The sequence below is a fragment of the Lygodium microphyllum genome, chromosome 14 (assembly GCF_053477565.2).
Source record: "Lygodium microphyllum isolate KBCC chromosome 14, Lygodium_microphyllum_v1.1.10, whole genome shotgun sequence".
NCBI lineage: Eukaryota > Viridiplantae > Streptophyta > Polypodiopsida > Schizaeales > Lygodiaceae > Lygodium > Lygodium microphyllum.
The window spans coordinates 104400739-104472827 of record NC_141148.1 but is presented as its reverse complement, the minus strand read 5'-3'; the positions used below and the strand labels follow the sequence as shown (position 1 = coordinate 104472827).

At 39.9% G+C, this 72089-nt stretch overlaps 1 protein-coding gene across 1 annotated transcript; it reads right to left on the bottom strand.

Moving 5' to 3' along the window:
- Window positions 1-39471: 39471 nt before the first annotated feature.
- EIF6A (Translation initiation factor IF6) lies at window positions 39472-42925 on the bottom strand. The gene is made up of 7 exons (XM_087693196.1): window positions 42726-42925; window positions 41677-41773; window positions 41463-41548; window positions 41327-41371; window positions 41087-41217; window positions 39985-40095; window positions 39472-39799 (listed from the first exon to the last, which is right to left on the bottom strand). The coding sequence occupies exons 1-7, from the start codon at window positions 42733-42735 to the stop codon at window positions 39542-39544; spliced, it is 738 nt and encodes a 245-aa protein (XP_087549322.1). The 5' UTR covers window positions 42736-42925; the 3' UTR covers window positions 39472-39541.
- Window positions 42926-72089: the final 29164 nt, after the last annotated feature.

Here is a 72089-nt window from a genome sequence, read left to right as displayed (position 1 = left end):
GGAGCACTCAATTTTGGAGCTATTCTTTTGGTCCAGGTATTCAAAACAATTTTCTTGATTTGTATAGATATGATTTGGAGAGCCTTGTAGGCAGCTATGGACCAAGCTTGAAGAAATCAACCCAAAATCGTCGTGTGTGTCCCGTCACTTTGCAATCAGGTCAATGTGTCCTGGTCCAACTCCCAGAATTGGGAAGTTGGACCGTCCGACTGTGAGAGTCGAACCGTATCTTTTGGGCCGACCGGACCAACTGTTCGATCAGACACCCATTTGTCTAGCTGGACACGCACAACTATTAGATCACCATATTGTACTAACCAATTCCAATCGAACACACAACCAGGATGACCTTCTGTCCAATTGGACAACCTTCTCCAAGTGGACCGCCCGTCTAGTCGGATACCCCATTTGTCCAATCCCAATCCAATTGGACCCAGTAGGAATCTGACCAAGTTGTCTGATCGGACCACCTTTAGTAGTCAAACCCAATCAAAACCAGAGTTGCAACATTGGAATGTGTGCACAAGAGGGAGAAGAGAGCTCAAAGTACAAGAATGAAATCATGCTTACTAAGTTTCTTAGAGTACAACTTGGGTACACTCTCTCACCCTTGATAGTGACCCATAGGCTATTTATATAGCCCTTGCCATCTAGGGTTAGGGTTTCCCCTGCCCCTAGGGCTATTCACACTCATCTGCCCTTATACTCCCTTGCTTACAGTGGGTTCCTATGCCTATGCCTATCTTCTAACACCCCCCCTCAATGCCAGGGTGAGAGATTCCCCCCTTTTTGGGATGCCTTTATAAATCAGGCTTACAAGGTTTTTTTAGGTAGATGATTTAAAATGGTCAAAACAGTCGATCTTCAGATGGATTGGAGGCATAGTTGGCCACAAATTCTTTGAGTATTTCAGGAGTGTAGGGGCATTTACTAGTGATATGCCCTATCTTCTTACACTTGTTATATTTCACCTTCTCGGGATACTTCTTCCAGCAGTTGTTTACAAGATGTCCTTTTTTCTTACAGAAAGAACATCTAGTGAGAACTATATGAACCAATACTTGTTCACGGGAATTTGAAGTTGCTTGACTGTTGCTGCTTTCTTTGTGGTTCCTCTTTTCTTCATCCAAACAGGATTGAATGTTACTTGCCAAAGTAGGATCTGGAATGTTGGTGAGAGTGGTAACAAGAGTAGGAAACACCTGTTTTACAGCTTTTAGGAGAATAGCAATAGCATCTTCTTCATGTATTGGAGCTTGTACAAAAGCAAGTTGTGCCGTAAGTCCCTTCATATGAGAAATGAATTTTCCCAAATCTTCTCCTAAACGATATTCCAAGCTAAAGAATTCAATTTTAAGGAAGATTTTAGTATTTTTGCCAGTGGCTCCATAGAGCTTTTCAAGCTCATCCCATTTTTCTTTAGCCGTGTTTAGTTGATCAACATGATGAATCATGGATTCATCTAAGTGTAGCATTATGATTGCTTGAGCACATTGGTCATCCTCTATATAAATCATATTTGCAGAGTTTACAACTCTACTGCCTTGAATGAGAGGCCAATACCCTCTTTCCATCATCTTGTATTTTATAAGTACCTGCCATGGGTGGAAATCTTTGCCATCAAACTTTCGAATTTGAGGACGGACATCAGCATATGTTGTGGTCATTGGGAAGGTCTTACCACTTGTTAGGACAAGGGCAGTGTCTAGTCCCTTACAAACTTTCCACTGAATGCGGAAGCAAATTAGACAATGTGAAATCAAAGTTGCAATGAAGAGAAAGGCTGAAATCATATAAGTGTAATATTTCAAAGTATGACTTTGGTAGTCCTTTCTTATATGCAAGCTTCTTCTAAGGTTTAATAGTCTTTTTAGGTTTTAATGAAGTAAACCTAGACTGGACTTCAGGCTTCTCCTTGTGGTATGGCTTAATGGATGAATCTTGTGTTGGACAAGGTTTGTCTATGATCTCAATGCTTGTTGCTGATGATTCGGAGGAGAGTACAATGACACTCATGCTTTTGATTTCATTGACCAATGTACTTGAGACAAAGTCACTCACGGTATGCAATACACTTCTAGTGCATGATGGTCTATGTGTTAATTTTACACATAACCTTACAACAATATATGAAGAGGAATAAAAAAATCACTGGGTTTTAGTGAATGCCCAGCAAGCAATTAACCTGATGATTCATGATTAGTGTTTAGAAAACACTATTGTCAATCTTAGTGAAGTGCTTGAATGGAACCCGTTTGAAAGTCAGCTTCCTGATGCTTAGTGATGTCCATTGAGCATGCCCAAGAGCTTTCGAATCTGGAATAGGCTTCAAAGACTCTGCTTCAGTGATTAGAATCATTGTTAATGAAGCTCAAAGTGAAAACATGACAAAATGTCGAGCTTGGAGATTGTTGGCTATGGCTGCCCAAAAAAACACAGTTAGGGTTTGGCAGAGATCTCTCTCTATGAGAGGAATTTCCAGGAACCCTTTTAGCTGAGGATAGCCCACTTGGGTGGCTATCAAAGGCCCAAGATAATTGCACGGATTGCACCGCCTGCTGCATGTACAATAGCCCGAATTCTACGCTGTTAGAAACTACGTCTGTTTCTGATATTCACGCAATGCTGCCCACGCCGTTGACTAATCTTGACGTCTATCATGCCAGGCTGATTCGCCCTAAGATAGGCAAGAAATCCCTAGAAGAAATCAGAGGGAGATATGGTCTCCTTTGTCCTCCCCCAGTCCTCCAATGGAGGTAGGTTGCAAGAAGCTATCGAGGAAAGAAGGATAAGATGAAGGAGATAGAGGCTCATGTGCACTTAGTGATAGTTGAGTCTAAGGGAAGCTGAGGAGATCAAAGGTGGCTCTGATACCATGTTGGAAAACAGAGTTGTAGCATTGGAATGTGTGCACAAGAGGGAGAAGAGAGCTCAAAGTACAAGAATGAAATCTTGCTTACTAAGTTGCTTAGAGTACAACTTGGGTACACTCTCTCACCCTTGATAGTGACCCATAGGCTGTTTATATAGTCCTTGCCAGCTAGGGTTAGGGTTTCCCCTTCCCCTAGGGCTATTCACACTCATCTGCCCTTATACTCCCTTGCTTACAGTGGGTTCCTATGCCTATGCCTGTCTTCTAACAAAGGCATTCAGATGCATGCAGTTTTGCTGATCCTAGCCCTAGGAGATGCAATATGGAAGGGAATCATAGATACCAAGGTGGGAGTGAGTGTGTTGAGCCATACTGTGCTCCAGGCTTGGGGAAACTCGCTTGTCTAAATCGCTAGATTCAGTGTCACTCTAGCAAATGGGATGAAAGTAAGGCCATTTTGAAACTTAAAGAATCGGCCAGTGAAGATCGCGGGTGTCCGATTCTCCGTGAACTTCATTGTCATGAAGGGAGTGGACTACAACATTCTGTTAGGACAACCCTGGATGAGGAACACTCGAATCATTGAAGACTAGGGCAATGGACTAATGTTCCTAGGGAACCGGATGAAAGTGGTGAGGATCAAGATGCGTACTTGGAAGATGACCCCTATCAACCTGGATACCATCTCTGCCATGCTCAGGGATGATGCACCAATGAGGAAGTCTTGTGGACCCCTAACCAAATACATCCCTTGTCCTAAGGATGAGCAAGATTGGATGCACATCCTAGTAGATCTCCCATTCTCAGACAAGGAGGAGGCTTACAAGCAGGCTGCAAAAATTGCAAGTGTCTCAAGGACGGAGCCCACAATGCCACTCTGTATGATGGCCAGGAGCTCAAGCAGCCAACCTAGACCTATCCCTTCCCGTGTTCCTAGCAACAAGCTAGAACTATATGAGCCCCCTATGTTGGAAGCCCCTATCAATGTCCAAGTGGCCACTGTCACCAAGCTAGAGGATGAGGATGAAGAGGTAGTAGCACCAACATACCTACACATCACAACCACTGCTCGACACATGCATGCTTTTGATTTCTTGATTGACGAGGGGGCAGACTTCAATGTCTTCGCCTACGCGCATTGGACCCTCATTGGTCAGCCATAGTTACAGCCCACCAATGCTAAACTCGGCCCATTCAGGGGCAAGCCATATGCACTTCTAAGGAAGTGTAAGATTGCAGTCTCTATAGAGTCTGAGAGCCTACCAGTTATCTTCTACGTATTGCCAAATACGAAGGATGCAGGTCAAGAAATGCTATTAGGATGCACTTTCAAGAAGCAAGCACACTGCAACGTGGACTACGATCAACAATAGATTCACCTTTCTATTGGCAGCGTTCGAATCGTGACAGCTTCTAGCAAGGGCAGCAAGGCTCCACCAAATCCTGCTATGCCGCAGACAGATAAAGCTACGTGGGACCAAGCCAAAAGGGGGGGTCATGAGTTATCACAACCCACCCAGACCACAAAACCATTGCCAACTAAGGCCATTCCCAAGGCTGCAGAGCCCACACTTAAATGGGTACCAAGGCACCAAAAATGGCCTATGCATAGCAAGCAAACACGGCCCTGTAGTAGGGCGGTCAACAACTATCATTTGAAACCTAAGCGATTGATCTGACGCTATTGACATAGATGCACAATCAAGCCATGATGGATTCCCGAAGATCTATTGCAAGCCCAAGGATACTATCAAGGCAATACCTAGATATGGGTGCCCAAGACGAGAGATCTTAGAAGCATAATCCAACCATGAGCATCGACTACCACCCCATCCCCAGGAGGCCCCACTCCTTCTAAGACAAGGAACACCCAAGAAACCCGAGCTACAGAACCCACAAAACTCGTAATAGTCGTGGTAAAAAACTCCAACCACTATATCAACCAAAACAGCAGCTCGATATCCCAAAATCATCCAAGTTTAGAGAACTTGGCACCCTAATGGCAGTGCAAGAGGGAAGCAATGCATCGTCTATGCCACCGAAGCCACCCTTAGTACCCCAAAGAAGCAGTAAACACATGGACTTGACTATGGAGCTACCCTTAGACACACCATGGTCAAGTCCATTGCCATTAGAACCATCAGCATCTAGCCCAATTCCACCCCAACCACCAACAGGCCTTAGGCCTTCCTACAAGCGACGTTCATTTCTATCGGTCGCCAAGGACCTTGCTAAGAATATGGGAGATGACATGCTGACTTGCATCAAGCTCTTGGATAACACCTTCACCACATTTGCTAGGAACTACAAAAGGCTTGACCTTAGCTTGCTTGATGAACCCCTTGCCTCTGAGGTCCGTTCCTTGCCCTACACTTGGGAAGAATACAAGTTCATGACCTAACCTTCCCCAAGGTCTCAAAGGAGTTGATTGATAGTGGTGAAATCTCAAAAGAGCACGCATTCATCAGACGACTAATAACCTCATACCGCAATCCCCAAAGACCTGCATCAGCCATTGAGATTGAGGAACTTACTCACCTCACTGACTCTAACTCCTCATTCCTACAAAAATGGGGTAACCTATGTCTCTGATGGGAGAAGCGAGGTTGCCAAATAATGACTAATGCTAAGCAGCAATGCGCCATCAAGACAACTGAGTATGACCCAACTTATGTAGCACCAACCTCGTTTAGGGTCTTGGCCACCACTCGCGCCAAACACCTAGATGACCAAGTCTTGGCCCATCCTTACATTAATCGTATCCTTACGAAAGAAGAGCTACATGTGGCTAGCTGCATCAAATCGGGTGACTTTCTAACTGATGTCCTGACCTACATTACCCAAGTATGCATTAGCCCTTATAATCTTGCTTGTCATGCTCAATTAGAATACAACCATGATTTCTATAATTGGCTGATGCCCAAGTAAATGGCACCCTATGATGGTCAATTGTCTTGGCTCTCCCATGTCCAATCCTAGGAGGATCCTTCTCAAGGGGGGGTAAACAAGAAGAAGGGTGAGATGATCAAGGAAAAGTGTCATAAGATCTTGGAAAGGAATAGAACTTCTTAAGGGAAAATTCCTCTTATTGCTTAAAGCATGTTCTTCTTGCCATGAAAGCATGATCTAACCCTGTTCATTTTCCAAGAGAATGTCTTAGGAATACTAACGGTGAACCATGATACGTGGCAGGAACCTAAAATGGCAGGGCAAGTTAAAGGTAGCAAGCTTCCGTTCACGGAGGAAGAGAAAGCTAAGTATGGCTTGATGGTAGAAACGAGGCGCTATATCCAGTTTACATTCAAGCACGCCATGAACCTGGAAGACATCATCATGGAAGAGCCACCCATAAAATGACTCATGAACCATTGCAGCCTGCAGAAGTACGTAGAAAAGGTTGGGCAAGTGGTCAACTACAAAAAATGCACAGAGTTTCCAAGGAGCTTCAATGCCAACAGAAACTGTGGCATGGTGACTATTAGGAAAGGGGAAGAAGCCCACCAAGTGGAGGTAGAATTGAGCCCTGAGGTGGTGGAGAGGGCCCTAGGCTTAACTAGCAAGACCAAGCAACGCCCAAAAAGGGACATGTGCAGCATGCTAGGGATGAACAAGGCTATTGTACGCACAGTGGATGGGGTAAGTTTAATGGATATTCCAAATCCTGAGATCAAGCTACAGACAAAGATGGTCCATACTCTATTCTCCAGTCAAAGGTACAATGCCCTTATGAACAGAATATCAGGGTGCTATTGTTGGAGAGCATCACAACAGGATCCCCACACCAAATCGATTGGAACGCCTTTGTGCAAAAACTATTGAAAGCTCAGTGAAAGCTTTAACCACTGGTAGAACAGTAGCAAGCTTTAACCACTTCTCTTCCTCCAAAGCATCCACCATCAGGTTCGGTGGGATCTTAATGGCCATCATCCCAAGAGGCCTTGAAGGACACAGAGGAAGGGGGAGAGGGACTAGGGGAAACCCTTGACCCGGCGGCCTCACCATGAACAAGTGCAGCCAAGCGGAAAGACTACAAGTGATAAGGAAGAGCAGAAGACGCATTCCGGTCATGGAGAGTCGAAGGCAGTGACAAATAGAAACCCCACCAAAGCGGAAGGAGGAGACAAAAGAAATGATGACAAGGGAATAATGAACCGAGTTGAGGAAGGCCCAAAGAGAGTCCAAGAGGGTCAAAGATGAGAGAACGAGAAGGGCCAAGAGAGAGGCAGAAGAGCTAAAAAGGAAGGAAGATGAAGACATGGCAGAGGCCATGCACAAGTCTATAGAGGAGGCCTACGGTTCCAGAGGAATGGCCACCTTGCGCCCACGGCACGAAGACAAACCAAGTGGCAGTGCTGAAGTAGATCCAATCATCACAGGAAAGGGCAAGGCCCCACGGCACCCCATTCTGTTGAATCTCACACCTCAAACCACCACCACCACCTCCACCACACAAGAGCCTGCATTTGCCATGGATACCACTCAGCTCATGTCCATGATGCAATTCATGGTCACAAAAGTACGTGAGATGGCACCAAGGACAAGAGCCAAAAGGTTTCCCGTGGCAGATACCAAATCCAAGTAGGACCCAAAGTAGCAAAAGCTGGAAGCATCCACCACAATACTGCCAACAATCCCCCTGGCCACAGACTATGACACCTATGTGGTAGAGCTCCTAGCCCACTAGAGAGCACCAAGGAAGAGAAAAAGGCCGCTACTGTGGAGTTAGAGGCTGAAAGAGAGGTTGTCGTAGCACTGCAACAACTAGAGATGACATGGCAAGCCTCTGAGCATCAGAAAGAAATTTGACACCTGAAGGAGCAACTTAGTGTCCAAGAAAATAAGGCTCAAGAAAATGAAGATTGCCTACGGCAAAGACTAGAAGATGAGGCCCAAGCGGAGCAGCGAGATCACAAGTGGCTCATCCAATAAAATGTTGAGCTCTAGCAATGGATGGCACGGGTTGAAGCTATGCATGTAGAACTACAAGGAAGCCCGCAAGAAGGAGACCAAGCACCAAAATAACTATGCCAAGAATAAGAGGATGCCTTGGTACTCCAACTCGGACGGCAATGGAAGAGCAAGGACTTTTGGAGAGAGAAATAGAAGCTATGTCAGAAATAAGGGATGAGGCTGTCGACAAAGCCACAGGAAGCCTACCAGATGGCCTGAAGAATACCCGGGAGGAGGTGGAGGCACTAATGGCCATAGCCAGACTGAAAGGAAGCTGTACCGGGGGCAGAGCTTGAAAGTTATGCACAAACCACTGAAGATCTATCAGAGAGGATTGCAAAATCCTACCAATAGTGCTCTGTACTTTATCAAGGTAGGAGGATAGACGAAGAGCAGTTGAACTACCGAGATGAAGAGAAGACCCAAACATTGAAAATCTGGAGCGAGCAGCAACAGGCGGTAATGATGATGTCTTAGGAGATGGAGAGGGGTAAGGAAAAAATGGAAGAAAAGGCATAGCAATGGAAGGAACGCAACCTTGAAAGAGTGCAAGTACTGGTAGAGCAATTGGCAGTATCAGAATATGAGAGGGTGCTTGCAAAATCCAGAGCTGAGGCCGCTAAAGCATGCCCCAACACACAGCGGCAAGCCTTTGTGAGCACTGTGCTTCATCTCACACAAGTTGAAGGCAAGGACTCGATGGAGAGAATGAGAAGGAAGCTAGAATTGACAACCAAAGATTTAAGATATTGTTTATAGGAGCACGCACTTCCAACCCGCACGGACATAATCAAGGAGCAGCAACGTAGCTATTTGTGACAAGCCGGCCTCTCCACCACGGCCTCTCCCCCAAAGAGCTCAGGGAACTTGGATTCAAGGAACAAGAGCAGCCCCACCCATCTCCAATCCATCTCTCTATGGAGCAAGACACCAAGGAAGGGTGCGACCTCCAACAAGCATTCAAAGAAGAACCGCAAATTAGGGAGGCCAGTCTGCCCTTGCCTTGTTGAGATGGCAAGCTCAACGTGTGCGGACATTGATGATGGACCACCTGGCTAGATGGGTCCGCACATCTACACTTAGCATGTTGGTGATCATTATGATACTCACATGGCCATTGACTTATCACTTATTATATTTAGTTTGTTACACCTACCTATAACTGGCAAAGACATAGCGTCGGTCAATTAGAGTAGTCGGTTATGCACTGTTTGATTTAGTAGGTCACTTTCCTTTATGTTGTATCTTATCTATACTTTGTGTACATTGTATAGTGTATGGAAGAAGAAGAAAAAACCAGCAAGAAAACGTTTTGGTCTCCATCTCTCTTCTTGTGTTCTTGAGTGAGCTTCCTCTTGTGTATATAGTGTGTGTTTGGCACCGCAGCTCAAGCAAGTCCCTCCACCACGCAATTCTTGACATAGTATCAGATTCGCGCCACTGAGAGGGGCTGATTTTGAAGGCTGAAGTGAAGGAGAAGAAGCAAGGTTCGAGCAAGCAAGCCACGGGTAAGAAGCTCTCCCATTCTTCCACTCTCTCTCTTGGATAGTGCCTGTGGAGGCACCAGAAGCAAGGTCGAACAAAAATCTCAGATTGTTGTGAGATTTGGTGTGCGAGCAGATCACTGTATATTCTGCAAATAAAGGCCTTTAGGGATTTTCCGCAGTTATTTTGGGCATTTGAGGCCATTTCAAGCCCCATTTTAGAGCCGCAAGGTTACGGACAGCAATTTTAGGGTACACTGTGATTTTGACTGTATTGACCAAAAGTGGGTGCACACGTTACAGATTGCGAATCTGTAATTTTTTAGGTGTTTGCAAGAAGCAAACATAAGGTTTATATGCAAACAAGTTGCAAATTACATGTATTATTGAGCAATAAGTGAAAAAGGTTTCTTAGCATATTGCTGTGCACGTGTTGTGAAAGATTGCAGAAGACTAGCTTGTTGTGTTGTATCCTTGTTTGTGATAATAGCAGAGAATAGTGGAAATCCCATTATTGAGAAGCTCGATAAGAATAACTACCCTTCATGGAAGTTCTATGTGACGAACTTCCTCATTGGAAAGGGCCTTTATGAGTTTGTCTCAGGTGAAGAAAAGGAGCTACAGCTGGGTATCCCTCCGGCTTGCAGATGAATTAAAAGCATGGAAAGAGTGGAATGCGAAAGATAAAAAGGTGATGTACTAGTTATCTGCAGTCATTGATAATACTATGTTGGGACATATAAGGAATGCAGAAACTTCACATGCAGCTTGGACAATTTTTGAGAGCATGTTTTCAATAAATACAAAGGCACAAAAGATTCAACTCAAGCAAGAGTTGAATGCTTTGAAGAAAGGGAAATCTATCAATGAGTATGTGTTGAAGGTAAGGAGCATTGCAGATGCTTTAGCAGTAATTGATGCAATGCCGGATGATGATGATTTGGTTTCATCCACTCTAAGTGGCCTTAACAATGAGGAAGGCATGGAAATCATTTGTTACTTCAGTATATGTACGGAAGCCATTTCCAGATTTTGATGAGCTGGTCTCTCTCATGATTACTGAAGAGATCAATATGCAGGGTGATTTGTCTGAAAGAAATGGTGAACAGGTCCAAGCATTTTACTCGAGTTTAGGAAGGAGACGCGGTAGATCCTCTTCAAGAGGCCGTGGTATGGGACGTACTGGCGATAACCATCAAAACAGGTTCAATCAATAGTTTGGTGAAATGCAGGTTTCTGGAGGTAGAGGAAACTTTAGAGGCAGGGGGAGCTCTAGAGGAAGAGGTGGATGGCAGAATAGAGGTTCTAGCAATTACGTTATTGTTTGCCATTATTGTGGCAAAACAGGCCATATTGCAGTCCATTGCTATGCAAAGAAGGATGATATTCGCAGTGGTAAATTGCAGCAAGGAAACTATGCATCGTCTTCACAACAGAATGAAGAAAAAAATGAGCGTTTGTTTGTTATGTAGCATATGATGAATGCAGTTACAGGAAAAGGGACACATGATGATGTATGATATGTCGGTTCAAGTGGCATCTAATTATATGACCAGTCATATTGAATGGTTTGGAGGGATGCAGGACTTACAAAACCCAGGTTATGTGCAAACAGGTGATGATTCATGCCACCCAATTTCACACATTGGAAAGGTTCCCTTGTCCTTGTATGATGGCCAGACAAAGAGTCTGATAAATGTATTACATGTGCCATCAATTACAAAGAATCTAGTATCTATTGGCCAAATGGTAGAGTAAGGATTGCAGGTCCGATTCAATGCAAAAGGTTGTTTTGTAGAAAACTTTAATGATAAGTGTAGGTTGGTCACAAAAGGAAGTAGAGTTGGCCGAATGTTCACTTTAGATGTTGGAATTCTTGCAATGGGTGCTACTATGTATGCTAAAGAAAAAGGAGTAGTTGTAGATATTGAAATATAGCATAAAAGTATTAGACATGTAAATGTGCAAAGGCTAAAATTAATGTAGTCCAGAGGATTGGTAACAGGGTTACCTTCTTTTAGAGTTGCGAAATTGCATAAAGTCTGTGAAGCATGTTAGTTTGGTAAGCATGCGAGACAACTCTTCTCGCATGATAGAGAAGTGAGCAGAAATATACTTAATGTAGTACATACAGATATTTGGGGGCCTACACAGAATGTATCTCTTGGTGGCAGCAAATACTTTGTCACATTTATTGATGACTATTCAAGGAAGTTATGGGTATACTTCATGAAGGAAAAAAGTGATGTGTTTGAGCACTTCAAATCTTTTAAGGCAGCTGTTGAAACAGAAACAGGTTTAAAAGTAAAGTGCTTGAGATCAGATGGAGGGGGAGAGTACCTCTCTAATGAGTTCAGTGGCTTCTTGAGGACTCATGGGATAAAGAGGCAATTTACTTGCAGGTATACCCCACAACAAAATGGTGTTGTAGAAAGAAAAAACAGGCATATTGCAGAAGTTGCACGGGCATTAATGGCTGAAAAGAATATGCCCAAACATTTTTGGTCTGAGGGTGTCCATACTGCTGTTTACATTATGAATCGAACTCCCACAGCTGCAGTTCATGGGATGACTCCTGAAGAATGCTTTACTGGCAAGAAGCTTCATGTATCGCACTTGAAGCTATTTGGCTGTGTTGCATACGTTTATGTGCCAGATGAGCTATAGAAGAAGCTTGATCCAAAGGCAAAAAAATGTGTTTTTATTGGATGCTCTTTAGAGCAGAAAGGATATTGTTGTTATAACCCCACAGATGAGTTCAGAGTGAGCAGGGATGTTATCTTTGATGAGATGGAAAGTTGGTATACACCTACTAGTGATGTTTTGGATGATGATAATGATCAGGACAGCTATGTGCAGAAAGATAAACAAGAATCATGGAGTCTTAGTGGACCAGAAACATCATCTGGTACTACACCTACAGTGAGCCCTTGGTCTGGGAGACTAAGGAGTAGCCTCACATCTTCAGGTGGATCTATAAGTGTTGCAGGGAAGGACAAAGGAAAGAAGAAAGTGTTGGATGGTAATGATGCATCTACCAATCATTTGGGATTGGATGGAGATTCTAGTGGTTCAGAGAGCTTGGATGATGAGCTTGGTATTCCTTCAGTCAGGACACTAGGTGTACAAAGAGCTCATAGTAATGTAAAGGCTCCATTGAGTGATCCGGTGGTACGCAGATCTAACAGGGTCAGATACCCTATTAAAAGATTTGGTTTTGAAGGTTATGCAGCTCACCATTATGCTTATATGGTGAAACTAGTTGAGGATGTTGAGCCCACTTGTTTTGAGGATGCTGTTGGTCATGCTTATTGGGATGCAACAATGGATGAGGAGATGGTTGCATTAGAAGCCAATAAACTTGGGATTTGGTAGCCTTACCTAAGGGAAAGAAAGCTATTGGCTGGATTCACAAAGTCAAGCATAATGCAGATGGTTCAATTAGCAGGTATAAGGCTAGGCTGGTTGCAAAAGGCTATGCTCAAACATATGGCATAGATTATGACGAGACATTCAGTCCAGTTGCTAGGGTGGCAACTATTAGGCATGTGATTGCCTTGGCAGCAGCCAAAGGTTGGAGTTTGCAGCAAATGGATGTTAAGAATGCCTTCTTGCATGGTGAATTACAAGAAGAAGTGTATATGGAGCAGCCAGCAGGTTATGAGAATTTAGAGCATCCCACATATGTGTGCAGGTTAAAGAAGGCACTCTATGGGCTGAAGCAAGCACCTAGAGCATGGTCTGACAAGATTGGAGAGTATCTTGTCAATATTGGATTTTGTATTTTTGATGCTGATCACTCACTTTATGTAAGAAAGGGAGATGTAGGGTTGGTCATTATAGTCATCTATGTGGATGACTTGATTATTACAGGTGACAGTGACAATGGGATTGCTGAAGTTAAGGACTTCTTGAAGAAGAAGTTTGAGATGAAAGATTTGGGTGAGCTGAGATACTTTCTTCGTATTGAGGTGATAATATGTGATGATGGCATATGGCTATCCCAAAGGCAGTATGGCTTGGATATGTTATCCAAGTATGGTATGACAGCATGTAAGCCTCTTTCAGTACCATTGGAGCAAAATGTGAAGTTGAGTGCTAATATTGGGGATGTGATAGAAGACCTTACTATGTTTAGGAGGATAGTAGGGAGTTTGATTTACATGACTATCACAAGGCCAGACTTAAGCTATGTTGTTGGCATTGTCAGTCACTTTATACAGATGCCTAGAAAGCCTCATTTGGATGCAGCTAGATGTATATTGAGGTATGTGAAATCCACTTTACATTATGGACTTTTTTATGAGGCAGGTAAGGACGTAAAGATCTTTGGATACACAGATGCAGATTGGGCTGGTAGCATGTCAGATAGAAGATCTACAAGTGGATTCAAGTTTTCCCTTGGTAGTGCAGCAGTTACATGGAGCAACCTACAGTTGCTTTATTGAGTACAGAAGCTGAGTATAGAGGTGCTGCTATGGCAGCATGTGAGGTGGTATGGCTGCAAAAGTTATTAGATGATTTGGATGTGCAAGGAGATGGTCCAGTTGTCATTCATTATGACAACGTGAACAGCATACAACTAGCTAGGAATCCAGTGTTCCATGCTAGGACAAAACACATTGAGGTGCACTACCACTTTGTGAGAGAGAAGGTACTTGCAGGAGAGATTGACTTGGTATATGTCAGCACATAGGATTAGATAGCTAACATTTTCACAAAGGCATTGGGTGCAAAGAAGCTTCGAAAGTTCCGAAGCTTACTTGGAGTTGCAGAGATAGAGTTGAGCTTGAGGGGGAGTATTGAGATGGCAAGCTCAACATGTGCAGACATTGATGATGGACCGCTTGTTCCATAAATCCCCCCAGCACACCTTCCAACTCGACTTGTACACACACTCAAAGAGCTACTTGGCTACTCCAGCAACAGAGTGACCCAAGTGCTATGGGAGTGGCACTCAACTAGGAGGGGGGTAATGTTAACCCTCAGACAAACAAGGTGGAAAATTGAAAAAATCTAAAGCAGAAGATAAGGTCAAGGAAAAAGTGAAATGGGAGACGAAGGCACACCAAGAGAAATATGGAGACACGAGAAGTGCAAAAAAGTCCTAAATCAAGGAGAAAGGCGCACAAGAAAAAGCGCAAGTCAATACTTTTATAAAAGAGCGCAAGGTGCACCCCAATTTATTTTAAGAGTGCCGGCTCTCATCTGTGCAATTTGTAAGGTAGATGGGCGGTAAGAAGGAAGCTAGGAAGATATGAGGACAATGGAAAAAAGGGGCCTAGAGGCCATGGCCGGCCATGTAAAAAGGGGATGACTGCCCAAGGGAAAGAGGGCATGTATATAAAGTTCAAACAGTGAATGAGAAGCTCATTCTTGTGTGTGGCTAAAAGTATTTTCTCTTCTTCTTTTTCTTCTTCTTCTTCTTCTTCTTCTTCTTCTTCTTCTTCTTCTTCTTCTTCTTGCTTGTTTAAGCTTGTGCTTGAGAGAGGGAGTTTGAGAGTGTGAGGGAGTGAGTGTGTGAGGGTGAAGGACTCTGGAGGAGAAGCTCTCCATCTTCTCCTCTCTTCCTCTCTTCCTTTCTCTTCTCTTCTCTTGCTCACGGAAATGGAGCTTGGAGCATGGAGCTTGAGGATGGAGCTTGCTTGAAGCTTGCACTTGGATCGTAGAGCTACCAGAGTGCTTGGGAGAGGAGGTAACTCTATTGGCATGGAGGTAAGCTCACTACACTCGTAGAAATGGATAGTGTGTCAGCTATGTGAGAGGTAGCCATTAGTGCTCAGCTTGGAACACTTGAAGTAATAAGCGGTACATGGGTCTTGGCACTTGATCACCTCCACAATACTTCTCAAGTTGCTTTGCAACTATAGATATCTTAGTCTAGCTTCTAGTGTTTAGGGTGATTCCCAGTCCAACTAGCAACACAGTTGCTAGGGCTACTCCACTTTGCTCTGTAGCAATGTTATCTAACATTCTCTTTGTGAGAAGCTCACTCAATGTGAGATTCGCTTTTAACGCTCTCTCCTTATTGGCATTTCTTCCTGCTCTATTTCTGCCTGTTATGGCTAGGACTTGTTGGACCTCATTGAGCTCTATCTCCTAGTGTAGCCTCTAAGCATGTTGCTCCTAGTTATAGCTAGCTATGTGTTGCAAGGAAACTCTTCCTAGCCTCATCTTCTCCTCGAGATCAACTACTATGGTCTCATCTGTGGACCTCCGATGGTATGATATTTTTGTTTGACAATCGTATCATAATATGAGTTGTTGTATGTCGATTGGAAAATCTCCTAGATCCAGGTCTTGGTTGCCTATGTCTATGCTAGCACCTACCCTGTTTGATGTATGTTGAACCACTAAGGTGTCAATGAGGGTGATTAGGTCCGGCTAAGGACACGTCTCTAATTGTGGTTTGTTCCTTTCTTCACTCAATTATTAGGTGGTTTGAGGCTATTCACTTCTCAGCGTTGGGTTTCTTGGTTTGTCTTTGTGGTACCATGGGTTATTTGTGGGTTCATTTCTTATCTTAATTCCCCTTTAGTGTGCTCCTTGTTAATTAAATCACTTTGCAAGTTTACGCTTACTTACATACTTGGATAGTGCAATGCAAGGTGAGATGTGCACAATTGGGCTTTCAACTTTTCTCATGTACCTAAGTGCCTACAATGCAATGAGCAACCTTCAATGAAATCATTCACACAAAGACACACCTTGCCAGTTAGTTCTATACAGTTACAACTCTTTTACATGAGTTGCAATCACACCTGGCAGTCAATTTTGATTCTCTATGGGATTTTGATGAGTGGTCCACCTAGGCAGTCAAATAGTGTCTCTATTGGAAAGTAAACTACAAGTGATTGGATGATTTGATCAATTCTTGGGCTTGTTAGGGTAAATTCTAGTGTTGGTTAGCTCTATGGTCATACTTGCAAGTTTGGGATCCAGCTAGGATCACCCCATAAAACTAGCTCATAGCCTTTGGTATGTGTGGGGGTCTAGATGGTCCCTAAAAATGTGTTATGGTTCAAGTTGCCTACAAACTTGGACATCTAAGTTGCAAGTCTTTGTTTTTCTGAGTTCCAATGGTGAATATGGCCTATACAAATGCTCAGATCCAACTCAAATAGGGGTGCTCATCTGAGTCTGAGAGGATGCATCCCGAGTGGACAATTAGGCCATCCGATCTGAGTGGGCCCAATTGAGCATCCAAGAGATACTGTGTGAGTTCGAGTGAGAGTTGTCCGAGAGGACGAAAGTGATTTGACTATCCGAGGGATTAGTTAGGGCTCGGTCTCATCCAAAGCCGTTAAGCAATAGAAAAAATGCACTGAATGACAAAAACAGTTATGAATGCCTTACTAAATTACAGATGCACCCAACTATGATACTATCCTTATTCCTCAATCAGCGAGGAAGGTTCTAAGCATACCTAGAATCACCCAGAGTGATGACACGACATATTTCTACTATTGTTGCTGTCTTGACCTGTCTCTCTCTCTCTCTCAATCTCTCACATGCTAAAATGAGCTCTTCCCCTCCCTTTCTCTTCTTTTAATGCTCTCTCTTTCTTCCCTTACTCTCTGTTTTTCTTCTAAGGCATTCAAAATCTCTTTTCTTTTCTTTACATGTGTCTTAGTTGTTACAAAAACTTATCGTTTCTTTATTTTTTCCTTATTTCCTTAGTCTTAATGCATCCTACTAATGAAAAACACCATAACAATGACCTAACTAACATTTGTAAATATTTCAAAACCTAAGTTATTTGGTAAAAGAGATCAAACACCTTTTGACTCCCTCACTTTCTACCTACACCAAGCGTCATTTTGGAGATGAACTCCTACTCCATTGCTTGATTTGGAGAGTGCAAGCACTCAAGCTTGAATCTGTTGGTCCTAGTAACGGAACCAAAATATCGTCACTATCACTAGCAACCACCAAGACCCTATGAACTACTTATTATCAAGTCAAGTGTTTCAAGCAAGTGGCAATGGCTACCTCTCACATAGTTGTGCACACCCTCACACAAGGATGTAGTGAGCTTAATGTTGAATTTGATTGTTGTAGTCCTCTTCCTCAAATCCTTTGATGGCTCCACGATTCAAGGTACTTTCTCAAGCAAACTCCATCCCCATGCTCCAACCTCCAACCTCCATAGTTGCACACATGAGAAAAGGGAAGAGATGAAGGAGAAGAGGAGAAGAGAAAAAGAAGAGCTTCTCCATGGCCCCTCACTCTCACACACTCACACTCTCCCTTTCTCACACTCCCTCTCTTCCTCTCTCATGCACAAGAAGGATATAAGAACAAGGACAAGAAGAGAGATAGTTTGCACAATACACCAAGAATGAGCTTATCCATTCACTTTTTAGCTTTTATATATGTCCTTCTCCCCTTCAGCACCTAAACCATTTCCATGACAGGCCATCCAGTCTTGGTCCTCTTTTTCTGCTCATTTCCTATTTTTTTCTATTCTCATGGATCCTTTACATGCACCTTTTCATTTACAACTTGCACATAAGGGAGCCTAGTGCTCTTTTACAAAGGTGTAAAATGCACTTTATCTCTTGTGTGACTTATTTTTTATTTTAAATTTTTTTGGTGCTTCTTGGTCTTCTTTTTCCATGAGGTTGTCTTCTTATTATCCTTAAGCCTTCTTTGCACCTTATGTTGTTCCAAGGGTTAACACTTTGAGAAAAAGGACATCATGAGGCATGCTTCTCACATACCTACTATCCGTATTATTTGCAATCGCTCTAAGGGACTCGTCTCCTTGTCACAAAAGGATTGCATTCACCTATTCCTTCGGCAATTCTATATGGACATTGATTGGCTTATTAGAACTCCTTTACCTTCTCATATAAAGGTGAGTCATGAATATTTTGTCCCCAATGAGATGATGAGGGAAAAGATGGCCAAGATCATGTATGCATATGTGGTGGTGGGCAGCTTGATGTATGCCATGATAATCACTAGACCTCATGTAGCATTTGCAATGGGGGTTGTGGCTCATTATATGGTGACACCTGGCAAGCAACATAGAGATAGATATCATGACCTTAAGGGTAACGTAGATGTGTGCCTTTGCTATGGCATCTAGGACACTTGAGTCATGTGTTATAGAGACTTAGATTATATAGGGCATGCACAGAGTAGGAAGTTCACCTATGGCTATGTCTTCATCTTTGTTGAAGGTGTTGTATCTTGGATATCTAAGGTGTAGAAATACACTACCTTACTATCATGGCTGAGCACATTATACCCACTAAGGTTTGCAAGGAGACCTTATGGTTAGGCCACTTGATTATAGACCTTGATATTAGATATGACTCCTTCATTACATTCGAACTCTATGAGTGCCATCTAGTTGGCATGTAATCTAGTCTTTCATGCAAAGACCAAGCATATTGAGATCTGTTACCACTTTATCAAAGAGGTGGTTGAGGACAAGTAGATAGAGCTTGTTAAGATCTCTACAAATGAGAATCTTGCTAATTTACTCACTAAATGTCTCCTAGTGGAACATTATGTCTTTCTTGGGAGGAATGAATGAAGTTTGTGCATTAGTCTTAGAAGTGCAAAGATTCTTGGGTGCATGTCTATTCTATCCCATATGGATTCCACACTTTTCTGATGTTATAGATACACTCTATCAATTGTTGAGAAAGATCAAAGGTTTCAATGCGATTATATACAACACACTATTAGCGAATTTGAGAATTTTCCACAAGTTTATGACTCATGGTCAAAACTCTCGTTGCTATAACTCTCACACAATTTCTCTAAATTTATTGTTTAATAGCTCAATAGATTCCATTTTTCATAAGATTTAGAATTATGTGTCACATGATAGCTTTGGGAAAGTTAAGTATGTCTTTTTGGAGTCCCAATATTCTAAAAAATGAAGAATGGGACTTGAAAGATTCTCAAATTCACTAAAATTATGTTACACTAAGAAAGATTGACTATAAAAGTAAAATATCTATTATTTTTACAGTTGATATGAGTCCTACTATAGGGATAGAATGGATGATTATACAAGATGATGAGGAAGGAAACAAATATGCTATAAGATTTGGAGCTATAGTGTAAAATACACGTTTAAAAAAGTATCCTCAGATTAAAAGGGATTTATGGGGAGTGGTTACTATATTAAAGTGCAATAAATAATTTTTTATTAGAGATTTAATTCCTATTGAGATAAATTTCTTGCCACTTCTTGGCATGGATACTAGTTGCTCAACTCCACATATTTCTATGCAACAATGGATTACTTATGTGAAGTACATAAATCCGTAGTTTTGAGCCACATTGCATAAAAAGGCAATCTAGTTTGTCAATATGCTATGAAGGGCTAGGTATGAGGATGAGAAAGATATGTTTTTAAATGGAGAAGAAGTTGATGAACATGTAGGAGTAGCACTTGACCATGTATGCAATGTTTCCTCAATTAAGTATTTTTCAACAATAGAGATGAATGAGGGTGAATGTCTAGAAATTGGTCATTACTTGAGTTCTTTTACACGGCAAGAAGGTAGACTCAGTAATAATTCAAGAGGATTCCAAGACAAGCATATGGATATTTCTTGAAGAATGGTTTTTTATCAAAATATCAAAAATAGAGGACTCTACACTCCATCGAGAGTAGTATCTGACAAATACACTTAGCAATGTAGCATGAAAGAGTTTCATGAGAGTTGAAGGGTTGGTCATTGAGGTGTTTCGGTCACATTCATAAAGATAAAATAAAGATACTAGTGGAAAGGCATGTATAGAGATGTCTTGTAGTTTGCTAAGGCTTTTTCTACCTATCAAGTATACTCTTTTGTATGACATCATAATGGTCTACATCCAATGTATCCATTAGCTTTGAAGTATAAGTGGGTGGTTGACTTAGTGACCATGCCTATGGGTCTACACAAAAGATGAGATACATTACAGTGCAAAATAATATCTCACAAAGTGGAAGGTTGAGCTTTAATAATAAAGACTACTAGTAATGTCTACATATTTCTTTTAAAAGATGTGATATGTCATTATGCATGTGTTGGGAAGGTACTACTCATATAGAAGAATTGGATGCTGATGAGGCAAAAGAATCCTTCTCAATGGGGGGATCAAGCTTGCTCTCACTAAAGCTTAGAAGTCAAAAGAAAATGGAAAAAGTGATAGAGATTCACCTATCAGTAAGGCTTTGATATAGCAGAGGAGAGAGGGGATATTACTTTACAAAGTTTTGAGCCAACCCTAGTTACTACCCTTGACAAGCTAAAGAATGTGCAACTGGTTGATGCATGTGAGGAAGGAAGGTCATCTGTCTCATGACTGCCTACATTTATGATGTCAGATGAGATAGACTAGGTATTTGCACTCAATCTAATGAGTTTGCTAAACATATATGAGGATTACAATCTCATTGCCTTAACCTTGTTTAGTGAGGTTGACTCAAGGTAGGTAGTGGATGAGGTAGATTTGCATCTCCTACTTGAATCCATGATCAAAGTTGTAAACTTGATGAGGGGTGAGTATATCCTTGAAAGCATTGAAGGAGAGGCCAAGGATTATGAGGGGTAGCAATTTCCTACTGAAGGAGAAAGAGTAGTTGCATAAAGTCTAGAATGCTTGTAACACTTGTTTGTATATATACAACTTAATTTGTCATGTACTTGATGAAAAGTGAGTTGTGCTTGTCAAAGTTCATATTGATGATAACCTTACAGATTTTCTCACCAAGAGTCTGCCCTTCAAAACGTTTGTACATTAGAGGGAATTGTTGGGCATTGGATGAGGGTACCTCATGTGTATTTACCTCAAAGATTCTCTTATTCTTTTATCTCCCTTAAAAGCACATTAGTTTTTAAATGGGAGGTTGGGTAAATGCCAATGTGGTTGTTCACTCATACTTCAAGCATTGAACCTAGCTATACATGTATACTCTCATTCTTTATTCTTTGAGTGATATAAGGTAATAAGATGCTACTCACAAGTGAGCTATGGGAGGCACCACAATTATAGTTCTCTCTCTCTCTCTCTCTCTCTATATATATATATATATATATGTAATCTCCATTCTCCTTATAGCTCCAACTCATTAGGCCAATTCTTACACATGCAACTACACTCATAGATACACAAAAATATATATAAAAGGCAAAGAGAAGAAAACACACAAACACACACACACACACATGCAAATATACTATTGATACACCAAAAGACTTGTCTATGCATATCTTTTATAAATCCGAAAAGTATAATAGCTTTCACTATTGTGGCTGAAATGAACATGTTAATGTATAAGTGTCATTCAAAGATCTAGCATCAACTTCAAAAAATTTAGATGGGAACAAGTATTTCCTTTTGACTTGAACATCTAGAGAAGGGTTAGTGATCTCAATTGTTATTTACAACTTGGGGTTATCTTTTTGAAATGCAATGTTAAGGTGTATGAAGATATTCTTAATGGCCCCCTTTGGATGAATTCATTACTAGGATAGGAAAGTGCAATGTGATACAATGAAGCTTGTTGGAGGTATCAAGCTGAAGTAAGGGAAGATTCTTTGAATTCAGATTATCTCGGATAGTAGTGTTATCAAGTTTGATTATGGTGTTTGAATATTCGAGTTCATGAATCAAAGTAAAAATTGGATAGATTTAGAGGCTAGTGGAAGGGGATCTCATTACCCAATTCCAACAAGTCCAAGCACCAAGACTATAATCTTCATAGAATGGTGAATTAGTTAGTAGCATTTAATTATAAGGATTATGTAGAATAAGCACTAACCCAAATGCAGGTGTTACCGAAGAGCAAAATTGATTGCAAAAATGTATCACAAACTAACACTTGCAACCATCAAAATCTTTTAATAAGCATTCTACATTTACAACACTTCCTTATTAAAATGATTAAGTTGCAGTAGAATGGAAGACAAGAGAAGAGAAAAGGATTGAATTGTATTATGAGTTTCATCATTCATACAAGTTTTAGCATTTATACAAATCATGTAATTTTAATAAAATACATCAAAATATGCTAAAAGGGAAAAGATGGTAGCGAAAAATTTGAATATCTTATAAATAAGTGAAAAATTGTACAAAAAAACTACATAATAGATGTCAATAGTAATAATCCTTAGTTTCTATTCTAGCATCATGATTTATCGATTACCTTAAAGTAGTCCATGAGTATATCATTCTCATGAGCATTGGTGCAGTAAGAATAACTAGTTGCAAAAGAGTACACAAGGTAGGTAGAAACTTAGGTAGCTTGGCTATATAAAGGTAGTAAAATAGGAGAGAAAAGGTGCTCCTTGTATACTTTTTAAAATTTTAATATAGCCTAACTACTCATAGCACCATAGGCACATATAGAAACTTAGGTACTAGCTTGGCCTTATACAGGTAGTAAAAAGAGGAAAGTTGCTTTGCATCTAGATTTTTTTGGTTTTACTATAGCTTATGTGCTCCTAGTCTCATAGGAACATATTGTTGTAAATTATACAAGTGTTGCATAGGTTTTCAATGTATAGCTATGGATTTGTAAAAGCAAATGGCTTTTCACACATTAGAAAAAGAAAATTTCAATCATATGTATGTAGGGCATTGTACATTGAGTAGTTGGGTTGCAAATAATTGATGCATAATACTTAGATAATTGTCATAGTTTTGTGGTTGACTTAACATCCATATGTTGCAATGATTGATATACATGTTGCATATCTATCATGCTAATTTTTTAAAAAATCTAGGGTTATTCTTAATAGATAATAAATAAAAAAGGTGACTTAGAATCTATGTTCTTCAACATCTTGTGTTAGGGAAAGATAGCATGATGAACGATTGACATGATAGAGACACTATGGAGTATATACTCAAGAAATCATTATCATGTATATATATTTTTATGATTTTAGTTGTAATATTTGTGTGTAGCCATCTAATGGGCCATATTCAAAGAGTACTTAAACAGTGTATAGCAGCATTGGGCTATTGACCTTAGTTCTCCATCACGGGCCCATGTATGAGGGTGGGGATACTAGTATGATATTGGATTCACTGTAGTCACCTAATGTAGCAAAACTGGTACTGCAAATTAGGAGGGTTGAGGGGATAGGCTAAATGAATGGGTATAGCATGCATCATGATCCAATGCATCTAATGTAAAGAAACTCCAATCATCATCAATGGATGTAGGATCTTAATACATCCATCCAAATGTCAAATTTTAGAGTAGCAAATAGACAAGCATGCTCACAAACCATTGATGTATGGATTTGCTACCATCATCAATGGATGTAGCAAATTAAGGCATCCATAAGTATCTAAACTTAGTCTATTGTCCATTAGAGATGGCTAACAGCATGATACTAAATCAAAATAGCTATAATTTATAAGTGTTAAATCATAGCTCTCATGGAACAAAAAAGATTTTACTTTATGTTTTTAATTGAAATTGTGTATTAGCTAAACTTTCTTCTTATTATCTTTTATAAAACAAACAACAATGCATTAAGATTAGAATTTCTCCAAATTATCTTCAAGTGTGTGGATACTAGCCCTAGTATTATGGTGTGTTTAGCCTCACAACCCTCATTCACATGGAAATGTAGGTGCATTTCTTAGGGGAAGAGGATGTCTCTCATGTAGAAAAATAGTTCTCTACACTAGCACATGAAGGTATTTCATCTCTCTCATGAACAATCATCCTAAATGGGTTACTTAATATGAACCTGTTAGAATCGACTAGGTGTAGTTCCCTTATGAAATATGTGTTTCCACAAAATCCACAAGACTAATGAAAACAAGTAGGGAAATATATTTATGGATTTTTTAATTACGTAAGCCTATTTATTAAATTCTACTATGATATTGCAAGGTAGAAATTTGAATGTAAGAATAACTTGAACCATTGGTTTGACTATATCCTGTGGCACATAATGCATAATATTAATTCTGTGCTTGCTACCAAATGTGTTTTAGTAGCAACACAACTATGAATACTACTAGCAACCATATAGCACGATAGGGGCCTTGGATTTCTTACAATGATAGTAGATGATCTTGAGGCCACTACCATCCAAAGAAATTTGAACCTTGTACTAGTTTTGCCTCTATGCAAGCACCTAGGAACACATATATTGCATCTCAAAATCTTTAAAGGAAATGAGTATTTCTGGATGACTTTATTTCTACAACTAAGAAATTGTAATTTGAATAATGGTGCACTTATGGATAATGTCACATGGGAGTTAGTGCCCTTACCTGAAGGCAAGAAAGCTACTGGCTCCAAATGGGTTTACAAGGTCAAGTATAAATCAAATGGATCTATTGAGTACTATAAGGCACGGCTAGTTGCCAAAGGGTGTGCATAGACTCATATTATTTATTATGAGAAGACCTTTGCTCCAATGGCTAACATGGCCACTATAAGGGCTATCATAGAAGTGGCTACATCAAAAGGTTCAATCATGCATCAAATGGATGTTAAGAATGCCTTCTTGCAAGGGGAGTTGCAAGAGGAAGTTTATGTGGAGAAACCACTTGGTTATATGAATGAGAATCATCTAGATTATGTATGTAGGCTTCATAAGGCCTTGTATGGGGATTGAAGCAAGCACCTAGGGCATGGCATGACATGATTGTAGAATATCTTGTCAGCATTGGATTTCATAGAGCACATGTTGATCACTCACTCTGTGTATGTGAGAGTGATGTAAGTGTTGTAGTCATTATTATATATGTGGATGATTTTATCATTGTGGGTGATACTAAGGTAGAGATTGGCAATGTAAAGGGTCTTCTCAAGATTGAATTTGAGATTAAGGATTAAGGATATCTGCACTATTTTCTCGGCATAGAGATCATTAGGACTCTAGAGAGTATATGGTTGTCACCGAGACAGTATGTAGTGGATATGGTGAAGAAGTATGGTATGGATGATTGCAATACTATTTCTATACCTTTGGATATTAATGCTAAGCTTAGTGCACATGAGGGTGACTTAATTGAGGATGTCACTATGTATCAGAAGATTGTGGGCAGCCTTGTCTATTTGATGATCACTAGGCTAGACCTAAACTACACAGTTGGTTTGGAGAGTCCACTTATGCAACTTCCATAGAAGCCACATTTAGATGCAATGAGGCAATTGCACTATGTCAAGTCTACATTGGACTATGACTTATTCTATGGTACAAGTGTACCATTGGACTTGCATGGTTACATAGATGTAGATTGGGTTGGTAGTATTTTAAACAAGAGATCTACCATTGGTTTTATGTTTTCCTTTGGTAGTGGTACTACTATTGGGAGCAATGAGAAACAATCAACAGTTGCCTTGTTTAATACAGAGGCAAAGTATAGAGGTGTTGCAATTGCAACATGTGAGCTAACTTAGTTACATAAGCTACTTGGTGATTTGGGGATGCAGGTGGATAAGAATGTTACTATCTAATGTGATAACCTTAATAGCATTCAATTGGCTAGGAACCCACTGTATCATGCATGGACCAAACACATAAAGATCCATTACCAAGTTCAAGTAGGTGATATTGACTTGGTTTATGTTGACACAAAGGATCAAGCTATTGATATTTTTACCAAGTCCTCGGGAGTTGAGAAGCTTCGATGCTTCAAGACTCTACTTGGAGTTCACATGTTGAGATTGAGGGGGAGTGTTGAGATTCGAGCTCTACATGAGTAGGCATCCATTATGTGCCTTGGTGATGTGGCACAATATTATTCACTAGCTTGTAGGTAACTGACGTGAGGATACACCAATAATTCTACAACTAGACTACACCCATGTAGTCCATCCTTGGTTATGGCACATTCATTGTGCCACCTCTTCCTTTCTTAGCAGGTTCACACTTAGTGACTACGTGTACATATATTGTGTACTTTCATATTTGTCTTTTATCATGTTGTACACTTAGTTCTTTTTTGTGGAAGAAGAAGAAGAAGATTTCAACCCATCTCTCTATGTGCTCAAGTCTCCATTAGGGACCAACAAAGTGACTAGCCATATATAGTTCCTCCTCAATAAGAATCTTATTAAACAATTGATGTTGATGTAGATTGGATGGTACTTTGAGGTCACGAGCCAAAATAATGGCATGGAGAGAGACAATGGAGTGATATGTAAGGTTAGTCTGAAAGGTGCTAATGGCACACTACTGCTTAGCAGTGGTCATGAGATGACTACCAGCATGAGAAATCTCAAGTCGTTGGCCATATTAATGGTGTAAAAGAGGACTAGAAGTGGTTTGTTTAGCTATAAGTTTGGCAATCTCAACATTATCATCACATTGGGTCATAAAGCATAAGAAGAGATGAATCGAGAGGAATGGCAGAACTTTTGGAGAAGAGTCTTAACATACTCAACCTACATAAGAAGGATCTTGTGGAAGAGATGTTCATCATCCTCCCAAGTGGGAGTTCATCATGTAGCAATTTCAAATGCTTCATTGGTATCAAGCTCCAAAATAATCATCACAATTAATTTGGCAAAAGTGGTAAACATAGAGTTAAATTGGAGTAACCAACTAGCTTGGGAGGAATTTGTCCTTCTTGGCTATGTCTATTGACATGCTACTAAGAGAGCGGTATAGAAGCAAACATTTTCAACTAGAGGGGGGGTTAAGAGTGGTGGAACTAATCTAGAGATGAGTGTTGACTAGTTCTCCATATGCATATTGGAATTTACCTCATGCCACTTGATCCACTAGTGAACTAGCCAAGACGGACAAAAGAACATACTTCAAATGATTTAGTGGTCTCAAGGGAGGGTGTGGGAACAGGATGAGTAGGTGGTTCCAAGCAATGAGAAGGATCAAAAGAAGGAGAAAGTGGGTTGGGTATGGATGACACAATAGACTCTTTAGGAATCGGTTGTGCAAACGGGGTGGAAGAGTCTTGAGAAGTGAAGTCCACTTGAGATGGTTGGCTAGGGGCAAGGATATGTGGAGATACTATTGATAGGAAGTTTGGTGATGGGATGTGCTTGGAGTAACCATAGAGGAAGCTTGAAGTGAAGGGATAAATGTGGAGTTAGATCATTTTGGCATCCAAATGTAGGAAGTACCCTTGTAGTAGCCTTGGGCTACCTAATACAAGGAAATTTTAGGCATTTGAGGAGTCTTATGATGTCAAATTGGCTTTTGATACAATTGTTTTGAGGATTGAGAAGTTGGGGGTGGGAATGACAATGGGATGCAAGGTTGCCATTGAAAATGAGTAGACTTCTCTAGTTTGGATTTTGAGGCTTGACTAACAAGAGTAGTTTGGTGGTATTGGGATATGGCAATTAACAAAGTAATAAGTTGTTGGAGTGGCAAGAGGTGGGATGAGTAGTTGTCATTTTCCCTGTAGAAAGAGCCTCTTAATTGAAAGCATAAACAACCTGGGCATGAGGGAACTGCAGTGTAATGTGCTAATCAACATAGTTTATGTTGCAGTTCCAACTGCACAAGGTGGTTGGTCCAAGTAGTAGTGATCTCAATGCTCCTGTACAGCAATGCAAAGATTGGGGATTAGAAATTCTACTGACACAGTAGCATTCATACCATAGATAAGTCAAAATGGAGCCTAGCTAGTTGTAGTCTTGAAAGCTATTTGATAGGCCCATAGGTTTGCCATAAGTCTTGTTATCCCAATCTAAATGTGAGATAGAGATAATATTTGTCAAAACATTAAGAAAAATATTGTTGGTGAACTTAGCATGGCCATTGTCCTAAGGATAGTAAGAGATGACTTGCAATGGATAGTCAAAAACATAGAGAGCAAGTGCTCAATGTGACTGCATTCAAAAAGTGAGTCCCCTAATTACTAAACTAGCTCAATAGGGCAGCCAAAGTGAGAAATCACTTTCTTCCACAAGAACTTAACCTTGATATTGGGTGTTATTACATGTGTCCCATAGTAGTTAGTCATATAGTCAATTGTTGCCACAATGAGGTAGTGTGCTTGTGAGTATTGGGCAACTAGAGTGATAACACTTTACAAAGTCAATTCCCTGATTTTCAAAGGATTTCTTGGTAGTCACTAGTGATAGATCCATCTTGTCCTTTTGAATATGAAGTTTGATGTGTTGGCACTTGTCATAGTGCATAAAGAAGTATTCTAGGCCACTCCTTAATGTTGCAACTCATCTGGATCTTCAATTGCTCTAATAGTAATGGCAAGCTTCATGTCCTCATCATGCAAAGCTTGTGAAGAATCTTTTAAGTCATCCTCAATTTCAAGGAGATGAAAATAGCAAAAGAAAAAAGGAAAAGATAATTGCAATAGATGACACTTCTTTTAGTATACTATCCAATTCCATCTATCTTTCTATGCATTCTCATGTATTTTATCCAACACCCTACCTAGCTTTCTCTTTGTGACTTTATTAGTCTCACAAAGTCATATATTATTAGTCGCAAAGTCATATGTATGAACATATTCGTCTACCTCTATGGTGACTATTTTACTTGAAATGATTCTTCTATATTCCTCCATTTTCTCACATAGCATATTCCTACAAAAGTGTAAAACATTATTAGTAGGGAAATGGCACATTAAACTTGGTGAATAACTTAGGAGTATGGGAATGAGCACGAGCATTATAGAGGAATATAAATAGATTTTCATTTGGGGTCGCGTCTACCTCATTCTCAAACTCTAGCTTGAACTTCATCTCATTTTGTATTCCTAATAGAGAAAATAAGCAATTAGTGAAAAAGTTCTCCAAGCCAAACAAACTATTTAAACCACAAGGTTCACCACCTAGTGATGTGAGGGCCCTTAACTTCTAGAAGGGGCTTCTCTCTCTTGTTGCTTTGGTAGTGACCCATTTGGGCTTACCCTACATGAGGGTCACCACCTAGCAATATGAGGTCCCTCCACCTCTGGGAGGGACCTCTTATGGCTTGGTGCTGACCCATTTGGGGTTTATCCCACACCAAGTTTACCACCTAGCAAGATGAGGATTCTCCACCTCTAGGAGGAGACTCTCTCACTTGGTCATGACCCATTCAGGATTCACCCCACATGAGGGTTACCTAGCGATATGAGCACCCTCCACCTCTTGGAGGCATTTCTCTCACTTGTAGTGACTCATTTGGGGTTTACCCCATAGAAAGGTTACCAAAGAGTGATAAAAGGGCTCTCTGCTTTTAGGGAGAGCTTTTAGAAAATTACTACATGATTTTAGCGATGGCACATTAGAACATGAGGGAAGGTATCTGTTCGGGGTCTATACCACATTAGCATCACACCCAAGTGTTGGAGGTCAATGGCTGCTTGTGCCTAGCCACTTACATTTAACTTTGTACACAATGATAATAGAATAAGGGGAGGCATGTCACACATTGTGACTATTGGAGTTCCCATGTCATGATGTCGTACTCTCTCTTGATTGAATCTCTATAGCTCTTGTATCCTTTTGCTTCCATTTGTGCTCTCACTCTTGCTTCAGCTTTCAACTAGTATCAGAGAGGGAATCCAAGGAGCTTCAATGACATTCACTTCTACCCAAAAAGAGAGCTTCATTCTCAGCTTTCATGGCAACCACTTTTTAACGTATGCATCAATTCCATCTCTCCCTAAATCAACTCCACACCTTCAATTATTGATCAAGGCCTTCTCTTGGACCATTTAAGCATTCCCCAATGATCATTAAGCTTCAAAGCAACTAGTACTACCCCCAAGATAGCCGGTGTGATGTGTGCCAGTTTGGGCAACATAGTTTTTTACCTACCCCAATTTTTGCAACTCCTACCTACTACTTTAGGATCGTTGGAAAAACTTTGGCATACTCCCCGACATTGAAGGCTTCCATTTGAGCATTTTCTTAAGTAGTTTTGTGAGCCATTAACCTATTATTTAGGACAAACCTATTGTATACTCTTTGGCCAGCATGTATTTGAATGCTTATTGCTACACTAATGCTTATATGATGCTAATTTTAGTGCTGAGTTGATACTTTCTTTCTTGGGAAAGGCCTTTGAATCTGTTAGAGCTCAAATACCTCCATCATTGAAGGGTTCTTTGTTGTTGTACCCTACGAGCAGCAAGCTTACATGTTGAAGGCCTATGCATTGAATGCATATATGCACTTTGGGGATGCTACATGGATGTATCAATGCTTTGCATTGATTATTATGATTGGATATGCTTATATTGAGCTCTAAGCCTTGGATTTGAGCTCTGTTGGATACATACTTGTAGTCGGTACTTGCTTTGTAGCATTATTGTTTATGGGCTTGGTCACTTATATCATTCATATGCCCCTAGATGTACATTTGATGCCTCTTGGGTTCCTAGATGTTATTTCATGTCTTGAGCTTGCATTGCTCTTTGCTATTGTGAATTTTGTTCTTGTGGGACAACTTTGGCATTCTCATTGTACAGTTCGGTTTATTCAAGACAATGGGAGTCTCATGTCTATGTAGATATGCCCAATTGGTTTTAGTATACACTATCCTTACAATCATTGATGATTGTGGGCTTATTTAGCTTTGGTTTGCACACACGATACTTTCTCCTATCAAATGGGTTTATCAGTTTTGGATGCATGCTTGGTTATGTACTTGAGCTTTAATGTTCATATGCAGTGATTTACTTGCAAATTGGTGGATCTCTATTGCTTTTGGAGATCTCTTATGCACATTTGGTTTTGGTACATACTACTCATTTGATTGAGATTGCATCTATGTATCTGACATCTTTGGGTCTCTAATGGCATTTGGTACTTTTGTTGTTTATGTTCTATCTTGCACTACTAGTTGCAGTGGGAGTTTTGTATTTTGGTCTTTGTCTACCATTATACACTCATTTACTGCAATTTTATGGTCAACCATACTAAAATTCATTTTTGAGTAGTTTCTTTGCGAGTGAACACTTGTATTGAGTACCCTACTATTTCCTTCTTGTGGGACAGCAGTGCATTGGTTCAATCTTATTCTTGTTGTATACTTTTTTGCTTAGTTTTGGGGCTGATTTATTGTTATTATAGTAGCATGTACTCTCTTTGCTTGGTAGATATAATGGTAGGTCATTCAAATGTTTCCAATGATAGTGCTATATGTCACTTAGAGAAGTTGAATGTCAATAACTTTTAATATTGGAAGAACTAGATTTGGGAGGTGTATTGGTGCAAAAGAAACATCTTAGGCCATTGAAGCCGAGGAGTTAAAGCCAAAAGACTGACATAGAGATGATTGAGATGAGCTTGATGAGCGATGCAAGTCCACCATTAAATCTTTATCTAAGAAGGTTTTATTTCAATGTCATTGAGATTGAGAATTGTGCTTGGAAGCTATGGGATAAAATGTGTTCTCTCTATGATAAACAAAGACCTGCATCATAGTTGTATTAGTTGAAAAAGCTTGTGGACATTCGCATGAAAAAAGAGATTGATATGTCCTATCATTTGAATGATTTTCATTCCATTTTCAACTAGCTTACTTTACAAGGCATTAAATTTGAGGATAACATAAAGTCATTGTTCTTTCTTGTCACTCTACCAGGGTCTCGGTACATTTCGCACTGCTATGAGTGCCAATCCCCCTAATTTTAGCTTTAAATACTCTTATGTAGAGGGAGCCCTGCTTACAAAAAGATGAATAGGGAGAACATTGATCCATCCCATACTTCTCATGCACTTATAGCTAGATGCAAACATGATGGTAAAGGGAATAATGACCATCATGGTAAAGAGTCACAACCCAACATGCCAAGTCTTAAGTCTCAAGGGCAATTACATAGTAAATCCTATGGTCCTAAGTCCTCTCTTACTTGTCATTATTACATGTAGCATACTCACATAAGCCCATAGTTCCATAAAATGTGAAATAATAGGTGTGAAAAAGGCAAGAGAAAGTGATGGATAATGCCCAAGTATTCTAATGATTGCATGTTCTTAAGTCCATTGTTCAAATTGAGAAGATCAATGCATTGGAGTACAATTTAGATGATTAAAACTTGTTGCTTCTTCACTGAATGCTACTCAGTTGACTAATATTTGTTCCTTTTACTCTCAGTGTTGGCTTCTTGATTCGAGAGCTTCCTTTCATGTGACCCTACATCGTCATTGGTTTTATATCTCCCACATTGTTATAGGTTCAATTACACTAGGTGATGATCATGCATGTGATATTATTGGCATAGCTAATGTGAGAACTATAATTTGGTATTGGTACTTCATTGGCTTTGCATGATGTACATCATTTCCTAGCTTTGACTAAAATCCTTATCTCAATTGGATAGTTGGAGGATGATAGGTACTATGTACCTTTTGGCGATTCTACATGGAAGATTACTTATGGCAACCTCATTTTTGCTAGATGTGCAAAGGTTGATGGCCAATATCCCTTGCTTGTATCTTGATCTATTGATCATGTTTTGGTCATGACCAATCTTCCACATGTATCTCTTTGCCATTGCCATCTTGGGCATATGTCCCTCAAATGAAGTATTTACTGCCTCTTGACTACTCATGTTTTATTTCATGTGATCATTGTTTATATAGCGGGCAGACTCCTAATACACATAAAAAGTGTGATTATATGTGCATGGGTGAGCCATTGGCTCTTGTGCATTCAAATATTTGTGGTCCCATGCTATATCAATCATTAGGTGGTCTAAAGTATTTTGCTACATCCATTGATGATTATTTGCATAAGGTCTAAGCCTATCCCATAAAGCAAAAGTAAAAATTTTTCCATATGTTTTAGTATGTTCTTGCTATGATTGAGAACTAGTCTACATATAGGTTGAAATGTCTATGATTTATTAAGTGTTAGTTGACCACCCCTTACATCCCAACCCCAAATGGTGTTGTAGAGCACATGAACACGATTATTCACATGAAAGAGTCTACAATATGCTTAGTCATGCAAGCTTATCACAACAATTTTTGACTAAGGTGGTTACTATTATTGTTCATTTGAGTAATAGATCCCCATGCATTGTTCTTGGTCGTAGAGTTGTAGAGAAGCTATGGTTTGGCAAATCTTCCTTGTATGCACACTTGCAAGTCTTTGGATGTATAAGACTTTCTACCATATTTTCAAAGTTAAATGCAACATGTTGGATCTAAAGTCTGTCAAATGCATCTTTCTTGGATATGGTAATGCATGTGAGATGGGATATCGCCTTTGGGATCCGCACGCTCAAAAGGTTATCTACAACCATGATGTGTTTCATGAGGATAAGATGCATAAGAGACCGAGGCATGCGGTTGAGATATGCAGAGTGATCTCTCAGGAGAAGCCTCTTCTTATAATATAACTAGATCCAATTGGATAGCCTACATCAACTAATGATGTAGTGGCCTAGGATCTACCTATTGTGCAAGATCATGATGTCAGACAAAGAGGACATGTAGTATAGGCCCAAAAGCCGATTTTGAGATGCTCTACTAGAGCCTTATATCCACTTGATTGTTTTGATCCCTCTATGCATTATGTCTTGCAGATAGATTCTGATGAGCCCTTACTTATGGGCTATGTGCAAAGGTGATAGTCACTCTTGGGAGAGGACCATATAGTTTGAGTTTGATTCATTATAGAAAAATCATACACGGAACTTGGTTTTCTTACCAAATGGTAAACCTATATTACCATACAAGTAGATGTATAAGTTGAAGAGAACCCCTAGTCATCCTACGCCAACATGCAATGCACATTTGGGGCATAGATATGCAATGGACCCGACCTTCTTAGTGTAGAAATTACACGGCACAACAAACAGAATCTGAGCAAGGAGTAGAGAACACACTGCAAATATGAGAAGAACAAAAGCTGCTTTAAAAGCAAACTAATACAAAGATAGCTATGTCCACCTATGCTCTTCCACTCTATGAAGCTTAGATGGTGATCAAGATAGATAATATGCGAAGAGCTTAAGGATAGCTAAAAGAACTCTGACAAGGTGAAAGATAGATTGACGATGGCTTGGGAGGTGTCTTCCTTTTATAGCTTGGAACAATAGTTTGGTCGGCCTATCCGACCATATTATTAACTTTCCTTGGTCAATGAGGGAATATTACTGTCGACGGGTCAAGGGCATTGCCCCCAAATCCCCATCAAGGGGGCTGCTAGTCTCCCCTAAGATCCCTTAGCCAAGGGCCACTTTTGCGGCCCCTAGATCCCAAAATAGGGGTTTCTTGATAACTCCCAACCCCACAACTCAATGCATTGTGCCTCAAGTTGCTACCATCATAACTACTCTATCTAACCCAAAGTCTAGATCCACAAAAGTCACATTTTTTTCATATGGTCACTTAGACCTCATTCGATATACAAGTCAAGGCCCTCTGTGCTCACACATGGCTTCTCCTCATAATGGGCCTTACAACTTAGAGAACCATGGATCATTGGTGGCACCTTATGAGGGTGGGGTATTGAACACATCTAACACTTGGTAGCCCTCACAGTTCAAGAGATAGCTGAAGAATTCATCATCAAATTTTTTGAAGATGCATGTTTCCTTGCTACCCATACCCAAAGGATCACTCTCACACTCAGGAATTTCCCTAGCTTTCTCTACTTGCAACTTTATTATGATAGGTTTTTAAATCCCATAAAGATCTCAAACCATCGTATATGGGACATACTTGCCATCCCCTCTTTAACCCCACAAGCTAGGCCAAGTTCTCATATCTCCTACAAGAGGGACACATAGTCACGATGATGAATAGCTCAAGAATCCCATCAATGCTAGCCCTTAGCTCCATCCCCAATCCCAAACCAAGCCCTTATATCCCCAACCCTAGTCCTAGCCCTAAATCTACTGAGCCTCAACCCCAACCCAAGCCCCAACCCCCAACTCAAGCCCTAGCCCTAGCCCTAGCCTTAGCTTCAAAGCCAACCCCCAACCTGTTAGAATATTAAGCTCCCGCTACTCTTCAGTCAGTCTATCTTTATGTGTGTGACCGACATTAGCTGGATACAGTCTATCTTCAGTCAGTGACTTAACCACAATTATTCTTGGTTAGTCATACCTATGTGTGTAAGTCTCTTTCAGTGAGAATAATGGAAGAATAATGGAAGAAGAATAACAATGAACTAAGGCTCATCTTCTACTCCACTCTGTCTCTCTCCCTCTCTTCCAACATGGTATCAGATCTTGAACACCTGAAGCCTGAAGGTTTGGCAGTGGCCATTTGATATCAAGATATCAGATCTGAAGAAAACATCATCAAAGAAGATTATGCATGCATCCCGTTTTTTTGTAGAAGCTATATCTTGCTAGGATATCGGGAACAATACACCTGTGATCACAATTCACATCATTTGTAGCTTGCATGAGTAGTAGGATATCTCATACTTAGGATATTGAAGTAATCTAGATAGGACACCCATACTGAGATTAGCAATAAGCACAAAAATTGTAGTGATAGATTCATAGTTAGGGTATGCACATTCCCATTAGGCACCTAGATATTCGCTTCACCACAAAGTTGACCTCTAAATCCTAAAGGATCTTTGAGGGGCTAAAACCTCAAGTCCTTGGACCACTAAATGGGGTTGTTTTGAGGTCTGAATACTCTTTTAACATAGAAAATACTGCTAGTTATAGCAGTGGGCAGGTTGTATTTGGTACTGCTACTTGCATACAGTACAAACATTGATACTTGTATGGATATAGTTTGTTACTGGGATGTTTTGCCACTACCATAGAATGTTTTGAACTTATTTGAGCTTGGTTTATGCTCAGTTGATTGTGTTTTTTCATTGTTGGAATAGAGTTTACAACAAGTAGGTTGTCATGAAAACTGTCCTGAATAGCAAGAAATTGATCCTGAACTGTAAGAAAATGAGTCAAATACTTATAGGTTGTATACGTCACTGAATACCTAAGCTGCAACTATGGCAAATGCTCAAGGCACTGATAATATCACTCAAATTGTGGGAGAAAAGCTAGACAACAAAAATTTTGCTTTATGAAAGTTTTGTATGATGAATTTTTTGGTTGGCAAAGGTTATTAGGACTTATGTACAAGTGATGAGGCTAAACCTGAAATGCATGAAAGGAATCCGACAAATGATCAAAAAAGGGCTCGTAAGCTATGGACTGAGAGAGCATACAAGGTGTTACATTGAATTTCCTTATGTATATTAGATGCTATGGTTATACATATTACTGGATGTAGTTCTCCAAAGAATGCATGGAACATACTCATGAAGAATTATGGAAATGTAACACATGCAAAAAAGATTCAGCTGAAGCAACAGTCCAATAATGTCTAGGAATGGAAGAAGCATTCAAGCCTACACTACAGAGATAAAAAACATAGCAAATCAGCTTGCCACCATTGGATCTTCAGTGTCTGAGAATGATATGATTGCAGTGACATTGAATGGACTTGGCAAAGAGTATAAAGCATTTGATACGTCTATTTTTTGTGAGAGCTGAATCCCCTGATTGAGATGAGTTAATTGCTTTGCTGTTGCATGAGGAAGTTAAGCTTGGGCCGAATACAAGTTCTAGTACGTTTCAAAGCAGAGACTGTTCTTTACTCTAGCCAGTGTGGCAAAGGCGGCAGAGGCCGACTCTTTTCAAGGTCGAGGAGACACTCAAAACACATATGGACAGCATCAGTAGAATGCTTGGCATGGCACAAATACACAGGGCCAGCGTGGATCTGGCGGATTTAGAGGCAGGGGGAGATCACCCCATGGTAGAGGTGGTGGATCTGGTTCATGGCAGTCAAATGATCAATCAAACAGAGATAAGGACTGTCATTACTGCGACAGATATGGACACATTGCAAAGGATTGTTACAAGAAGCAGGGATATATGAAGGCAAAGGGCAAATAGTATGGGCACTATGCATCTTTTAGTAGTGCTCATGATGAGCAATTTGACAGGTTGTTTGCCATGCAACATATGTCTAAGAATACATCTAGACAGAACAAAGATGAGAGATGATACATTGATTCAGGGGCTTCAAATCATATGACACCCCATGAAGAATGGTTTGATGAGATAATTACAGGCTCACATGGTTATGTGTGGACTAGGGATGACACCCAATATGACATTCGACACACAGGAATTGTTCCGTTGATGTCTGATGACAAGAAAAAAAGCTTGCATGATGTACTACATGTATTTATAATAACCAATAATCTTTTGTCAATTGGACAAATGGCAAAACAAAATCTGCATGTGAGATTTAATAGAGATTGATGCTTTGTTGAAGAATATGATAATGACTGCAAATTGATAACTAAAGACCGAAGAGATGGTAGAATGTTTTCTCTTGATGCGTCTATTTCAAAAATGAAATCAACCATGTTTGCACATGATGATGCTATACAAAATGTTGAGATATGGTATAAGCAGATTGGCCATGTGAATGTACAAAAGCTAAAATTTATGCAACAGAAGGAGATTGTGCTTGGACTACCTAAGTTCAAGTATCATGCCTTTGGACATGTATGTGATACATGTCAGATGGATAAGCAAGCACAATTTCCATTTATGAGACATGTACGGAATAGCTCACAACCCTTGCAGTTGGTACATTCAGATGTATAGAATCCGTCTCATAATGCTTCGTTTGGTGGTGCTCGTTACTATATATCCTTCATTGATATTTTCAACAGATATACTTGGCTTCGCTACTACTTTAGCCTAAGAGAAGACAAAGTCCATGAGTACTAGAGATGCTTTCAAGAAGGTAGCTACTTGAGAGGAGCAAAAGAAGCTAAAGAAAGAACAAGTACTTAACATGTAAGAAAATAGAGCATATTGCTAAGGCTTGACCCAAGAAGCCCAACTTAGAAGACGTCTTTCCAAGGCAAGACTCGAGACCTTGGAGACCACCTAGATAGAGAGATCGCATCAAGCAATGATTACCGTGCTTCATTACTACTATCAAAATAATTAAGCTACATGGAAGGAGTATCTAACATCGTTTAAGCATGCAATCAATTATACAATCCAAATCTATACCAAGCAGACACCATGTGAGATAGTTTATAGATAACTAGTTAGCAACAACTTCAACTGTGCTTTGAGGACTTGTATTGACAACTATGTAATGGATCAACAAATTGCAAACATAAACCAATTGTTGAAGCAATTTTGAGAAAATGTCCAACAAGTGCAACAACAAAGGCAAGCTAACCAACATCAACTCAAGCTAATATTACAAAAAAGTCAATGGTACTATCTCAAGATCTAGAACACTTTTAAGTAGAGAGGGGAGTTTCCATCTAAGCTATCCCCTCGAAAGAATGGGCCCCTTTTACACATACCCTCTACTTGGAAGATGCATCTAAAGTTGGATTTGAGCAATCTTGCAAAGTATCATAGACATTCTGACCACCACCACAAATCAAGAGGAGCTAGAGATCCTAAACGTTGACGAGCTTTAGGAGTCATTATTGCCAAAATAAGGGTTGTTTCACAAGTATAAGGTACACAATGAAAGAAGCTTCAAAAGTCGATTAAAGATTACCTAATGCACAAGGCGCTTAGCTGGATGAGTCTTAGCTTGTCAAGGACTCTTTTACCTTTGCTTCAAATGTGCAAAGGAGCTAGGGTGTTGGGGACAGCCATAACTCTAGTAGGGGAGAAGGTAGTGCATAGTATTCAGATAATCATATGGAAGTTAGGATGCTGTGGCAAGAAACTCATAAGGCTGGCAATGCCAATTGCCCTTAACATTTTTCCCAAGGCAGATCATTAAAAAAAGTGGTGACATGGCAAAAAAGATTTTTTTAATGTAGTTTTTAAATGAGAAACCGGCTGCTTTCTGTGTTGTCAACAGCATTAAAGCTGAATTAAAGGCAAGCCAAGGCATCATGGTCAAGCACCCACAAGGGATCGTGAGTTCACTATCCCATCTTTCCCTGCTCAGAAGGAATGAGGAAACATCTTGCCAATGGAGTGTTTTGTGAGATCATTAGAGCCTAGGGTGTTCATGGTCAATTGCAACCGAAGGCTGATTGAGAACAAGCAATACAGGCATGTCCCGAAGTAACTTCAGGGATTCAAGTGAAGTGTGCTGGTTCATGGCGAGGTTCTGGAGCCACTTACAAATCTGTGTGACAGCAGTCAAAGAAGCACACACTGAACAAGTTATCTACTCTGCATCTAGACAACAAACCGATACATCACCATAAACTGCCAAAAATCAGGCATAGAAATGACCATAAATGAGCATGTGCCATGGTAGAAACTCAAAAAAAATGGAAGTTGATCAACCTTGAAACATGATTCAATTCGCATTTATGGTCAAGAAGCCTTATGCAAGAGTGTCAATAAGAGATGCACGCATCTCCTTCACAATTGCACTAGGTTGGGCTTCGCGAAGTTTAAATACACTTTCAATAACAGAAAGCTCCGTTGCTGTAGTGTCAAAGCCACAGAATGCAGTCCAGTCATTGACAACCAAGCCTGCCCCAATCACTTCGCTACCTCTATTAACAGTGCCAGCTACCAAAGGCACTTGCAATAATGAGGATAACTCGTCCAAATCTTCTACCGATGTGTGGGGATGGACCTGATTATAACAAACTCCAACAACTGACTATCATAAAGAATACAGAAGATCAACTTGAAACTCTCAAAGGCACATTGTAAGCATAAGTGAGTATATACGTGATCCACATTCTTTCAACGAACTTAAACTCGTGTATTAGTTTGGAAAATCAAACACAACTAGCCCCTTTATTCAAGACCACTTACCAAGCCCCCTCTATTTGAGAACACGCAATAACTCCCAACCAAAATGTTTCCAGCAATTGTCTGCCTGAAGACTTCCACGTTCAAGACATCTGCAAGCAACTCCTCTGTCTCCTGCAATGACTCACAGCTCAAGAGTGAACATGGCAAAGCCAGACATGGAAGTACAATCAACTTGGAAGCAAGTTTGGATCTTATGCAGTCAATCAAGAACAGTATAATAACAAAGCATAAGACCCCTCCAGCATGGTACAATTAATTTATGGTTTGGGTAGTTTGCTGCTATGGACGAACATTTTCCCAAGGCTGTCTTGTCTACATTTTCCCAAGGCTGTCTACACCTGATTGACTGCAGCTAGCTAAATAAGTCTTGGCCTAGGTTGCATCACTAGCATCTATTGTGCCCTCCTAACATTAGGATAATATTACCAACAAGTCTTGGTCTCATGGCCATTTCTTTGCCATATCTCACAGTACTTTTTTTTTTCTTGGTGTCCGAAAGACCTAAATCCTTCAACTTTTATCTAATTTTCTTATCCAATTTGCTCTTCTGTACCCTCCTATTTGACTTATCTTTTGATTTCTTCTCTTAGATTTGTCTATCTAGCCCTCATAAGCTATATCTCGATCTATGTAGACCCTGATGCAATCCAGACTATAATCAGAATACCAATCAAATGCTGAAGCACTCAATCTAGGCTATACGAACAGGTCAAAATGTTCAGCTGTTCTGCTTGCTGGTTTTAGCACATTACACATGCTTTACAGACCATTAGAAGATGATAATGGAGAGCTCAGGCCTTGAGAACTTCAAAATACTTCATAGAAAACACCGAGCTTACTAGGGTCTTGAGAGCTCCAACATAGAGGCCCATAATCCCTTATATATATACAACTGCAGTAGATAACTCCACAAGATTCAAAGCTAGATATCATAAGCTATCTATCTGTAAGTATAGAACTCAGACCTTTATTTACACATCAGTGCAGAGATGTCAAACCTTGCAATCAATTATTTCAATAAGCCATAACCATAAGAATGCAGAGCTAAACCATACATATTATTTCAATAACAGATAAGAATGGAGAGCTAAACCATGCATACCCTGTCCAGATCAGTGTGAATCAAAGCCACATAGTCATTGCATGATACACAGTTTCCAAGAGCTGACAGCCGTTCATCAATTCTTTGTACCACAACTCTGTCAGGCAAAGAGTTCCTAATGTGCTGCAATTCTTCAATAAGTATAAAAAAGCGGTCAGTGCTTGACGATCCAAGTGCAAAACTCAGGACTTATACAACGATGGATGCTGCTATCAAACAGATCTAAGATGAACTGCAGACCTTGATCTGTAGTAGAGTTGGGCAAAAGAAGACCATTCCTATTTCCTGAGAGTAAAAACAAGAAAGTGCATCATGACGACTTTCTTTGACGGATTTATAAAGTGAGAATGCACTAACCAGAGCACACAGCACTTACCAACACACATGCGACCAATGACACGTGTTCCTGCTATTGATGCCTTCACAACAGGAATAGTATCCGCCAGCTCAGCTTCAAAAGTACTGGACCAAAGCCAAAGCCAATACTAGCTAAGTATAGCACACTATAGTCAAATGCCACAAGCATTGTCAAACATTAGGGTACATGCCAGTCAAGTGTCATGTATTAACAAAATTCATAGTCCATACACCTGAAAAAGTTTTCAGATCCACCAATGGCAGTCAGGCAATAGGCATTGGTGAGTTTTGAAAAGACTCCGATATCACTGCTGTTTTCAAATTGTGTCCCTGAAATACGCATACTGAATGTTAAAAGTGATTGGGTTTGAATAAAAGGTGAGCTCATTCCTCCATTGTAACTCGACACTCTCTTCAACCCAATTTCTATGTACAAACACTATCCTGAAGCCTTTCAGGTCCTTACCCAACAGTTTCTATTTCTTCTGATGCGTGTGCTATGAGCCAGTTTTCTCAATTTCCAACTCTATCCGGCATATTTCCTATTAGAAAAGCTTGTCAAAACAATTATTAATTGCTCACAATTATGAGACTCTACAAACAGTGACATTGTCACATCCATCATCTTCATCCATTCCTCACAAGGAGCAGTGATGATACTATTACAAACCATCATTTTATGTTTTGGATCCATCAAACATAGTGCACAATACACCTTTGACACTTTACAACTGATGTATGTTCAAATAGTATCCAGAAGTTCTCAGATCCTTGAACAACAGTCCTCCAAATGTGAAAATCTTTGCAAATCCATGCATAGCTCTCCAAATGGTGAAAAGGCCACAATCCATCATCTTTCAACCATCCAGCCTTCTACCGCCTCATCTATTATTCCAAATTTTACCATAAGTTCTTCAAGGGCAGACCTTTGCTTGAACAGCTCTGTTTCTTCCAAAGAGCAAAAGCATCATTTCGAGTTTCACACCCATCAAACATTGAGCACAACATGGAGTCAGACTCCGTGTTTGCATGCTACTGAGCACGCTTTCAAACGTTCCAAAATACCTATGTTTTCTCTATCCTGCAGCCTTCCTAGGGTAACCATCTCCGCAGGAAATCGCTGACAGACAAATCATTCATTAACATCTATGAACGGAAACCGATCACACATGCTCCCACACATCATCCATTGGCATCTCCCTTACGGCCATGTAGATAAAAACGATTGTGGCTCCTTGTGCTGGAAAGCGGTTCATAGAAATGATGAAATGATGATACTTACTTGTAGCCATGGCAGATGTTGAGGTTATCTTCTGTGTCTGCAGAGACGACTGCGACGAGGGGAGTTACCCTGGACGAGAGAAGGACGACAACAAATACGCTTCCTTTCTTCTTGTTTTCGTGAAAGGAGGCCAAATACCAGTGTCTGCTATCCGATGTTATAGCTGGTTAGCCTTTGACTCTACCCTCGAGTTACGTTAAGCCTAGTACAAAAGAACCCCCTTGAAAGAGTGCAAATTGCTTGAGGGACACGTTGTCTTCGAAAGTCTAAATAGTCACACTAACCCTAACCAATTATGTGATATTTTTGTCACAATAGCCCTCAACTCTTGTCTTTGTGTTCTAGAGTGTGAAGTACACCTAAGAGAATCAATTTCATGTACAAGCGTATGTATGTGTCACAGTTTTTCCATGCGTGAATCAACGCAAATGTGTAAGACAATATGATTCAAACCCTAGGCCTGAATCATACGTAACCCTAATTTTTAACATATTTTAACACATTATGAGAAAAAAACTTATCTTATAAGCATCTTTAAAACAATTTTTTGATAAATCATAAGAGATACCATGTGTTAATTTTGAAATAAAAAGATAACTCGGAAAGAGAGAGGGGGGAGGAGAGAGATCAAACTTCAACTTTCGGCCTTTAGGCTGCGAACATTGACTGTGCACACTAAATACATTGCACTCTTGCTGAGGCAACAATGTTTCCAGGCAGGCAGTTATATTTCCCACAATTCATATGCTTTGTGCAAGCTAAAATCAATTGTTTTCACTCAGTGAAAGTGATTTGTAAGTTGCATGCACTCACGAACTAGAAAATGGAGAAAAAAAAACAAATCATCCTTTTATTTTAAATTTCTCCAAATATTTTAGGGCCCCAAAAAAGTCGAGTTTGAAATGTTGGTTTCAAACATCTATTTTTCAAACATTTCTAGATGTCTAAAATTTTTCCCATATGAGTCTAAAAACCACTATGGCATGTATGATGTACATTGTGTATGGGACAAAGGATGCCATGGTGTCACATATATTGGCTATTGTGAGTGACGGTATCATACAATTTTATATCCATACTTTAAAGATAGATGAGAACCCATAACTTCATGCATTTAAGAGTCTACACATAAGTAAGACATGTTAGATGAGAATTAGAGACACTATAGAGGCTTGATTCATTGAATTATTTACAAGCAATGAAGTTAAACTTAAGAGGAGAAGGGGAAGTCAAATAAGTCAATGTCCAAGAGTTAATAGGCATGTGATCTTGTATAAGGAATAAGTGATTATTAAAATACTCAAATTAAAGCAAATAGACTTAGTTGACAAGGTAACGCAGGGAGAATTGCAAAAATCCTCTCCAAATAGCTAGAAACATTGTTGTTTTATAAACACATCACTTTTTGAGTTACAGAAGTCAACAAACTTGGTAGCATGGAGGCTTTTGTACAGCTAGTTCACAATATCCTTCTTTATAGCATGTTTGTGGTGCTATCTTGCCAATCCATTCTAGAAATGCAATGGTGACTTTGCAAGTCAGGTTCATGTATGGGTAGATGGAGAGGGGAGACTATACAAACTCTGCTGGGAGAATGTGAGGATTGGGAAAACCTGTAGGAGGATCAATGCATGTATAAGGATTACCAGATAGAGCAAAAGTGGGATGAGGAGGCATATCTAAGATGCCCTATTTTCCTCGACTATCCAGAAGGTGAGTATCTCTCCAATGACAAGGGTTTGTACAAAAAATACTCAAGGAAAAAACAAGCACAAGAGACACAAGGATCTAGAGGCATGGTAAGTAAAATAAGTTGCATTTTTAAAAGCATATATTGCACTTTGTTGTCTCCTAATAAAGAGACTATAATAGATTCATAGGAAACTAATACTAGTAGTGTGGTTACTGAAAAAAGAAAATAGAAGAGCAAGTGCTCATCGAATATTGTTGAAGAGAGGTCAAGAAAAGATCGGCCCTCATCACCAATTAATTTGGTTTCTCCACACCCAAAATATTTTATGTTTTGAAGTAATATAGCCAAGGCATTTCTTGTGTCACTATAGTGAAAATATTTCTTTGAATATGAATCGTAACCACCAAACCATGTAGACCCCTTGATTGATACTATTGAAGAGCATATTGCAATGGAAGGTACCACCGAGGAGGTTCGTGTCATTGGCATGGATAGAAGGATACAACAAGTTCTTCCAAATCTTGCAGTGGAGAGTGTTACCTTACACACAACTACTGAGAGATGCACGACAATGATGAGAAGCGGTGAGGCATCACATCGGTTTGACACACATATTATAGAGCACCAAGATGGTAAGCTTGCTTTTGCACAAAACTCATGATCTAAAGTCACATAATTCTTATTCATCACCAAAGTAACAACAAGAATATTTTTTACCTTGTAGAGGTGGAAGAACTGAGTGTCTTGGATTTGAGGTAACATCAGATGTGGCTCATGCATAGAGAGGTAAAGAAATGATGCTCATGAATTCCATACATGTCGTGATTGGATGATGTCAGGAGTGTTAAAAAATTCTATCATTATATGATGTTAATAGTGATGTGTGTCCTTGTGTAGGGAAGAAAAGAATGCAAGAACACGGACTAACAGTGCTAGGGGATATGGCAGCTACCAGTAAACAAGCATGACTCGCGGTTTTTTTTCCCACAATACAATGTTAATAAGAATGTTTTGTATTTTTGCATAGGGGGATACTTTGACTGTAATGTAGTGTTCTTTTTTTTCATACCAATACATGGGTGCTCACCCTTCCACGTGCACATATATAGTTATCTCTCGCAACTCAAAAATTAATCATGTTCAATATGAATGGGATGCTTCTACATAAGCGGCCAAAGCACAAGGGATTGCCCAGGTAATTCAATATATGTATACCCTCTATATCACGTGCATTCAAGACCTATTTATAACTATTCTTATCTATGAATTTTTTCTTAATAAAACATAACCCTTTTTTATTCAATTTGTAAGTAACCTCTTTATATGGGACCCTTATGTATGTAAAAAATGGTATTTTAAAAATCCATTATGTTGAACCCATGTGATACATCCATATATATATGGCTAACCTCCCCAGGAGGGATTGTTATTAGTGAAGCCTCTGGAAGTGGGCAGGTATTGGGTGATTTTGCAGCCAAAGCTCACAAGGTTTTTGAAGGAAATATCTACATTGTTTGACATTGCCATTTGGAGCTCCATGAAGGACGACAACTTAAGTGAGCTACTCCAATTGGTTAAAAGTGAATATGTGAAGTTGTCAAAGCAAGCACCAACCTTTGTATTTCAATATGGACAAGGCAAGTGTAGAGAAACTCCCACAACAGCTTCTGCCAAAAGGAGTTACACAAAGCCCCTTTTCATGAAATGTTTTAATGACATTGATTGGCCACACTTCATCCCAACAATGTCACTATTTGTGGATGATAGCATGGAGAAGATTTAGATAATTCCACCCAACTTCTTTATATGCCCACCCCCATTTGAGGGAAACCCCACGGTAGACATTGTCCTTCTGGAGCACATGCTTCCCTTGTTGACTGAGCTAGCATGCTTCCATGGTTCCAATCCTAGACTTTGTTAGGGATCACCAATTCCACCCCCCAATAATAGAACTCGATTGATATTTGATGTGCATGATGAATATGTACTTTCATAATTATTAGATTGTGTTTATTTACAAGCACAATGAAATGAGGATAGGAGGGAAGAGGAGAAAGAGAGAGGAATGTGCAAATGAAGGAGATTGTGTATAGGCATTCGCTCCGTTGTAATAGTACAAGATGTGTAAATAAAGCACATGCAAAATACCTAGGGTAGGGTGGAGTGTAGAAACATGCACACATGTGAATGTATATGTGCACAGTGGATTGAGTAACAATGAGGTAAGATTGTTGTCCCAACAACTATTCGAACAAAGTGAAAAACAATAGATATTGTATATTATTACAATAAGTGTAACAAATTGTTTGATGCACCATCCTCTTGTAGTAAGTCCACATAATAATGCTCAATTAAAAGTAGGCAAAACATGTGCGATGTAGTTTTGCTTATGTGTGCACAATGGAAGTTATATATTAGGATATAATATCAAATCATGCACATAAAAGTGAGAGGTACTTAAATGTATATAAACATGTGGGAGTAACAATGTGATATTCTCTTCATCATGATATTTACAACTAAAAGTTTCTAAGGCAATGGGCATCATGCAAACCCTTGATCCTTGCAAAAATAAGAGGGTTGTGAAAAATAGATAGATAACCCTTGCATAATTGAGAGAGAGAGAGAGAGAGAGAGAGAGAGTGTGTGTGTGTGTGTGTATGTGTATGTATTTGTGACCGACACACACATACACATACACACACACACACACACAGATGGGGAGGAGAGAAAATAGAGAGAGAATAATTGGTGGAATATGGGGGGGGGGAGAGAGAGAGAGAGACCTATACTTGAGGTAATTAACATGTGGGGAGAAACATGGGAGGGGACGATGGTAGTGCAAGTGGTGGAGGTGGTAGTGATAGCGGTGATGGAGGCGGGGGTAGAGGTGGTGGCGGCGGCAGCGATGGTGGTGGCAATAGGGGGTAGTAGTGGTGTGTGATATGTGAACAAGAGAAGTGGAGGAATAAGTGGACTATGTGGAACAAGAAATGGAGGTTGCGTAGAAAAGCTTGCTCAAAAAGCTCACTTCTCACATGCACTCTAGAACTGTTTGCTATAAACTTAGTAAAACCAACAGAAAATACATCCTCTCACGCACTAGGAGATGAGAGCTTCCTCCAGACATCACTGTTGTAGCCCCACATTACATGAATGCCCACTAAAAACCCAATTCCTTATAATTCCTTTGCATTTGGAGGCAATGCATAATCTCTTAACACATCTCAATTTCTCGATTGATTGACACATATAGTGAGAAATTGAGTAGCCATTTTTCCAACTTTACTTCTAACTCTAGCACAAGTTTGCCAATACCTTCAGTTCCATACAAACAATTGTGATGTGTCATTGTCCCAAAATTGCTCGCTATGAAGAACTATCCTAGATAAAGAAATGTTGCTCCTCTTGTATATCACTGATGGTTATCTTAATATTTGTTCATGTTGCATAAATATCTTCCAAGGAATTACTTGTTGCCTGAATTTCTCCAACCATGATCAACATCAATCAACGAAGCAGAACAAATCGTGTTCTACTCGAATGTTATAGTAGTCCTCCCAACTCAAAAGTAATCTATTTCCGCCATCTTGCAACATGGCTCAAAAGGTATATTGTCTTACCCAACTTCCAAATGTTGCATTTCCATCAGCTCAAATCAAAGTTATGTCATTTAATACAAATTCCTTAAACTTATGACACACATAATTTAAATGAATAAGAATAACCTACGTTCAGGCATGCCCATCAATGTTCAAATTTTCCCATCACAAAACTATCCATGGCCTTCAATATCCTTACATGATCTGCCTTGTTTAGCTTTGAGAATGTCAACGTGTATATTCAATACACCCCCCCGTCTTGGAGCCCCACTCCAAGCATGAGACAGTTTTGCATTGACAAAAACATTGTTACTTTGGACCAATCTAGTTTGAGTACATATAAATGGCAATTACAAAGAGGTAGCAACTTATTGATACCACTTCTCTCCAAGAGTGGGGCCTGTAACTCTTAGCAAATGTCGAGTTTTCTTGATGAGCTTTTCATTAACACTTTAATACACATTGCCCCACTTGGTTCCAAACTTAGAGTTAGAGAGCTGTGTTTGTTTCTGTTTGATTGGTCGCATTGCCATATCATATTGGTCTTGCACTTGGTAATTAAGGACAATGTCATTGCATTAGGAAAAAATGCACCAGGAATTTATTGTTGTTAAGTTAGCTTGAAGAATAACCTACCTTTCACACAACATGGGTAAGTGCAATCAATGGTGCCTTGTACCATGCAGCGATAGGCGCTGACTTTTTGTGCGCTTGCACCCATGCTTTTGCCTCATCAAATAACTTATCAAAAATAGTGACGTCATTAGCATGCTCTAGTATCTTTGCTTCACAAACAAGGTTTGGATATGAGGTGTGGACAACCCCCTTTTGTGCCAGCTTGTGTACATACATTCTATATTAGGGTCTCATGCATATTCCATCATCCACGTGATCTTTAGTGCACAAAGATAATCCAAGCATATGAGAATATGGTCCATTGCATACCTATTTGTACGAGAAATAACTTACAAAATCTCCCCCTCTACCACACTTCACATTATTTGGAAAGGTTGTTGCAAACAATCAATTGTGTTAATAATGATGTAAGCAACAAACACATTACAAAATGTTAAGGTCCTACAATTTAGGGCCACGCACATGTGCATATCTCATTCATCCATGCTGTGAGCCGATGGTTACCATCCCAAACATAAAACATGCAATTTGACAAAAAGGCCTAATTGGCACCACTGATTTTTACCTCAAAGTCCTCATGCTTCCTTAGCCAATGGGGGTCCCACTCATCTCTAATCATATCATCAATCTCCTTGCACTGGTGCCTTGGAGTCTCTAATGATACTATGAATATACCAATCCCTCTAACATACCCATTGATGAAAAATGTCTTTGAGAGTTGCTTGTACCTCGATGTGACTTGTCTAATTGTAGGCATGGAAACCAAATGATATAATGGGATGGGTGGCAAAGGGGTGGATGTCCACATCTAACTGAGACGATGAAGTAATTAATGTCCACATCAATGTAAAGAAATAAAAACCGTAATCTAAATCATACTACTATCTCTTACAAGTACTCATCGGCAACGTTTCCAACTGGTCTTCTATGCATGCTTGCACAATATGTTTATTGCAAGTGACTGTGAGAGTGGTCTCACCAATCATTTCATCAACCTTTGTCATGAACTTTCTTTTCAGTTCTCTGCATTCACTTCTCTTGCTTTATGTGTGACCATGCCCTTGCTGTGCACTAAAGGATTCGATGCTCTGATGGTTGTCGCTTTCCTCGTTAGTATCACTCTCTGATACTATAAGCTTTCTCTTGCCCTTCCTCATTTGCATCATCAAAGCATGCCCACCTTCTCTTGATGTCACTCCTTCCCCACACGTAATTGCAACAGTTGCATGTAGCTTGACAAAAGTCAAGCATTTGTGTTGCTCTCCCCCTTGCTCTTAGAGGGTGACTCCCCCCTTGTGATTGCATGTTGCGAGTGACAATAGCCTATCTTGCTCTAGGTCATGGAGGCAAGTTAGAGTCCTCGAGAGACTCATCCGGTCATGATGCCAGGAGGCATATTTCACGGTGGATTCCGTGCCACGGTGGATTCCGTGAGGTTTTATGGTGGATTCCGTAAACTTTGTTTACCGGGGCTCATACACAAAGTGGATTCTTTGTGTGAGAAGTCGATGGGGACACCTATCCTTTTCGGGTGTTTCGTTAATTTAGTGTGTACATGGGTGATTCCATAGCGGGTGATTCCACAAAATACATATTAAATGAATAAACGTTTATCAGTTTAGAGTGCGCACTCGTGAGGAGGATAGCGTGTATTTGAGTTATCACTTATATTTTGATGGGTGCATACCTTAGGCATGGCGCCTATATTTTGACGCGCTGTTGGATATTTATTCATTATTTTTGTATGCGCATGGGCTCACGATTATGATATTTGTATTTGGACATTGTATTGGGTATGCCTTACTCTTTGGGCGCCCGCCCATTAGCTTTATTTCTATTTGGCACTAAAGCAAACTCAAAAGCCAAAAGCGTGCTATTTTGTAATTTGGGCTATTATTTGAGCATGAAGATGATTAATACATAAAATACATGCTTCATGGAGCGCTCACACAAGGCATTGGGGGAGACTGCACCCAATTGGTCTCTTGTTCATGTCGTGCATGCTTTCTACCTTGAGTTTTGTGCAAAAAGTAGACTTCTTTTGTTCTTGGGGACCTTCCGGGGCTCACTACGCGAGCATACAACATCCGATCTGTGCACCAGGTCATCGTTCTCTTTCCTGCAAACAACAATTTGAAATAGGGTAAGAGGGGGAGACAGAGAGGCCGTAACAAAAATCAAGAGAGGGGTTGCTTACCATTTGTTTCATTGGCCATTGCATAATTGCATTTTTCTCAACATCAATCTCACTATTGCCTTTGCCACAGGCTTCACACCTCTCCCATGCACGATGGTGACAAGAACTCCCTTTTGTCCAGGGAGCAAACTCGGCGAGGGAAACATTTGTCGGATTAAACCTTTAGGAATCCTTTCATCACCCTCGAAAAGGTTGACATGATCTTGTCTTTGGAAGTCTAATCTAGCCATGATAGAGGGGCTTAGGGTTACTTCTAGTTGCAGATATATTGCTTCCTTGATGTCCTGCCATCAAATACCAATTGAGAGAGAGAGAGAGAGAGAGAGAGAGAGAGAGAGAGAGAGAGAGAGAGAGAGAGAGAGAGGGGAGGGAGGGGGAGAAGAAGAGATGACATTGGGATAAGAGAGAGAGAGAGGGAGGAAGGTGGGGATAGATTGAGAGAGAGAGAGAGAGAGAGAGAGAGAGAGAGAGAGAGAGGGGGGGGGAGGGAGGGGGAGAAGAAGAGATGACATTGGGATAAGAGAGAGAGAGAGGGAGGAAGGTGGGGATAGAGAGAGAGAGAGAGAGAGAGAGAGAGAGAGAGAGAGAGAGAGAGAGAGAGAGAGAGAGAGAGAGAGAGAGAGAGAGAGAGAGAGAGGGGGGGGAGGGAGGGGGAGAAGAAGAGATGACATTGGGATAAGAGAGAGAGAGAGGGAGGAAGGTGGGGATAGATTGAGAGAGAGAGAGAGAGAGAGAGAGAGAGAGAGAGAGAGAGAGAGAGAGAGAGAGAGAGAGAGAGAGAGAGAGAGAGAGAGAGAGAGAGAGAGAGAGAGGGGGGAGGGGGAGGGAGGGGGAGAAGAGATGACATTGGGATAAGAGAGAGAGAGAGGGAGGAAGGTGGGGATAGATTGAGAGAGAGAGAGAGAGAGAGAGAGAGAGAGAGAGAGAGAGAGAGAGAGAGAGAGAGAGAGAGAGAGAGAGAGAGGGGGGGGGGAGGGAGGGAGGGGGAGAAGAAGAGATGACATTGGGATAAGAGAGAGAGAGAGGGAGGAAGGTGGGGATAGATTGAGAGAGAGAGAGAGAGAGAGAGAGAGAGAGAGAGGGGGGGGAGGGAGGGGGAGAAGAAGAGATGACATTGGGATAAGAGAGAGAGAGAGGGAGGAAGGTGGGGATAGATTGAGAGAGAGAGAGAGAGAGAGAGAGAGAGAGAGAGAGAGAGAGGGGGGGGGGGAGGGAGGGGGAGAAGAAGAGATGACATTGGGATAAGAGAGAGAGAGAGGGAGGAAGGTGGGGATAGATTGAGAGAGAGAGAGAGAGAGAGAGAGAGAGAGAGAGAGGGAGGGAGGGAGGGAAGGAGAGTGATTGAGAGATGGAGAGAGAGAGAGAGAGGGGAAAAGCCCGGGATAGAAATGTAAGATAGAGTATGTGTGACCATGTGAGAAAGAGGGAGAGGGAGAGAGAGAGAACGGTGCCGAGGGTAGGGGACAGAAAACATGAACTTGAATTGCAAGGAGAGGGGGTCCTTTTAAAGACAAAGGAGAGTGAGTGAGGGAGGGATAGAGAGAGAGTCATATATGAGAGTCATGAGAACGATTTGCAATGTGAAAAGGGGAGGATGGGTCCTTTTATAGGTGAAGGAGAGAGAAAATGGGGGGGAGAGAGAGTGATGAAAGAGAGGGAGAAATAGAGAGAGCATGTGATATGTGTAATTTTTTCTCTCCAGAAAGGGGTAGTTAGTGGCAGCTCCTTATTGGGTGTTTTTTTTAAATGACCCATTCTTGGCGACAGTAAATTTTTTCCCAATTGGATTTGTGGGTTTTTTTCGCTCAATAAGGGGCTACCAACATCCCCTTTTTGGTGAAAAAACAAACCATAATTCTGAGAATAGACAGCATGGGGAGAAGAGAGAGCAACAAAGTGTGGGTATTTTTTTGGCTAGGAAGGGGCTGCTGGTGATCCCTTCTCGTCGAAAAAAAAAGAATCCACAAGTCCGAGAATAGAGAGCATGGGGGGAAAGAGAGAATAATAGAGTGATGAGAGAGGGAGAGCACGCAATATTTTTTCATCCAGGAAGAGATTGTTAGTAATGCCTTCTCGGCGAGAAAAAATACTATATATTGCATGCGCTCTCTCTCTCTCTCTCTCTCTTGTCCCCTCTCCCATCACTCTGTTACTCTCTCTTCCCCCCCATACATTCCTGTATATGGTTTTTTTCTTCCCCATCACTCTATTACTCTCTCTTCCCCCCATACATTCCTGTACATGGTTTTTTTCCCACCAAGAAGGGGTGGGTCGTCAGCAACGTCTTCTTGGGGGAAAAAAACCGACAGTCTATTGCTCTCTCTTCTTTCCATGCTATCTATTCTCGAAATTGTGGTTTGTTTTTTCATTGAGAAGGGGTTGCCAGCATCCCTTTCTTGGGAAAAGAAAACCCACACTCTATTGCTCTCTCTTCTTCCCATGTTGTCTATTCTCATAACTGTGGTTTGTTTTTTCGCCGAAAAGGGGTCACTAGTGGCAGCCCTAATTGGGTGGGAAAAAAACCCACAAATCCAGTTGGACAAAAATTTACTCTTGCCAAGAATCGGTCCTTAGAAAAAATTTTGTTTGATAAGGGGCTGTTGATGACCCCTTTCCAGAGAGAAAAATTTATACATATCACATATTCTCTCTCTTCCCCCTCTCTCTCTCCGCCCATTTTCTCAACTAATTAACTAACAATTACTTAATTAACTTTACAAGAGAGAGACAGAGAGAATTTTCAATAATAAACTAATTAAGTTTTCAAATAATTAATTGCTTAAATAGATATAAGTTACTAATTATATTTTACTTAATACTTAACAATTATTAATTATTAATTATTAGTTGCTAATTATTAGTTACTAGTTACACTTTAATTACTAGTTACTAATTATTGGTCATTAATTTAAATTATGAATTAATGATTAATTAATTATTAATTATTAACTACTAATTATGAACTAAGTACTGATTACTATCAATTATTAACTACTTTTAAAACAACTATGAATTAATAAATTAATTAATAATTACTAATTATTAACTATTTTAAAACTAATTATTAACCAAAATTATAATTAACTATTAATTGACTAATTAAATCAATTAACTAACCAATTGAATTTTCTCAACTCATGAAAATATTGATAATTAATAAAATTAACTATCTAATTAAATTATTAATTATTAATATAATTTTGACTAATTAAATTATTAATAAACTAACTAGCTTTCTAATTACTAACTAACAAAAAAATTAATTAATAATATAGCAAGGATTGGATTTTGGGGGGGGGAGGGGATAAGAAGTGGGTTTTGTGGGGCTGGGGGGAGGGGGGACAAGGAGTGTGGGTGGGCAAGAAGTGGATTTTCTTTGTTTTGGGGGGAAGGGAGACAAAGAGTGGGTTTTGGGGGGGAGGGGGGGGTGTGGGGGGAGACAAGGAGTAGGTTTTGTGGGAGGGGGGACATGGCAAGGAATGGGTTTTTTTGCGGGAGAGGGGGAGGGGAGCACACGCATTTTGGCACCAACGTCCCTTCTTTTTAGAGGGATTCGGGGAGGGAAGGGGGAGCACATGCGTTTTGGTCCTAGAGGGGGAGCTGACACCCCCTTCTTTTTGGAGGGGTTCAGGGGGAGGGGGGGGAGGGGAGGGGAAGGAGTAGGTATTTTAGTCACGCAAGGGGGCACCGTCGCCCCCTTGTTGGGGCGACTGTACCTCAGCTTGCACTCGCATTATATTGTACTCATCCAGCCCAACGGCTTGCGCCGCATCCACCACAATTTGAACGCTCGCACTTGTCCTCCTCACCCCCCGGCCATGTGCCTCACGTCTCTCTCTCTCTCTCTCTCTCTCTCTCTCTCTCTCTCTCACTTCTCCCCCTCTCTCCACATATATATCCATATATACATATATATCTATATCTATATCTATAAATAAAAATCAAAAAATACTTTTGCTTTTCTTAAATTAATTCATTAACTAACTAATTAACTAATTATTTATTTATTTATTTAACTTACTAATCAATTATTAATTAATTAAGCAACTTAAAAATTAAGTAATACTTTTTTAAACTAACCAATTAATTAATAACTTTTTGAAAGTAGTTATTTATTAACTAATTTACCAATCAATTAATAACTAATTTAGACTTAATTAACTTAATAATAATAATAATAAATTAACCAATTAATTATGTAGCTAATTAATCAATAAATCAATAATCAATAGTTAATTAATTAATTAATATATTTATTTATTAGTTATAAATCAATTAAATTAAAATCAATTGAAATAATTATTAACAACAACCAATAAATATCTTTAATTCAATTAGTAATTGTTAATTTTAATTTTGTGTAATTAATTAATTAATTAATTATTAAATAAATTTATCACATAATTATTTAGTATTAAGTATTATTTATTAATCAATTAATTAATATTAATATATTAATTAAATTATTAATGATTTCTTTTATTAGTATAAAATTTAATTAACATATATATAAATCAATTAATATTTACTAAGATGGTATCAATTAGTTAATTAGTGTATCAATCAAATTATATAATTAATTAATTAATTAATTAATTAATTGATGTTAGGAACAAGAAAATGGGCCTACATTACAACCTTCCCCCACCATAGACCTCATCGAGAGCCCTTGCAATGTTGAGAAAACAACAATCAATGTGGAAGCCTCACCACCCCCCTTGGACATTGAGAAAAACAAAACCATCCCTATCACACTTGATGTGGAAGAGGAGGGGATGTGACAATCCACTTATGTTGTAAGTGTGGTTGAGTACATAATGTCCTCAGGGGGCCGGCACCAGCCAACACCGAGTGTTATGTCATTTGCTTTAGAATACGAGCGCTATAGAGAGAGTGGAGGAGATCCCAGTTTTGTATGATGGCAATGTGGCGTACGAGCTTCCACCAGTAGCAAACAATATGCGTCCAATGGAGGGTATGGAGCAAAAGTATGATGGCCATTGTTGGACAAAGCCTACATCAACATTGATGGCATTCCTTGGTACCGTTTGCCTAAGCAAATGTGCCAGAGAAGTGAAGTGTCCCAATAGAAATTGTGTTGGCAGGTCGACTTTTGGCTCCCCAAACAAGCTGGCATGGACAGGTACAAGATTCTTCATTCACTCCACTATCATTAGAATGATTGCAAAGTCGCATGACATGGTTACCTATTGCAAGTAAGTTATACTCATCAAGTCCCAATACATGCCATGCTTACAGGTAAACTCAATACCAGCATACCAACCGTCGGAATGTCAGATGATGGTCTTGGAACCCTTGGATGCTTCTATTGTAAGAACCCCCCCATCCTGCTCTCCAAGTGCAAGTGTGTAGTGTATTATGTGATGTCAGTGAGGCCAATGCCAACAATGTTCAAAGAGGCATGTGTATAGCTAATGTCAAAGAGGTGCAAAAGATTGTAGAGAAAATGGTAAAAGACTTTAGTGCAATTGGATCTCGACACCTACAAATGACTGTGGCTAGAAGGCTAGTGATGAGTGCCTTGGTTCGTGAGTAAGGTGTCCCCATGTTTGACACTGAACTCTCGATGATGCTCAAGGAACTCCAACCACTCATTCAAAGGAAGATGTACTATATTATTCCATTCACAACACATTTCAAAATATCATTAAAAAGCCATGCATATGAAAATCAATATTCTATACATGCAGGTTCAAACACATGGTCCATGTAACACGTGCTAAGAGCTATCAGGGAATGGAATCTCGTCTTCTAAAGTTAAAGCAATGTTGTGCATACAGATTTTTCCATGGTAGCATGTTTCTTGGGCAAGTTGTTAACAATGATACTAGGTGCTTTATATTCAAAATGTCAACGATTGTGCTAGCCTTAGGGGTTGACTTTGTGAACCGTATATAAAAGAATGGCACTGGGGACCTACCCAATAGCTGGATATGATTCAAGCATGTGCATCACATTAATGATTGGACCATCATGGCAGCACATGTGTATAACCCAAGGTAGTTTCTCTTACACAATTCTATTGTCACAACATGAACTTAACTAACATAGTTCTCCTTACTCTTTCATTCCTATCTTATGTTTCTGTAGTGTACAAGAGTTGATGACTCTAGCAATATGTGAGATGAAGGAAGAGGATACATATGCACAAGCTCTTTTTTGGAGAAAGATGAATGAAGTGATGGAAAAGTTTGGACATCCAAGCACTGATTTTTGAGGATTCATGGCAAATGAGATAGTCGCCAACTGGAGGGCCATCCACACAGTATTCAATGGTGGTCCAGACAACCTAATGTAAGGAAGGGAGAGATCTTGCTTATTTCATTGGGAACAAAGTTTCCAAATATACATATCACAGTATGTGCACAAGAGTTTCCAAGATGAGCATAAGTGCTTGTGCCGCATGTGGAGGTGTGCAACCACGAAATATGATGCAACAATGCAATATCAAATCATTCAGGCTTGGTGGGCCTCAAGGAAAGTTGCAGATTGTAATATACTAGCAATGGATTGTTGGCTTAGTTGGCGGCATATTAGATATCCACATTGGAGGTGACACTTTGTCATGGTAAGACTAGTTCATAATAGTAGGATGTGATGTGCAGTGCATTTGTTTTCTCATACTGCTGTATTTTTATCTAGGTGGTGGAGGACATTGCTCATATGCCAACCACGAACCCAGTAGAGCCAATTGATGCAAGTTGGTTGGCAGGGGAGGAATTCAAGCGATTTATCAGCTTGTGTGATGCATGTGTCAGTGATTTGGCCAATGCTCTACTACAAAGCACAAAACGACATGCATATTCATTGATGGAAAGTTCCATGGTGCAAGACCCAGTGCATATAAGCTTTTGAGTCGACTACAACAAGGAATTAGCCCCACACCTCGAGCAATGACAAGGATGGTTGAGGAGGTGATAAGAGGAACTGAATTGCATCAACATCCTGATTTTTGAGGGGACAATGTGATTATAGAAAGAAAACACAAGGTTGATGGGAAAGTGGGGTCCTAGGAAGCCAACACCTTTCATAGGCTTGAGTATGTGACCGAAAACATACCTAGAAGAAAGGGTACAAGAAAACTAAACTTTGAGGACACTTTTTCTTCCAACCAATCAAGGCCAATATCACCAAATTATTTGGAGGAAATGGTGGTGGAGATAGTTCTTCATGACATCGTTTGGGCTATAAGAAGGATTCTAGCTTGCAGTTATGTATAATGTCAAGGATGGTTGGGAGCTAGAGAGGGAAAATACAAAAAACCTATCAAAAATATGACACATGGGATGCCTGCACCTTCATTTTGGGGCATCATGGAGTGGTCTAGCTCAAGAGGAGAAGCTAGCAATCAACATGGAATGCAGTGCTAGTTCATGTGGTTTTGTAATGATAGTGTGGACCATAAATGGAACATTTGTTCTTCCATTCATCATGCACCGCCCAAGGTTGCACAAGTATGGCTAGTGGCACAAGGCACAAATTTGACCACAGAAGAAATCCACATGTTGGAGAGTGGTGGTTTTGTTTTACAAAAGATGACACAAGAGATGGATGCTAAAACAAGGGATCATGTAGATATCAAAGAGGTGTTTCATAGGCTGTAGGGAAAAGGATGGACTCAACATTGGCTCTAGATGCAACTATAAAGGGCCATAGAGTGGTGAAGCCCTTGAAGCATGAGGTTTTCAAACTAGAGACACCTAACTCAAGTGTCATGTAGGAGTGTTATGATGCGCACACTGCAAAGAATCCAACATGTGATTGCTAAGATTTCATGGACCATGTCGCAGAAGGAAATGCATATTTGGCATGCAAGCACCTATACTATGTGTACCTTCGAGTGTTTGGAATGGATGCAAATACCAACATGTGTATACACCAGCCCACACTCACTGAAGAAAACTTGCACATTGTATTTGGAAGCAGGAGAACTTTTCCAATACCACCTATACTATAACCAGTAATGCAAGCCAACACTACCTCTTAGCACAACTACATTTTATTTTGCCGAGAAAGTACTGTTATACAATCTAGTTGGATGGCTTGTGTCAAAATTTTGACAAGCCTTTGGTGACCTTGTCTCTCTTAATTTGTCAAGAAAAAACATTTTTTCCAGAGGTAACACAATATAAATGTACATTTGGATTGCTTGTATGAATTGTCTTGTATCAATTTTGTTGGGGGGAGGGAGGAAAGGGAGAGAGGGGGAAGGGGAAGGAGCTATCAATTCATTGGAATTAAAGTTCTAAAAACACGGTGTGGCAGCCCAAGCCTTCATGTTATGAGAGAGAGAGAGAGAGAGAGAGAGAGAGAGAGAGAGAGAGAGAGAGAGAGAGAGAGAGAGAGAGAGAGAGAGAGAGAGAGAGAGAGAGAGAGAGAGAGAGAGAGAGAGAGAGAGAGAGAGAGAGAGAGAGATCTATTTAGGATTTAAGAGAAGTGAATGTTACAACATGTGACATAATATGATGTGAAGCATTATTATACAATCTGGACTGATTGTATGCATGAGAGAGAGAAAGTGAGAGAGAGGGAGATAAATAGAGAGTGCGTGTGAGTGATTGAGATTTGCATACATGTGTGTGTGTATAGGTGAGAGAGAGAGAGAGAGAGAGGTGTGGGCCGTGGTGTTCTGTTTCAAGGTGATCACATGAATGAATCCATGTTACATGGTAGAGAGAGAGAAATCGTTTACACAAGATGGAGTGCTATTTGATCAAGTGTGCTAGAAAGAGAAAAAGAGAATATACATGTAGAGAGAGAAATTGAGAAACTGAGAATGAGAGGCAAGAGAGATAGAGAGAGAAAGAGAGGTACACAAAGTGAAGGTAGTGGTGGCAATTGTGGAGGTGGTGGGGGCAATGGTAGTGGTGGTGGAGGTGGAGGTGGCAACAGTGGTGGTGGTAGAGATGATGGTAGTGGTGGTGGAGGTAGCCATGGTGGTGGTGGCAGTAGTGGCAACAATGGTGGTGGTGGAGAAAGCTACAGTGGTGGTGGTAGTGGTGGAGGTTTAAAAAATCTAGGGGTGGAATAAGTGGACTATGTGGAACAAGAAATGGAGGTTGCCTAGAAAATTTCGTTTCTTGCCCTTTCCCACAATTCCAAATATTTTAGGAGGATAGATTCCATGTGCAAGGTGGTTGAAAGAGTGTACATATGTAAAGTTGAAAAGGAGCTGAAAAAGTATGGTCTATTGGCTGTAGATGAGAGCATTTCAAGTCTATATGAAGGGTTAGTTTTTGCAAACACTATGGATGAAATTTCAATAGTGATAAATTTTGAAAATATATGTGAAAATAATGTTCTACAAGTTTGCTCTTTGGACATGTTCTGAGTCATAGAAGAGTGTATTCAACAAGAAGGTTTATGGCTAAAAGAATGGGATGATGCGATTGTGGAAACAAAATACAAAATTGTAGACAAAAAGGTCAAGTCAAATGCTATGCGACTACCACTTGATAGTGATGGGATGTATGAGTTAGCATCTAAATAGCCGAGTTTGAAAGATCCAAAGGTTACCGGACATAAGCTTATTGCTCAAACACTAAAAGAAATGAAAATTGGCTGTAATGCATTTCTTTTATTTGTAGAAAGGGAATTTTTTGAGCTGATGTTATCTAGACGTACAAAGGCTTTTACATTTCAATTAGCTGAAATAAGTTATGTAGATCTAAATGTAGTGGTTCCAAGAAGATGATATTTACCATTTTGCATGTTCCATAGAATTTGAGGTTGATTCTTATGCCATGGGATTATTTGTCTAAACTAATGGAGTTGTTAACTGAGAAGATACATATGAAGATTTTGGAGCCATTATCAGTGTTGCACCCAAATAAATGGTTTACTATGCCCAAGAAGAATGGTACATTGAGATTTATCCAAGACATGCAACCAATTATCAAAGTAACAATTAGAAATGTTGGTGCATGTCATGTGGTTGATGAGTCTGCTAAGCTATTCACTAGTAGAGCAATTTATTCTTTGGGGGATTTATACTTAGGGTATAACTAGTTCCAGTTGGCATTGGAGCGCAAGGATATTATACCATGAAGACACCCTTGGGATTTTGGTACAAATATTACTCTTCCTCTGGGTCCAACAAACTCTATGGCTACAAATGATGAATGTGATAAACAAGGTCTTTAGGGATTCTATACCATAGTTAAGTTTAACTATACCATTCTTAGATGATGTACTAGTAAAGGATTGCGTAGAGGATAAGAGGAGTGAAGAATTGAATGAACATGTTTGCAAAGAGTTTGTCATATAGACGATTGTGAAATGATTTTCACTACTTTAAGGATGAACATGGGATAATGGATTATGAAAATGAGGCTAAATTTACTACTGAAAATACATGTACTATTTCTAGGGCTAAATTGGCAGATGTTGTAATTGCAGGTACAACACTCATTGATACATGGACAAGATTAAATACAACAAGTACAACATATGAACTGGCAAGGACAACTATTGAAATAGTGAATCTCATAGTAAATAAAGCGTGTGCAATGATGGATAAATCTTTAAAAATAGAAAAAAATCATGGTAGGTGTTATGTTTCAATTTTAGAGGTGTTCTTGGAACACACAAGGGAATGATTGAAAATAGGGAAGTATTTTAGCACAATATCAAAGAGAGATGAATGAATTGAAGAGGGATACAAAAGAATAAGAAGAAAAGCATATCAGAATTTCTTGAAAGATAGATATCTTTGGAAATATACAAAGAAGAAGAAAGGGGCTCCATTGTGAGTCATAAGTGAGAGAGCTACACAATTAGAGGTAATGGAGTTTCATAAGAGTATATGGATTGGCCATAGAGGCATTTGGGCCACATTTGAGAAGATTAAGGAAAGATATTGGTGGTGTGGAATGTATAAGGACATTTGACACTTTATGGAATCATGCAATACCTATCAAATGCACTCAATACGTTGAAGCCAACCTATCCTTTGTATCTTCATTATAAATGGGTGATAGATTTGATCATTATGCCTACAGGACTTTGGCAAATGAGATACCTCATGCACAAGCATGAGGATTTGACTAATCATGTGGAAGGGAGAGCTCTACACACAAAGACAATGTAGATTGTATGCAAATTTATCTTTGAAGAGGTCTTTTGTAGCTATGGTTGTGTAGGCATGATTATAGTTGAAAAAGGGGAAATGGATGCAGATGAGACTCGTGTGTTCTTCTCTCAGTTTTTGGGAATTAAGATTGCATTAACTTTAGCATAAAATCCATAGGGTAATGGGAAGAGTGAAAGGGGCCATCCGTCTATCATCAAGGCATTGGCAAAGTCATGTAAAGGCAAAGTAAAAGAGTGGCCATGGTTATTACCATATGCATTATGAGCTGATTGAATAACACATAGTGCAATGACTAGGTATATCTTGCTAAATTAATACATGGAAAAAGCCTGTTATGATGTCCACCACATGGAGTGTGTTACCTAGGAAAGAAGGCCCATTTGACAGTTAAATAGGAGACTACAAGACATTAAGACTATAGTTACAACATTGAGGGGAGGAAGGCTTGATAATAAGAAAATATTTGTCAAGAAGAAAAGACTTAGGCCAAGGGAAATATAAGAAGGAGATTGGGTATTGGTTCATGAAAATACTTTAGATAAGCAACATAGGACTAGTTAGAAGGCCTCAAAATGATGGTTTGGTCCACATGTGGCAAGACATGTGCATGATAATGCTATCTATTCTCTCAATGAGTTGGATGGGACATCATTGAGGATTTCAATTGTAGGGAAACAAATCAAAATCTTCAAGAGACATGAGTTTGATGCATATGAGGTAGAAGAGTTGGATATAGGTGCTTCCCAAGACAATGTTAAGGAGGATGATTAGAAGGACATTGAGGTAGATGGGAAAGGCTTTGACCCAACAGAAAAATGATAGTCTAGCACACACTAGAGGATGTGCGGATTTGGAGGGGGTGGATGTCACATGATTTTATATCCATATTATGAAGACAAATGAGAATCCATAACTTCATGCACACATAAGACATGACAAGATAGGTAGATGAGAACTAGAGACACTACAGAGTCTTGATCCATTGAATTGTTTAGAAGCAATAAAGTTAAATTCAAGTGGATAAGGGAAAGTCAAATAAGTATGTGTCCAAGATTTACTAGGCATGCAACCTTGCATAAGGAACAAGTGGGAAACTTATGAGACTTAATGGACAAAGGAAAAGAGAGAAAAGTGTGGGAGATTGGGGTAGCAAAAGAAAGCAAAAACATGATGCAAACCATCCATGAATGGGATGAAGCAAACATGATGGAGAAGAAGACATATTTCATGCAAAGTTGAAGCTTTGGTTAGCAAAGAATAGGATTGAACACTCATTGATCTTCCAACGATTGATTAGGGCAGCAAAGGAGTGCTTTTGTAGCTTCCATGAGCTGTATGGACTAGGGCAAAATAGACTATGTAAGCTAAATAGTGATGTCTTGAAAATTTAACATGTATCTTTGATCTCTAGGTTTAAAACTTGTTGCATGTGCTTGTCTACAATAGGTAAAAGCTTGAAGCATACGAAGCACCCCTCTTTAGGGTGACTATGGGGCTATATAAAGGATGTTTTCTACTATTGTTTATAATAGTAAAATAGGGTAGAATTCATTCATTAGGCCCCTACAAAGATTTCTTAGGATTCGGAGCTTACCGCCGCTTGGTATCATGTATGATTGATTGTAGCAACTATATGCTACATGTCTTCTTGGATTAGAGATGATATTTGAAGCTTTTATGGCTACATAAAGCTTATGTATAGTAGGGTTTTGTTCTATAACAGGGTTATCTTAGAGCTCTCATCTCAAAGCTTTTGGGCAATCATCCCAACATAAGGTATTGCACTTATACATTGAGTGCATGTATTGGACTTACTCTATGTTGCACATCCTATGACTCAAAGGGCTTTGTCACGACTTCGAACATAGTTTCTTTATTTGCAAGTCATCCAATCTTTTGTTTTTGTATTCTTTTCAAATCATATTCTTTGCATATTTCTCTCTTAAACCCCAGCGGTTAAGGCATTTGCCTTATTACCTCTTTGACAATGGTAGGACTAGTACATACATGTGAGGGCATGTGCATGCACGCATGTGCACGCACACGTGCGTGCATGCACACATGCACACACGCGCGCGCGCACACACACATAGCGCGCGCACACACACACACACACACACACACACACACTCTCTCTCTCTCTCTCTCTCTCTCTCTCTCTCTCTCTCTCTCTCTCTCTCTATGGCCTTTTTGCATTAACAATAAAGACCTAGGAATAATCTAGGCAACAAAGGCACGCAAGCCATCGAAATGAACAAAGTGAAGGAACAAAAATCCATGATATCAAAACAAATGCAGCTATATAGTGTCTATCACTTTGCTATTGTAAGATTTAGTGGCAATCTAGATAGATAGTGAATGGAGGACTATGAGTATAGAGCATGTGAGCACTCAATAGTTGCTATATATTCATAAGATGGCATCACATATCTATATATATAGTGCAACTGTTTAGCCAATCTTAGATGCATGTGAATGGTCCACTTGACAAACTACCCACTTAGTCCAATTAACTAGTCAATAATCACCCATGTATAAGACATGGAATCAAGGGAATATATTCTTTATATCATCATGTCAATGACTCCCACCATGAAAAACTCACTAGGCTAGGACATCCTAGGAGGCCATGATAGGAGTCCCTCCTAACTCACCACCCACTGCAAATTTGGTGCCTTGCAATATTGGGAACTTGGATTAATAACAAGTAACTAATATTAGGCATTTGAGTACCCTCTAATAGGATGGAATAAAGTCCACAAAGTGAATGTGATCTCAAAAAAGCACCATACATAGCAAGAATGAGGGAAAACTTCACACAACTTCCTTACACATTTGTTCCTAAAGGAAGCTATTATTCATGCTTCATTAATCATTATTAGCATAGGAGGCATGATGTTAAAGAAATCCCTCTAATTTTTGTATAAGATACTTCTCTTTTGTACACATGATAATGCTATCTATGGCTGACAAGAGAGAGTTGATAGATGAAGAGAATTCACAATACAATTAAATTCCCAAAGAAAGGGTTTCCTAGGCATGTGTGTGTGTGCATGTGTGTGTGTGCGTGTGCGTGTGTGCGTGCGGAGGGAGGGATGAATTCACACTAACACCCTTCCCTATGTTAGACCTTTGGATTTGGGTTTTTTTTTCAGGGGGGAAGGTGGAGACACTGAGGGAGAGAGAGAGAGAGAGAGAGAGAGAGAGAGAGAGAGAGAGAGAGAGAGAGAGAGAGAGAGAGAGAGAGAGAGAGAGAGAGAGAGAGAGAGAGAGAGAGTAGGTGTGTGTGTGTGTGTGTGTGTGTGTGCGTTTTAGGGTTAATGTGATACTAACAATGCCAATATGCATTAACAACATACCCAATAATCCAAGTTTTGTAGGTGAGTGGACTCAACTTCAACTTTGGAAAGTCTTCCCTAACAATCCTAGCCACATAAATGTAGGAGAGAAGATATTAGCTCACACTAATACCTCTCCTTGTGTTAGATATTTTAGATGGTAGGAGATCAAGAGCTCCTATGATATATGACTCTACTTTTTTTTCTTACTTATTTTATGGTAGCATGTGGCCAATAATATGACAACCCTATAGCATTGACTAGTAATAAACCCCCTTTATTTTTTGTGCCCATCACTCCCAATGCCTTGTAGGAACTGCAAGAGTCCTTCTAGGCAGAAGTGAGTGATGCCTATGATGAACTAGTGCAGTGGTTCTAGACTGCACTGAGGGATCCCTATTCCCAACTATCACCGATGCTGCCTCAAGATGAGGATCTAGATGTCAATACACAATCCTAGCCTTGGACATAGTCCACCCTAGCCCAATGGACCACTAACCTCAAAGAGGGTAGTTCCTCTTCTTCCACTATTGTTGGCTCTTCTTCTGCAACAGGCTTGGGAACCACACTCCAAAATGGAGGCTATACCCTCCAACCCAACATGTGTTCCCCAAGGCATGCCCCTAGAACTTGGCAAATCAACAACAGTCTCAACTCCTAGTCTAGCTACCATGAATATTACAACTCATGGTAGAGGAGGCATCAAGCCCCTCCTGATCCACAGATATCATACTCAAGAGGAGAGAGAGCATGCCTTGCAATAAACACCCAAGGCACAATCTTGAACCACCCTAGTGTCAAACTTGGATGGAAAAGGTAAGAACATAGTGAAGAAAGAGCCCATTTCCTTAGCGATGATCCCTTAGTGATGATGAAGCACCCCAAAGAATCCCTATCCAAGACTTCTTTGATCTTTCTACATGCACTTTCTTTAAAGACTCCACATGGCTCCTACTCCTCATGGAACACTATAAGGCCCTTGAGCAATAGTAGGATGAGGCTCTAGAGTGAGTCAAGGTGCTCCAAAATGATCATTTCCAATTATTGGTTGATGCAAATATGGAGGCAAGGTACCTATGGAAGTATATCTTACTATCGATTTGAAAGATCTTAGATTAAATGATGCAATAAGGTGATGTTTCTTCTTTTGACATGGTCTGAGTCACAACAATAAGACCTCACACTCAAACCCAAGCATCTATTGCTCAAGGTCCCATGTAGAAGAAGCACACCCTATAGAAGAAGTCCATGAAGGATTTCAAAGACCACTAGCACTTGGAGGTGAAGTTGCCTGAGCCTAACATCAAGTTACGTGCTGAGGCGGAACTCAAAGGGAGGCTAACATAGGTGGAGGTCCTATATTCAAAGCACGTCATGCACATTTATTCCTTAGAGGATGTCGCTTATTGCCAAGTAGAGCAAGTCAAACATCTAGAGCAGCACCTTGCATTGGTAAGAGTGGAGTGGGGTCATCTTCAATAGGCTATGTAGATGGATGCATACTAGGAAATCTTGGATGTGGAACCCTTCACCCACCGCATTCCCCAACTACCGCACTGGAATTGCATGGACCTCTGGCTCTAGCAACACCATTTGAACTACACCTCACTTCTGCCCTTACCACAAGCCCCTCCTAGACAAGTGTGATTGTGCCCCCTCGCCCCTTGATTCTACCCATCCCTTTGAATCCACAAACTACTAGCTCCACACAATCTTGTTTTGATCCCAACATCAACACAACCAATAGTGCCCCATGATAATGCACTTACTTCGAAATACCTTGAAGTCATTAAAGAATAACCTCCTATGGGTTCTAATCCTTTGTATGCACCATGTGTTAGATAAGGGTGAGTTAGGGTAGAGTAGTAATCAATGTTGATAGTAGTAGCACATTAATGAGAGGTAGCAGTCTAGTTGAAGATAGCCAAAGATAGTGTATGACTTCAAGACACCAGGGGCAACAAAGGCTATTTAAGGAGCAAAGAGGAAATGATGGGGGTTGCAACCACAACTATTGCACACACACACCTAGTTGTTGTTGGCAAGAGTATAGAACCAACTCAACCCCATATACACTACCCCATATCTTCCCATTTATTATCATTGTATCATTGCGATGGCACCATGGTCATCCAATTTGTGCCTTGTGTTTCTCTCAGTTATTACCCTTTGGAATATATTTCATCATCTGAGTTTGTTTGTGCTTAGAAGCATATCATGGCAAGGCCATGATGCTTTGTACACCTTACACCACATGTGCTATTTGAATGTAGGAGCATTCCTTCTTTTGTTAAGTATTGTCTATGATTATTCATTTTCATGGTCTTTCCTTCAATATGCTATGACTACTAAATACGTGATGCTAGCATATCACTATGTTGGGTATGAGTATGTTAAGACTTTGTTGTCCCGCAAAGTTGGTGCAGTCCACTTGCACTTGGCAACCACAACTAGAACTTGGACCCAATTACATAATTAAAGATGATTTGGATATACTTGCACATTTATGCCAAGGAAGAAATGAGACCCATGTTGCTTACTAATGTAAGCAATAAGAGAGTGAACATATTGATGAAGGAGTCTCTAACAAAGATAAAAAATCTGAAGGAGTAGTTTATTGCTACACATGAGATTTTACTAGATAGTTTAATTGTGTGAATAATTCTCAATGGTCTTCCTAATTCTAATAAGAGTTTTGCATCTCTCTCTATTTATGATGAAAGGTAATTTGAATGCTTTGTCATTTGATGAGTTGGTTTCTATTTTATTGCAAGAAGAAGAATCTCAATAAAATGGGTTCATTATGTGCATTATAGATGAGGCTTTCGTGGTCAGAGGAGTAAAGGAAAAGCTAGATTTTTTGTTAAGAAGAAAATTGCTATATATGTTTTTCAAACAAAGAAGCTTGAGAAGGAACATAAGAAAAATGATAGTAAGATCTATTTTGGGTGCTGAAAGGCAAGAGATAATGTCATTAATGGTTGTCCTAAAGTAGATGCAAAAGAGGCTAAGAAGAAAGATGCTAGTATGGCTATTGCAAATGCCTCGCCTTGTAAAGTATAATATGTAAATCTTGTGTGAAAATACAAATTAGACATAGTGCAAAATGCAATTATTGCCTTTCTTTACATGATTACTTCATTCTCTTGTTTAGAATGGGCAAGAAAAAAAGTGTGCAGATTGAAAAAGACATTGTATGGTTTAAAGCAAACACCTTGGGTTTGGTATGAAAACATACTACTACTTGATTGCACATAGTTTTCCATAATACTTCAACTAAGAGTAAGTGTCTTTACCCACAACAACCTCCCACTTAAAGGTGAATGCGCTTCTAGTGATGAGGAGAGAACAAGAAAAAGTGATAAGTAAAAATCTACATAAAGTACAACACGATGAGGAATAGATGTCATCTCATCCTACGTCTACCATCTTCCTAATTGGAAGGCAAAATGTTCCATTGAGAGACTTTTAGTGAGCATATCTATAGGATTCTCATCAGCCCCGAGATCTTGACAAGCTCAATAGACTCGTCCTCTACCACCTCCTTGATGAAGTCATAATGCACCTCAATGTGCTTTGTCTTCGTATATGGAAGATTGGATTCTTGGCCGATTGAATGGCACTCTAGAGTCTAAATGTAGTATAGGGACCACATCAATAGTACCAAGTTATGTGTCCAAACAACCAAACTAGAGAGTCTCCTTACAAGTCTCAATGTTTGCAACATACTCTGCCTCTGTAGTGGAAAGGGCCGTGCATTTCTACACCTTGGACATCCAATAAACAACACGTCTAGTAAAGGTGAAGTCATAGCCAAAGGTGGACTTCCTACCGTCTGCATGTCCTACATAATCAAAGCTAGTGTATTGCATAACTCTTGTATCATGGCCACCATAACATATGTACATATTTGCATTGCCCTTAAGGTACCTCATGATATCCTTTATCTCTTCCAGGTATAGCATATAGCATGCTACAACTCCTATTGCAAATGCTATGTCACAATGAGTGGCTATCATAGCATACATCAAACTACCCATTGCAAATGCATAAGGGATCTTGGACATCTCTAAATTTTTGCTCATTAGACTATGGAAAATCAGCCCGACAAACCTTTACATGAGAAGGTAAAGGACAACCAATAAGCTTTACGTCTTGCATATGAAATCGCTCAAGGGCCTTTTGGATGTACTCCTTATATGATAAATAAAGGAGCGCCTTAGAGCGATCGCGCATGACTTGCATCCCAAAAATATGCAAGGCATGTCCCATGTCCTTCATCTCAAAACTCTTCTTGAGTTGAGCTTTCAAGGCATCTAGCTCATCATGAGTGCTCCCAACAATTAGCATATCATTCACATAGAGTACTAAAATCATATGGGTGCCACCACGAGTCTTCTTTGTGTGTAATCACGGATCTATATCACTACATGTATATCCCTGTGAATGCATGAAAGTGTCAAACTTGTGGTACCATTCCCTAGGTGCTTGCTTAAGGCCATAAAGGCTCTTTCTTAATTTGCACATTAGGTTCTCCTTGCCCTTTTCCTCAAAGCCCTTAAGTTGCTGCATATAAGTCTCATCATGTAAGTCTCTTTGTAAGAAAGCTGTTTCAGTATCCATTTGATAGAGGTCCAAATTGAGTTGCACAACTAAAATCAAAACTAGAACCAGGTGTAGGGTAATCATATTGATGACAATAGAGAATACTTCATCAAAGTCAACACCATGCTCCTGCTTAAAACCCTTAGCAAGCAATCTGGTCTTATAAGTTGGCTTTGGGCATCCATGGGTACTCTTCAACTTATACGTCCACTTGCATGGCAAAGCACGTTTTTCATTAGGAAAAGGAACCAAATCCCACGTATGATTTTTCTGTAGTGAGGCATACTTTGACGACATGGCCCTCTCCCAAGAGTAACTATCCTTTGTGCATGGCCTCATCATAGAGTAACTATCCTCTGTGCATACCTCATCATAGTGAGGCATATTTTGACTACATGGCCCTCTCCCAAGAGTAACTATCCTCTATGCATGGCCTCATCATAGTCAAGAGACTCACTAGTATCACCATAACATAATCCATAAAGAATGAAAACCAATCAAGCTAATGTCTATCTCTAGTAGGCTACCACAAATAGATTGTGGGGCATGTACCTTCTGCCTAACATCATGGTCATAGGCCACTAGAGTACTATTTTGCAAGTTGTCTAGCTAGCTATATAGTAACAAAAGGCTTCTCCTGAAAGATTACCATGCATACCTCAATGACTTGCTAAGGCTACTTATGCATTTTCTTCTCATGGAAAACAACATCATGGCTATGGATGACCTTCCAAGCCTATGGATCCCATGGGTAATAGCCCATCTCACATATATCCCCATAACCAAGAAAGATGCATTTCACAAACTTAGGATCCAACTTATTGTGTTTGTCCTTGGGAACATGGCAGAAAGCCTCACAACCAATGACATGCAAATGAACATTTAATGGATATTTTCCAGACCATACCTCCTCAGTAGCATGATAGTTAAGAGTAGTGCATGGGCATCGATTAATCGAATGTATGACAGTACTAATTGCCTTTTCCCAAAAGTGTTGTGGTAAGCCTATGTGGGTAAGCATACTACAAACTTGCTCTTGAATTGTCCTATTCATGTACTTAGTCATACCATTCTAGGGTGGGGTGTACAGAGCAATTAACTGATGCTAAATATCCCTCTCATCACAAAATTGCTCAAAGGCTTTAGAGACATACTCTCCCCCCATTGTCAGAACATATGCATTTCAATCTATACCTAGACTAGCTCTCAACCAAAGCAAGCCAATGTTGAAAGTAAGCTTTTAGTCAAAGCTGGAACATGGTGTGCATCATGCAAAGTAAACATATTGCCTGAAGGAAACTATAGCTAGACATATCATATACCAATAATATCCAATGCTAGGTCATTACCCAATTTGACAAATCCTCTCATATTGCAATAGGAGTAGAACCACTCCTGATGAGGGGTGACATGAAATGATGCCCCTAAATCAAGCAACCAACATTGAGCATAGGTAGAGGAGGCATCAATTAACTACGAAGCATCAAAGAGAAGAAGCTGAAAGTATGTACTCATCATCAGAATCAATCTACACATCATTAATCTCTTCAATCTTGACATTGGACTTACTAGGGACAATGATGCAATCATCATTCTTTTCTTAAACTTTATCCTTTCCCTTTTTCTTATGCTTATCATCACACATTTTATGACACTGTCGAAAAATATGAACCTATTTTCCATAGTAGTGACAAGTCAATGTAAACTTATGACCATGGAACTTATCGGAAGACTTTCCATGTGACTAAGAACAAGACTTCTAAGAGTCTCTTCCATAGTGGTCATTGCCACTCCAACCATTATTACCTCTAACTGTTAAAGCATGAGGGGTATGGGAAGCATCAACATTCTTTTTATTAACCTCTTCATTCAAAAGAGCACCCTCTACAACCTATAATTTTAGCCCATTAGTAGGCATATTTGCATACATAGCACTACAGAATGTGTCTCATGACTCAAGCAATGTAATCGAAAAGAACAAGGGAGAAAGATTGTCCTTAAATTCAATTCCTTGTGAAGACAAGTGGTTGAAAAAAGAATGAAAATCATTCAAGTGGGCAAACATGGAGGTCCTCTCTGTCATACAAAGGTCCATGAGTTGCTTCAACCAATACATTTAAGAGGCACGACTATGCTTATCATAGATGTTGCGAATCTTATCCCATAATTGCCAAGCAATC

Bases quoted from the DNA above. Each gene is read 5' to 3' on its own strand.
- EIF6A (XM_087693196.1), bottom strand. The intron at 41,549-41,676 runs GTGTATGGACTA...GCTTTGGTCCAG, and splicing joins GGATCTGAAAACTTTTTCAG to TACTTTTGAAGCTGAGCTGG. The intron at 41,218-41,326 runs GTCTGCAGTTCA...TACTTATTGAAG, and splicing joins CAACTCTACTACAGATCAAG to AATTGCAGCACATTAGGAAC.